General features: G+C 43.3%; 1 protein-coding gene across 7 annotated transcripts; it reads right to left on the bottom strand.

Moving 5' to 3' along the window:
• Positions 1-13863: 13863 nt before the first annotated feature.
• On the bottom strand, positions 13864-70024 carry YTHDF3 (YTH N6-methyladenosine RNA binding protein F3). Of its 7 annotated transcripts, XR_013217043.1 has the most exons (6): positions 69481-69959; positions 54628-54652; positions 49527-49612; positions 42759-44333; positions 21848-22197; positions 14263-14371 (listed from the first exon to the last, which is right to left on the bottom strand). XR_013217043.1 is itself a non-coding variant. In XM_077270573.1 (5 exons), the coding sequence occupies exons 3-5, from the start codon at positions 49590-49592 to the stop codon at positions 14237-14239; spliced, it is 1776 nt and encodes a 591-aa protein (XP_077126688.1). In that variant the 5' UTR covers positions 49593-49612; positions 54628-54686; positions 69481-69962; the 3' UTR covers positions 13864-14236. The 7 variants fall into 7 exon arrangements, 6 of the variants coding, with proteins under 6 accessions (XP_077126688.1, XP_077126687.1, XP_077126689.1 ...); XM_077270573.1 differs by lacking the exon at positions 21848-22197 and having other exon boundaries at positions 13864-14371; positions 54628-54686; positions 69481-69962; XM_077270572.1 differs by lacking the exon at positions 21848-22197 and having other exon boundaries at positions 13864-14371; positions 69481-69962.
• Between the last annotated feature and the right edge of the window lie 2065 nt (positions 70025-72089).

The raw sequence follows: 72089 nt of genomic DNA, 5'->3' as shown, positions 1-72089 counted from the left end.
TCAATGGGCCGGAGACTTGCAAATCAATTCTCCCATCACTTTATATTATAAAATCAATGTATGTAATTTGTAAAAAAAACTTTTTGAAATAAAATTGTGCATCTTATGCAAAGTTGTGATGCAAGGAATATAAGACTGTTCATTAAAAAAATGAAAGGCTTGTTTTAACTTGTAAATTTAAATCATAGAACGATTAACATAAATCACATAAATGGTTGACATTATACATATTCCAGACCTAATACAAAACATTCAAATGCTAAAAGCCATTTATAAGTTCACAATCATAGGTAAATTGATTTAAGTAGAAAGTAGTCATTCTCCATCCCACAAGAGGATGAGAGAATGAAAAAGGACACTGAGTTGGTACTTGGATTAACGTGTCAGCTCTGCTCCCAGAAGCATCACTATGACAGTGATGATATGTGACATTATAGTAATCAACCTTGAGAAGACTTTGCAGCACTCACTATAATCTACTGGAGTCAAAACTGACTGAGGTGATGTACAGCCCCTTCATACCTGATACCAAGCACAAAATAAGAGAGGACATCAAAACCCATATATAGATCATATGTCATCCTCCTCTAGACTTCTGGAACCCACTAAAGTTGAAAAATTTGTGGTTTTTACTCACTAATTGCCAAAAAAAGAATGATCCCATTCTACACATTGCATAATATTATATCAGCCATATTAAGCTCCCATGACCTCAGATGCAACTGCACAAGCTTCCCCATAATGCTTTGCAGCCAGGAGTGTTTATAGGGGGATCCAGGAGGGTCATTTGGCCCAGATACCATCAGTAAAGGGGCATCATCAGGCCCCCTGATGCGGCAGCACGAGGTGTCTCCTAGGTGACTGCATTTTGTTGCCCCCCCCAGAGTGGGATTTGGCTGTTCTATAAGCCAGCTGCCAAGCTGACAGCCAGCTCAGAGAAGGTGTAACACACCAACTGCCAGAAATCAAATGAACTTATTATGTTTCAGGTGTGAGAACAATTGAAGCCATGACCCCTGGCAATTCTGGGTAAGGGTGACCTCAGCAGCATTATCAGGTAATCTGATCACACTGCTGACATCACTCTCTGACTCCACATAGGCACAAAGAACATTAGTATGGTGGAGCTGAAGTAACCAAAGATTTATTGTAATTTGGGGTGAAAAATTTTAGGAGACAGTATGGGGAGAATGTGTGTGGAAACAGTATGTGGAGCAGTGGGGGGAGGTAGCAGAAACAGTATGCAGTAAGGGGGAGGGGGGATGTATGAGGAGACAGTTTGGAAAGCAAGGGGAGAATGTGAGATGAAACAGTATGAGGAGTTAGGGGGTGGGAATTGGTGCAGTCACAGAATGGGGAACTGGGATGGCGATCTATGAAGAGACAGTATGCGGCATGTGGAATGTGTGATTAAACAGTATGGGGAACGGGGAGAATGGGTGTAGAAACAGTATGGGAAAGGGGATTTATGACAGGCCAGCATGGAGAGTGAGAGGGGAATGTGTGAGAAGACAGTATCGTGAGCTGTGGAGTAATATGTGAAAAAATAGTATGGGGCACCAGTAAAAATTATGCGTGTAGTAGTCTATTAATAATACAAAGATTCAATTGATAAGGGCAGAGATAGTAAATATGAGAGGTGTTAGCAGTTTCAGTGCCAGACTCAGTACCAGATCCATGCACGCCACGCCACACCACACCACACCAATACAGTACCCTACTAGATATGCAGGGTTTTGGGCCAAGTACCTACCTAGCATTTCTAATTATGATATTTTTAGAAAGGGGATTGCATTTTGTTAAATAAAAAAGAAAATGAAAACAATATTACATTTAACATTTTACATGTTAATAGACATTTTACATGTCTATTGTTGCAAACCTTCTTTTACTAGTCCAAATTGACAGAGGTACATGCCCCACCTTTACTGTGGCTTTTTGTCACATTTTGTCTTTTCTACATGTTCCTACCTACCCAGCCCCTGATGTACCTAAACAGTGGAAACTCCCCACAAGTGAAACCTTTTTGGAAACTAGACTCCCCAAGGAACATATCTAGGAGTGTGGTGAGAACTTTAAACCCCCAAGTGCTTCACAAAACTTTATAACATAGAGCCGTGAAACTAAAAAATCATATTTTTTGCACAAAAATGATCTTTTCGCCCACAATTTTTAATTTTACCAAGGGTAACAGGAGAAATTGGACATCAAAAGTTGTTGTGAAATTTGTCCCGAGTACACTTATACCCCATATGTGGGGTTAAACCACTGTTTGGGCGCATGGCAGAACTTGGAAGGGAAGGAGCGCTGTTTGACTCTTTCAACACAAAATTGGCTGGAATTGAGATCGGACTGTATGTCACGTTTGGAGAGCCCCTGATGTGCCTAAACAGTGGAAACTTCCCACAAGTGACCCCATTTTGGAAACTAGACCCCCCAAGGAACTTATCTAGATGTGTGGTGAGCACTTCAAACCCCCAAGTGCTTCACAGAAGTTTATAACGTAGAGACGAGAAAATAAAAAATCGTATTTTTTCCACAAAAATTATATTTCACCCACAATTTTTTATTTTCTCAAGGGTAACAGGAGAAATTGGACCTCACAAGTTGCTGTGCAATTTGTCCTGAGTACACCGATACCCTATGTGTTGAGGTAAACAACTGTTTGGGCACATGGCAGAGCTCAAAAAGGAAGGAGTGCCATTTGACTTTTTCAATGCAAAATTGGCTGGAATTGAGATCGGACGCCATGTAGCGTTTGGAGAGCCCTTGATGTCCCTAAACAGTGGTAATCCCCCACAAGTGACCCCATTTTGGAAACTAGACCCCCCATGGAACTTATCTAGATGTGTGGTGAGCACTTTTAACCCCCAGATGCTTCACAAACGTTTATAACATTGAGCCGTGAAAATAATAAAATCACATTTTCCTCATAAAAATGTTATTTTAACTCCAAATTTTGCATTTTCATAAGGATAACAAGAGAAATTGCCCCATATAATTTGTTGTGCAATTTCTCTTGAGTACGCCGATACCCCATATGTAGGTAGGGGAATACTACTTTTAAGGCACAATGCAAAGCTCAGAAGGGAAGAGGTGCCATATTGGAGTTCAGATTTTGCTGGAATGGTTTGAGGGTGCCATGTCACATTGGCAGAGCCCCTGAGGTACCAGAACAACATTAACCCCCATACGTGAACTAATTTTACAAACTACACTCCTAATAAATTCATCTAGGAGTGCAGTGTTCATATTGACACCACATGTGCCTCACAGAATTTTATACCACTGAGCAGTGAAGAATAAATTACATTTTTACCACAAAAATGTTGTTTTAGCCCCAAGTTTTTAATTTTTCTAAAAGCTAATAGGAAATTTGTTACAACAAACTGATATCCATTTTTTCCTGGGTGTGCCAATACCCTACAAGTAATTTGGAAATATTTTTCAAGCACAGTGCAAAGCTCAGAAGACAAGGAGCGCCAGATTTTACTGTTATAGTTGGCAGGTGCCATGACCCACTGGGAGAGCCCATGAAGTGCCAGAAGAGCAGAACCCCCAATATGCGACCTCATTTTATGAACTACACCTCTCAATGAATTCATCTAGGGGCGTAGTGATCATATTGACACCATGGGTGTGTCACAAAATTTAATACCATTGGCAGTGAAGACAAAATAACTAAATTTTTCCCACCAACATTTTGTTTTAGTCAAAGATTTTACATTTTCACACAAGTGGGTAAAAAGTACAATAAAATTTGTCCCACAATTTCTACTGAACGTAGCAATACCCCATATGTGGCTGTACAGTGCTACTTAGCCATATGGAGAGATTTGGGAGGAACAAAGCGCTATTTGCCACCTGGAGTGCAGATTTTCCTAGAACAATTTGTGGACTTCACATACAGAGGCCCTAATTTCTAGAAGAGCAGAATCCCCCCTCAAGTGATCCTATTTTTAAAACTATACCCCTTGGGGAATTTATCTACAGGTATAGTGACGATTTTGACTTCATGGGTATTTTCCAGAAACAAGCAGCAATGAATATTGCCAAGTGAAAATTGCAAACTGCCGTTGTAGTGAGCAGTATGCTCTAGCGACCAGAACGTTGCAGTTACCAGTACATTATGCACAACAAATGCTTCTGGAGGCATGCACCCGTAAATTAGGCCAAACATGGACGCAATATGTGGTTTAGATATATTGTGGGGTTCAGAAGGGAGGGGGGCAACTGGATTTGGGAGCAGAGAATTTGCTGAATTTCTATTGGCGGGTGAGGAGCCATTTTGTTTTTGCATCACCTTTGTGCTACCAGTAACATGGAAGCCCCCTATATTTCCGTTAACAGATGGCGGACCTGAGCGAGGGGTTGCTTTTTTTGTGGATTCAGTTGAAGCTTTTATTGGGAACATTTTACATAATGTTTAGGATCACATTTATCCAGCGCTCTACACTGAGCACATACTTCGGGGTTTCAATCTAAATCTCCAAGTGACGTGATTCAGATGAAACCACAGAGGAATCCATTCACTATAATGAGGCAGCGGTGTCCTTCTTTCAGAAGTGCACAAAACTGTGGTCGAAGGCCACATATGTATCATAGGTCCTATGGCATCCACATTGCCTCCATCTGCCTCATTATAGGGAATCTTCCACCAAAGGTTCCGTCTGAATCACTTATTTCAGAGATTTACATGGAAACACCAAAGCAAGCGCTCAGCGTAGGATAAATGAAGAGATAAACAGCACCGCAGTTCAGCCCGGCTGGGAATGCAGCCTCAGTGACCGGAGGTAACCTCTATGACTCATTCACCAGTGGTTCTCAGTCTGGATGATCGCATCTTGGCACCGCTCAGGTTGAAAACTAATTAACCCCCAGACATGGATTACGGCATGGGACAGAACCACCAACAGGTGAGGGATATGGTTGTTTTTTTTTACTTTTGTTTTATTACAGGAGAATTAGTGTTTCGGTTGAATGGGCGCTAGGTGAGTATGATTGTGTTTGTTATTTTTAAATAAAAGTGGGAAAGTGTGCTTTGTTTCATTTCTAAAAAAAAGACTTTATTCTGGTTGTGTCTTTATTTATCATACAACTATAGGATTGGTAATGGATAGGTGTCTTATAGACTTTTCTCCATTACTAAGTCATGGGCTTGATGTCACCTGACAATACAAAGGTAACATCAACCCCACAAATATGAACAAGCACTTGCCACCGCTACAGGGCAAGTGGGAAGAGCCGGAAAAAGCGCCAGAATTGGTGCATCTAATAGATGTGCCTTTTCTGGGCAGCTGCGGGCTGCTATTTTTAGACTGGGGGGTCAATATCCACGGCCCCTTTCCAGCCTGAGAATACCAGCCCCCAGGTCTCTGCTTTAGCAAGGCTAGTTGTCAAAAATAGGGGGGGACCCCACACCTTTTTTTTATTTATTTAAAAGTAATTGAAAAAAAAACAGCATTGGGACCCCTCTATTCTTGATAACCTACCTTGCTGAAGCTGACACACTTCCTCCCTGGCACCCCTCCGTGTGGTACTGATGCGGCACACGTATGCCACACATGTGCAGAGAGTGTTACACACACAGACACTGACATCTCCGATACTGGAAATAGCAGGATGTGAAAGAGATCTTATTGCAGGTTTTTATGTTTGGCTGCTGCCACACACTAAAAAACGCTTTTTATTGAAAAATATAATTTTTGCATCACCACATTTTGAGAGCTATTTTTTTCATATTTTGGCCCACAGAATCATATGAAATCATGTTGACGTTTTTATTGGTACCATTTTCGGGCACATGACATTTTTTGATTGCTTTATTTTCTGATTTTTGGGAGGCAGAAGGAACAAAAACCAGCAATTCATTAATTTCTTTTGGAAGGGGGGGATATACCATTCTGTGTGTGGTGAAATTGATAAGGCAGTTTTACAGCGATACCTCATTTATATCTTTTTTTATGCTTTGGCGCTTTTATACAAAAAACATTTTATAGAAAAAATAATTATTTTTTAGCCTTGTTTTTTATTTTTTATGGTGTTCACTAAAGGGGTTAACTAGTGGGACAGTTTTATAGGTTGGGTCATTGTGGACGTAGCAATACCAAATATGTGTACTTTTATTGTTTATATTTTTTTCATTCAAATATTTAATTAGAGATAGAATATACAGCTCTGGCAAAAATTAAGAGACCACTGCAAAATTTTCAGTTTGCCTGATTTTTCTCTTTATACCTACAAAGGTAAAATGCAAATTGCTAATTTAATCTATAAATTACTGACAACATGTCTCCAAATTTCCAAGCACTAAATTTTATATTTATTTTCAAAAAATGAGAAATGGTCAAAATAACAAAAAAATGCAGTGCTTGCGGACCTCAAATAATGTTAAGAAGTTCATAATCATTTAGAAACAGCAATACTAATGTTTTAACTCAAGAAGAGTTCAGAAATCAATATTTTGTGGAATAACCATGATTTTTTAATCACAGCTTTCATTCCTCTTGATTACATTCCAGAGGTTTTCAATGGTGTTCAGGTCTGGAGATTGGGCTGGCCATGACAGGGATTTGATGTGGCGGTCCTTCATCCACGCATTGATTAACCTAGCTGTGTGGCATGGCGCATTGTCCTGCTGGAAAAACCAGTCCTCAGAGTTGGGGAACATTGCCTGAGCAGAAGGAATCATCTGCTTTTCCAGGATAACCTTGAATGCGGCTTGATTCATACGTCCTTCACAAAGATTAACCTGCCCAATTCCAGCCTTGCTGAAGCATCCCCAGATCATCACCAATCCTCCACCAAATTTCACAGTTGGTGCAAGACACTGTGCCTTGTACGCCTCTCCAAGTCTCCGTTTAACCATTAGATGACCAGGTGTTGGGCAAAGCTGAAAATTAGACTCATCAGAGATTACCTTACTCCAGTCCTCATGGTCCAATCCTTATGGTCTTTGACTAACTTCAGCCTGGCTCTCCTTTGGTTCCCATTGATGAAAGGCTTTTTTCTAGCTTTACATGACTTGAGCCCTGCCTCTGGGAGCCTGTTATGAACTGTTCTTGCCGTGCACTTCACCCCAGCTGCCATTTGCCATTCCTTTTGTAGGTCACTTGATGTCATCCTGTCATCCAATGACTGCCTGATGACTGGAAGCCATGGACGTCACCAAACACTGGGTTTCCTCCTTTGTGATGCTCTGCCAGGTCTTTACTGCAGCTGACTTCAGTAGTTTTGTTTGTGGGTCTTTCTGCCTTAAATGGGTATTCCAATACGTAGTAAATGTAATAATAATAATAATAATTGTGACTCTAGTCCCTTTTCACGGCCAGGCCGTGAGTCAAAATAGTCAAGAAGTCCAAGGTCAGAAGCAGGAGAGTACATCATAAACTGAAGGAAGAGACAAAAGCGTGGTCAGGTAACATTCGGAGGTCAGGATACTAGGAGGATAAAGGATCCGAGCAGAAGGGGTTAAACAGACGGATGGTCAGAATGAAGTGAAAAGGTCAGGCAACAAAAGATCAAGCATACAGAACCCAAGGCACAGGGAGCACAAGCCTATTAGATGAATGTATGTCTAGCAGATGTCTGGGAGAAACAACTCAGTTAAGTAACATGGCAATCACCTCACCTGGAATAGTGAACACTTGGAGTTAGCCGATGCCTCCCAGTCTCAGATTAGATAGTCAAGCTGTCTATCAACACACTGACAGCTCAGCACACCCCTGTACCAGATAGGAAGGTTGAGCTGTCAGTAACTGCGTTCCACAAACACTGAGGGGGTGGAATTGTGACAATAATATTAGCAAATTCCTCCACTTAGAAATGTAGTATAGTTCTTCTGATTTGCTATGTCGCTTACCCCATGTGCATAGAATTTTAGTAGCTTAGGTATCAATGGTTAAAACTACTAACAGCTAACTGTCACTATATGATGGGTCGTAACCATGGATACTTTGTAGGTCGACTCACTCAGTTGCTCAAAGAGGTAGTCACAAGAACATTTCTTCTGCTGGTTTATTTAAATCACTGCATAAACCAGAGCAGGGTTCAACAAACTAAACATTGTCTTTCCAGCAAAAACTGGAAACAAAAAGACAATGTATAGCACAGTCCTTAGGACTGCGGGAAGTTGCCTGCTGAGGGTACAATCAACAGAGTCCAGCACAGTTGCACATAAACACTTCTCTGGGGCTCTCCTGCCTCCAGACCCACAGACAGAAAAAAATAGAGGCAGGACATTTACCTTTCCAAACCACACCCTTGGGGCAGAGATATGGTGAATAGCCATCCTGCCCATCTCCTACAACTACTCACAAAAAAACCCAACCCTGGCCGGTTAACCCCTCTCATGACATAACATGCTGGAGAGAAACTTCTGGGTTTTCACATCACAGAAGATAGCAATCTACTTGATACATATCTCCTCTCATATACATTGTCAGACAGTATCTAACCTACTGTAATGCCCTACACACTGGGTAAGTGACATGGTGCATCATGGTGTGACCAAACATTTAAGTGCACCTTCGCACCCGCTTGTTTTTCTCTCTATCTTTATCCCATCTCTCCACCCCCTATTCTTTGGTTGACAGCACTGGCTTTATAGAGCCAGAGAAAGATGAAAAACAAGTAGATGGGAAGCTTCACTTAAATGTTTGGCCACACCGATTGCGTGTAGTTGGTTTGAAAAGTCATGCTGTACTGAGAGACTCCCTTTAAGTTAGAAAAAAAGATACAAGTTTAGTATTGCTGCAATCATATAGACCTAAAGAATCAAAAAGTCATTATTACAACATAATGAATACACTAAAGAATAAAACTAAAAAAAATGCAGAATTTCATTTTTTTCTTTCTTAACTGCATTTGGAATTTTTTTTCCAATTTTTCAGTATACTGAATGGTAAAATGAATGGTGTCATTCAAAACTGCAACTTGTATTACAAAATAAAAGTCCTCACACAGCTATATGAACAAAACAAAATAAAAGGTTATGGCTCTTGGAAGATGGGAGGAAAAAAATGAAAATGGAAAATCACGTTTTCATGAAAAGGTTAATTCATTCTCCTGCCATCAGTAGACAGTGTAAAAAGAGGCTATCTATCAAATGTTTAATGAAATCCAATGTTAACAATTTTTCTACCCAAAATACAAGTGTTTTAATTTTAAAAAATGCCATCAAAGGTGTCAATATCCTTTAAAACATGATTGAAATTCAAGATTTACAGTGGCATGTAAACATTTAGGAACCCCTGGTCAAAATTACTTTTATTATTGTTTTTTTTTTTTTTTCATTTTATTAATTACAAAAAGGAAAATGGGCTATGCAAAGGTTTGGGCACCCTGCATGGTTTCTAACTAGAAGCACCCCTTTTTTTAAAGTATCACAGCTTGTAAACACTTTTTGCAGCCAGCCAAGAGTCTATCAATTCTTGTTTGGGAGATTTGCATCCATTCTTCTTTGGAAAATTCTTCCAGTTCCGTAAGATTCCTGGGTCTACTTGTATGTACTGCTATTTTGAGGTCTAGCCACAGATTTTCAATGATGTTCAAATAAGGGGACTGTGAGGCCCGTGGCAAAACTTTCAGCTTGTGCCTTTTGAGGTCGTCTACTGTGGATTTTGATGTGTATTTAGGATCATTATCCATTTGTAGAAGCCATTATCTTTTTAACTTCAGCTTTTTTACAGATGGGGTAATGTTTGCATCAAGAATTTGTTGAAATTTCATTGAATCCATTCTTCTCTCTACCCGTGAAATGTTCCCCCAATGTTGGCCAAAGAGTTCTATCTTAACCTCGTCGGTCCACAGGACTTGTTTCCAAAATGCATTAGGCTTGTTTAGATGTTCTATTGCATACTTCTGATGCTGAATTTGATGGTAAGGAAGCACGAGAGACTTTCTTTTGGTGACTATTCCTTGAAGGCCTTATTTGTGCAGGAGTCTCTGAACAATAGCACAATGTACCACAACTCCAGAGTCTACTAAATCTTTCTGAAGGCCTTTTGCAGTCAAGCAGGGGTTCTGATTTGCCTCTCTAGCAATCTTACAAGCAGCTCTCACTGAAGTTTTGCTTGGTCTTCCAGACCTTATCTTGACCACCACTGTTCCGGTTAGTTGCCATTTCTTAATTACATTTAGTACTGAGGAAAAGGCAACTTGAAAACGCTTTGCTATCTTCCTATAGCCTTCTCCTATTTTGTGGGCCTCCACATTTTTATTTTCAGAGAGCTAGGTAGCTGCTTAGAAGAACCCATGGCTGCTGTTTTTTGGCAAAAGGTTAGAGCAGGCTGGGATTTTATAATTCTGGGTAATATGCATCACTTGACCTTTCCTAACGATGATAGTGAACAAGCAATAACCCTACCAGACTAATTAAGGTCTGAAACCTTGGTCAAAGTTTCCCAAGCACAAAAATCTCCAAGGGTGCGAAAACTTTTGCATTGACCCATTTTCCTTTTTGTAATGTTTAAAATGCAAAAAAATGACAATATATATTTGAATTTTTGGGGGCTAAAATACAAAGGAAATGTGTCATCTTAACTTTAGCCTTTTTAGAGATCATTTCTCTTTCAACTTGATTAACTGTTCGTAATAATAATTTTGACCAGTGGTGCCCAAACGTTTACATATCACTATGTCATAAGCAATGGAACTAAGATCTTGTGTGAAATCCCCTAAAATCTAAATTTAAGACATAAGAGTTAAGGACAAAGAGAGGGAAAGAGATGGATAGCAGGGGGAAAAAATGCAAAATGAGGGCCATTGTTCAATCGCGATTTTATTGGGCTCTTTTATTATGTCATTGCGCAGCACCAACAACCAGCAATTTACATAAAGCATTGGTGATTACACTTATTTATAGTGTTATCGGGCTTACATTCATGGATACAAAATGAAACTGTAGAAGAAATTATACAGAAAGCACACTTCCTCAATTAGCTTGTCTCTGACTGAGGATCTCTCCATAAATTAACGTGTAAAAAGGAGATTTTAAAATTTCAAAGCCGTACCAGTGTAATTGCGGCTCAGAGGAGAAATCAAAAGCACACAAAGAACGATTCTTTATAAGGGAGTCGAAAAACTCTTGGCAAGCCATTATTAATTGCTTGCACATAGCCGCAGCCGTATACATTTGTACAATATGAAACTGGTATTCAGCTACTGATCCACATCCGTATAATGGAAAGAACTGTGCTTCACATCCTTAATATAAGAAATCCAATCTCGAGCAACACAAAATTCAACACTTCATTCTGACTTGATAAATTTCCCGCACGGTTGATGGTCTTCTGACAAGTTCATCAAAATATGGCTCTGTTGATGCTACTTAGCGAACTGCGCCGGAACAAACTATGGGGGCGAGGCTAGGTTCATTTCAATACACTGCTTTCAGGCAGAATCCCGAAATACGTTATTCCCACAAAGGTACTATGGATAGTGTTTGGCCTCTATCCTCACAGAATTCCTCTTTTTCAGACCAAGTTTTTGTGCACGTCTAAGGTTGGGGTCACACAAGCGATGAATGATTTTCTCTTCTGAGATAATTGGGCAGATTATGCTAATGACATTTTGTCTTAAACTCTGCCAGAGTCTGAGCAGGATGATTTGAGCACAGAATCACATCGTTCCCACTAAAACCTAGAATGTGAGCCTACCACCTAATAGGCTTGAAATGGCAAAACTATTCATCTTTTATTATTTATTAAAGAAGCCCTCCTCCTCCAACAAAACTTCTATCCGATTTATATATTGTAGTCATATTATATGGCACTGTGTACTTACAATTGCTCATTTTGCATTTCTACCCATCGGATTCTTCTCTTTCCCATTAGGTCTATGACATCACATGATTATAAACTGACTAGCTGAACACTTCTAAGCTCTATGTAAAACAGTAGGTTAATTTTTCCTGCATGACTCACTGCAAAAGTCCCTGGTAGTGGGGGGGAGGGGGATGAGGTGGGGTCTGGAGTTGCAGAAGGGACGACAAATACAGGACAAGAGACTTCTGTATCTACCAAGAGCAGAGAAAAGAACAATTAAGGCTTTCACACTTGCGTCGTGCACTGCACGTCGCTGTGCGACGTTCCGACGCATACTGTGGAAGCGCCGCACAACGGGGGCAGCGGATGCTGTTTTTCAACGCATCCCCTGCCCCATTGTGAGGTGTCGGGAGGAGGGGGCGGAGTTCCAGCTGCGCATGCGCGGTCGGAAATGCTGGACACGATGCACCAAAAAACGTTACATGCAACGTTTTTTGGTGGCAACGGTCCGACGCAACCGTCGCACGACGGTTGCGACGTGTGGCAATGCGTCGCTAATACAAGTCAATGGAGAAAAAAATGCATCCTGCAAGCACTTTTGCAGGATGCATTTTTTCTACAAAACGACGCATAGCGACGTGCAGTGCACAACGCTAGTGTGAAAGTAGGCTTACTGGGTAGAAAGGTAAAATAAGCAATTGTGTAAATACACAGTACCATATGATGACTGCAATATATTAAGAGGATAAAAACTTTGATGGGAGGAGGCGTGCTTCTTTATCACATCCAGCCTAGAAGATACTATTAAAAATTAACTTAATTAAATCATAGCTTAAAAACTCAGCAGAGCAGCAAGAGCCCAAATCCAAACCTAAGACCTACTATCAAGATACTACAAACCACAAAAAAAAATTCCCATTCGTTAGCAAGAACGCTAGCTAAGAGGGAACCTCTTTTTGGTATAATAGCTCCACTTGGGTACTGCCCTTGTTACGGTAGGAGGAACTGAAGAGGACACGACAGGGCAGAGTGACAGCTGTTTTTACCCGTATGGACGCGATCCAGAGAACAGTCTGCACTTCAACTGGGCGAGATCCATGAGGTTTCTTCCTTTTTCATTCACTTTATTGCGCTGTGACATAACTCATTTAGGCCTACAATCACTAGTCAGATACATTGGCTAGTACTCTTACTAAAGGATGGGAATGCTTTTTTTTTGTAGTATCTTGATAGTAGGTGTAAGGGTACTGTCACACAGTGCCATTTTGATCGCTACGACGGCACGATCCGTGACGTCGCAGCGATCGTATGATTATCGCTCCAGCGTCGTAGACTGCGGTCACACGTTGCAATCACGGCGCTGGAGCGATGCCGAAGTCCCCGGGTAACCAGGGTAAACATCGGGTTACTAAGCGCAGGGCCGCGCTTAGTAACCCGATGTTTACCCTGGTTACCAGCGTAAACGTAAAAAAAAAAAAACAGTACATACTTACATTCCGGTGTTTGTCCCCCGGCGTCTCAGCTTCTCTGCACTGTGTAAGCACAGCGGCCGGAAAGCAGAGCGGTGACGTCAGACGTCACCGCTGTGCTTGCTTTCTGGCTGGCCGGCGCTCACAGTGCAGAGAAGCTGAGACGCCGGAGGACAGACACCGGAATGTGAGTATGTACTGTTTGGTTTTTTTACATTTACGCTGGTAACCAGGGTAAACATCAGGTTACTAAGCGCGGCCCTGCGCTTAGTTACCCGATGTTTACCCTGGTTACAAGCGAACACATCGCTGGATCGCTGTCACACACAACGATCCAGCGATGTCAGCGGGTGATCAAGCGACGAAAGAAAGTTCCAAACGATCTGCTATGACGTACGATTCTCAGCAGGGTCCCTGATCGCTGCTGCGTGTCAGACACTGCGATATCGTAACGATATCGCTAGAACGTCACGAATCGTACCGTCGTAGCGATGAAAATGGCACTGTGTGACAGTACCCTTAGGTTTGGATTTGGGCTCTTGCTGCTCGGCTCAATATTTAAGCTATGATTTAATTAAAAGTTAATTATTAATAGTATCCTCTAGGCTGGATGTCTTAGTAATACTGAGGAGGTGCCCTGTTAAAGACAGAAACAAGGGTCTTTATTGCTTAATAATGCTTCTTTAACAGCCTTACTAAAAAAAAAAATTGAACGAGATACCCTTTGAAACAAAATGGACACCAAGCTTTGTAACAATTTATTACATTTAGAACTAGAGCATCTACACCTTAAACCATTACTTTCCCTGACAGATATAATATATATTTTTTACTATATGTGACCATTCCCATTTAGAAGTGTAATCATACTGAGAACACAGCCACATGCTCATTTTGCACTGTTAAAGCCAAGAACAATCATCCAATAAATAGCCGGCAATGACTGGGTTTTTCACATCGTTTATTTTCCAGCTCAGTAATGACTGCTTTGCTCTGCCGTATTCATGTACAGTATATGGGATATCTAACTTTTGAGTCGCATACATAAAATTCCGTTGTACAAGACCGGGTCACCACAGTTCTCACAAGAGGCAGAGTGATGCAGAGGCACAACTGTGTAATACAGCTGGAATCTTCCTGTAATTAGATTTTCAAAAAACATACAGTTACAAAGAAAGAAATGTTTAACTCAATTTTTTTTTATATCTATTTCGTGCAGTGCAACCAGAATTTTACATCTGTATGCTAGGTGCAAGAGTGTAACCCATGTGAAATGTAACTTAACAGATCTAATATTCTTTTAAAAAAGAGAAAAAAAAAAAAAGAAAAACCCACCAGAAACCAAACAAGTTTGTTTGTTGCATAAAATCATATCATCCTACTACACATTTCTATACATAGAAGACATATCTAGATTGCTTTCAACCCAAAAATGCCAGTTAATATATGTATATAATATAGGTATACAATAAAGGTTTATTTTTTATAATTTTATTTTTTTTTTTAAATACAACCTGACTGAAAGTGTGATTAGAAAGATTAATTCAAATTGTCAATGTGTACCATGATTATAGCTCAAGCTTTTGATGGATAAGTATCCAGCAGTAAGGAAATATTATTGTAAAACTAAAAAAGCCAAGAAAAGAATCTTTAGACTAGACTGAATGGCTGGAAAAATAAAACCGCTTGTAATACTGGTATAGCACTTGAGGATTGGAAAAAGGAGGAATTTATGAACACTAAAGAAAAAGCTTTTTATAAAAAAAAATAAAAATGTAAACCTTCTCAGCCTACATATGTATGTTAGTATATGAACATATTAAAAGGGCTCTAACAGCTAAAACCTATAGAAATGTAAATGTATGGTTAAGGTCTCTTTCACACAAAGGCGCACCATAATAAACTACTAGACAAAAATGTTTGGTGCAGTTTTTATTAAAATTGAGGACAATAGGTGGGAAACAAAAAAAAAATCCACAAAGAGCACGAGGGGGGGAAAGAAATAGGGAGGGGAAAAAACAAAACAAAACTCCAACAGTACAAGTTCAAAACAGTTTTGCAGAGAGAACATCATCCTCTCCTGTAGAGGATCCAGAACATTCTATCCTAAAGTCTGTGGCAAGAGGTGTAGAAAAGAGTAGCTGTAATTTTAGGAGACTACAACCATCCCTGACCTCTGGCTTCATCTCAAAGAGTTGACAGGTTGAGGAGACACCGCACGTTAGGGCCACCCTGCTGAAATCCCCCACAATGCGGTAACTTCAGGTGCCAAACACCGAGGATAACACCAGACTCCCCCACACAAATGAACAATCTACACAGAGTGTGTGTGTTTAATAGGAAGCAAGTACACCGCCACCAGAACATTCCGTATTATACGCCACCCCCTTCCCATCAACATCATGTTGGAAGAGTCAAGAAGCCCAAATACAGATACAGGTGGTTGTCTAGTGGTGCCAAAGCTCAGGTGGTTGGATTAACTCTTCCATACAGCTAGCATTGTACCCAGATCAGAGTACTCTGTGGTACTGGTCCATCTACAAGAGCTTGGCCAATCCTTATCTCAACCAGGTTAACTCAGCCTCTCCCAAATAATTGTTTTATGCACTTTAAGATTGTAAAAGGAAAAAAAAGGATTGAAAGCTAAAATAAGCTGTGTGCCAAAACCATAGGCCTCGATCGAGTGCAAAGCATTCTTTTTTTTTTTTTTTTTTGGGGGGGGGGGGGGGGGGTAGGCATTTAATGAAGCATTTTGGGCCAAATATTTAGTAACCAAAATGTGATAGGTGGGAGCCGACTGTAAGGGTATGTGTACACGCTGCGGATTTTGCTGCGGAACCACAGCGTTTCCCATGAGTTTACAGTACAATGTAAACCTATGGGAAACGAAATCCGCAGTGCACGTGCTGCAGAAAAAAACGCGCGGAAACGCAGCGATTTATATTCGGCAGCATGTCAATTCTTTGTGCGGTTTCCGCTGCGGGGTTACACCTGCCCCAATAGAAATCTGCAGGTGAGAACCCGCAGAGGAAACCGCAATAGAAACCGCGATAAATCCGCAGTAAAAACCGCAGCGGTTTTGCACTGTGGATTTATCAAATCCGCTGCGGAAAATTCCGCAATGGAATCCGCAGCATGTGCACAATCCCTGACCGTACTGTCACTCAACTCTTGGTGCTAAATTGGGGCCATTTTATTTTATTTATATGCATATATTTGGGTTTAAAAATACTTTAACTGTAGAGTTAGCTGAGAAATTCTGACGGGAGAATTCTGTAACTCAGTCTTTTTTTCTGAGCTCCTCTAGCCGATTTATGACCACAAAGTGGAATGTGCAGGGAAACAAAGAGCCTGGAAAGGCCAAAAATGTGCCATTTTTTATGAAACCCAACAACACTATTTAAGAAAAAAGTTCCCAAAAGGTAGACCCATAGAGGTGCCCCTTTATGGTATCTGCATGCAGGGACTTGGGAAGTGCCAAACAGTCGAAGAGATCGGTGTTAAACATGGGTTCAGGGTGAAGTGCACACACTTAACGTGGCATTAAACAGAGTTAGGTCATAACTACAACCACAAAGGGCAATGGTGCAATTAAAAAAAAAAAAAAAAGTATAAGAAAAAAGCTTTATATTTTTGTGCCTGGTGTACTACTGTGACATTTTTTGAAATTTGGTGTACACAGGCCGGTCACAGATCGCTTTACCCAATGTAATATTTCCTCCTAGCTCTCAAGTGCATTTCAATTACTGAGAAATCACATTCTAGTGCACCAAAAATGAATGAATGAATTTATGGATTAAACGACTCGACCTCTCCAAAATTCAGAGAGTGTTTAAAGATTAAGTATTTCCCACAGCATAGGGTGAACATGATACCGTCAGATTTATTTTTGCCCCTATAATACAACACGGCATTGGTATTACTATAAAATAATTCTGCCACTTGATCAAAAAAACTGCATAGCTGACAATGTACCGCACACTTGTGTAAGCCTTCATCTAAACTAACCATGTGCCAATACTCCATAGAAACAACATTCGCTTACTAACCTGAATCACATACTCTTATGCCAAAATATAACAGCATCAACCAGAGATGACCAATGCCAAATAAAACTAATGGGAAACATGTCAATATACAAATTATTTATGAAAAGATTGTAAGACTGCCTAAAAATTTTTGAGGATAAACAGTCTATCGAAAGAATTGGAAACAGTGACCAACCTCCAGATGATCAAGAAGGCTTGTGCTGTGTACTAGTCGTAGGGAGCAAATGGTGAAGGAGCACCTAACGTCTGATAACTAGAAAAATTGACAACCATTTCATGCCAGGATGAGTATGTCTGTAGTGCATCAATCTGGTTGCAGATACATAGTCATGTTAATAAACTTAACTCAAGGTTTGATATCACATGCAAATTACCATGGAAGTGCATTAAAAGCATTTATCTAAACCAAGTGGAGTGAAACCGTTCGATGCACTTCCTCCCTAATCGGTGTTTGGTCTCCGCACTGGCACAATAGATTACGATAGGACAGGTTTTATTGTTATATCACTTATGCAGTCATAGGCCTAGCTTCGTAGAAAGATTGTCCTGGTAAGTTCCCTTAACATTAGCTCCTTTAACATATGGAGAATTTAATTTGAGGCCCAGGGACGGCTTCACAGTAAAGCTCAGTAATGGCACTAATGTAAAGGGGTGCTTCACAGATGCTCTTCGCAAATCTTTTCCCACTAAAAAACTATGTTAAAATGCATAGCGACAAAATTAGAAAAACAAAATCTCTACAGGATCAAAAGAAAGTTCTCGTCTAGTCATAAAAAAGGACTAGAGAACAGCATGGCTTTTACATAGGAAGTGTTTGGTTTTTGGTGGCATGTCCAGTCACAATAAGGCGTCTTTCACATACATTCAGCAGTCCTGCTTTTCTTAAACTAATGCTTAGGAGAAATTCACCAGGGGACCTTAGCCTCATCTAAGATCTCCTTTCTCAGGTTTCGCAGATTCAGTAGGAAGACCCTACATTTATCTTCTGTGGATAGGTTATAAATTCTGTTAATGGGACTATCCATTAATAGATTGTCCGCTTCAGAAAGTCTTTTATAAAAGTGTCCCAAGACCATAAGAGAAGCAGTTTTATTTCACTGCACTGGAAATAAAGCATCACATAGCGCCCACTGAAACCAATGCACTCAGTGTAATGCATGGACACGCTGGGTCCTCCAGAGAAAGTCTTCGTAGTAGTTCTCCACTCGGCTAATAAAGGCCAACTGAGAACAAGTCTGCTTTTCCCTTTGTTAAATCAGAATACTCTAATCTGGTACATTAAAATGTGTTTTCTAAAACAAAACTATTCAGCAAAAAGCTGCATTTCTGGCTCAGACTGGTCTCACTTCCAAGAAACCAAGACAGCTCAGATTGGTATCCGGCCCAACCGCTGGGTCTACTGACCTAAGCCAACTGCCTGATACATGCGGAGGAGGCAGGTCAGGAGTTGAGTGAATTTGATCAGGTCCCTGCTTATTCGGCAAGCTACAGCACTTGCCGAATAAGCTGCAAAAGAAACCCAGATACCTGGAGCACACCGGCTGATCAGCTGTCCGGCCCCCAGCTGTGTCACAGTCACAGCACATGCATTGGTGGACAGCCTGTGTGTTGGGCTCTCCATGCATGTGCTGTGACATGGCTGTGACACATGCAGCTGCGGCACCGGATCAGCCAGAGTGATCCAGGTATCCCGGTTCCCTCTGCAGCTTATTTGGCATGCGCTATAGCTTGCTGAATAAGCAGGGACCCGATCAAATTCACTCAACTCTAGTCAGGAGAGGACCAGGAAGTTGGGTCGGGTCTTCTGATCGGCCATGAATACAGATCATGTGAAACCGCTTAAAATTGACTAATATAAAAGTATCAGTTACATGTATAATAGAACATAAAGTGGCAGATTGGCTTGTGGCTGCATGATATTGTTGCATGTAGACCCCATTAATGGAGGTGGTCCATTTCCCTCCCCTCCAAAAAAATAAAATAAAAAATACACTTGCTTATAGGAATGCCTACTCCACACATGTATCCCAGTGCACACCACCTCTTTACATGTCTGGACTCAGCCTGGCTTGTACTCCTTTGGTTTCTGCCATGTCACTCATCACCCACTTGTGAAAGACACCTGACACGCTAAAGTAACGATGTTTGAAAACTGACAATCCCCATGGTGCAGGGCGACCGATGTTGCAAAAAATGCAATTTGATAGTGCAGTGTGAAGTTAAAGAGCAACGTTCCCGTACACAGATAGCAAAAACCATGACTGATGTGCTGCAAAGGTGAACAATACCAATGGCCTCCCCCAAATTCTCCACTGTAATGACACGAAAAAAGCCACTTTTCAGCTCATTCTTCTGCAACTAGGATCGTGGTAGTATTAAAATTAACATCTAAATAGTCATATCTTCATGGTTCACCTTCTAGAAACTGGCATGGTATTCAGAGATGGCAGACCACCATTAGTAGACATGACACTCACTCGGTGACCCGTCATTACACACATTAGTATTCGCCCCGTTTCACAATTCGCTGCGTTTTCTGTAGGTCATCGTAAATTTATTTCAGTATGGAAATACATAGACTTTCTCTCAATTCAATATAGAAGCATTGACTACAAGTAAATGAAATTAAATATACTAGGTTGTTAGACTTTGTTTCAGAAGTGTAGATATGTCAACCATTCTTTACTATGAAAACAAAAAGTAACGGCAAGTAACACAATCGTCAGGATTCATCATGGACAAACATGATTAGCAGAGAAATACATTTCTACCAGGAAAATGACCTCAAGGTTACATTAGTAGAAGCTAGAAAGCAGCTTTGGAAAGAATGCACGACTACTGCCATATCATCAGGCTCATAGACTTTACATTAATACGTTTGCCTGTAATACATTATCAGATTATTTCTCTATACTAGGACAAAATGAAAAATTAAAATAAAAAGGAGGCACTTAAAATCACAATATGGGCTAAGGGATCTATGGGAGGACATAAAGGTGATAAACGGCGCCTATAGGTTGTAGAGCCGTAACGAAATAGAAAAGTGCCGAACGCCACATGTATGCTCGCAGAATATTATTATTTTATTAGCTACTTCATTAAAAAGAAGGTGGTTTCTATTTCATCAGAGCACTTGGTCAGATCTGCAGACGCCCAGGAATAGGAGCAAACGTTAAAAGAGATTGAGAGTTTGGAAAAAGTATCCCGTGAACTGAGGTTCATGGGGATAAGTGACAGAAAGCTCTTATTTAGGCTCCTATGCATACTTCTGGCAATAAGGCTGGGTACACACACTGCGTTTACATAGGGTAATAGGTTTTTGAGACATTTCAGCCTTTACCTGTCTTTGGATCCCATTCCTGATGCATTTAAAGTGTAAATATAAATTCAGGCAAAACTGATAGATCTAGTACAGATTTCTATAAATGGATGTATACGGAGAACTGCCGGCTGCATATTGACGATTTATACCCCCACATATATTATCTACATGGAGAACACAAAAAATGGAGAGTAGAACTACTGATTTTATATGACATTGAGACACAGTTCCAGGTATATTTGTGTATTTATTTGTATGGCTTTTTCCACCTTACTGACATTAATGGCACAGGACATAAAGGAAGCTGCATTGGTGCACAGACCGATTTGGGTCCACTATACTATTTCGGAGGCCATGGGGTTGGATCCCTCTCCGGGCCCTGCAGCCGCTCATGTGACTCAATAGTCAGAACCTCTGCTTATCAGCCACTGATGCAAATCTGTCAGTGTCTAAACTAGGATTTGGTGCTAGTAAATGCCAACACTTCATGATAAGTGTGAGAAAGTTGCTACACAGAATAGAAAAAAAAAGGAAGTGTAAAAAGGGGATGTCGCACTCCTTCACTGTAGGCTGAATGGGGAAGCCATTAGTTAGACCCTCAATCAAAGTGATGACACATTATTTAAACCCCTTTAAGCTTTGCCCATCCTGGCACAAAACCACCAAAATCTTCATTGCAATGACTGAATCGAACAGATGGCTCCCAGAATAATCCTCGTACCGAACGTGAAGTCTTAAAAGACAGAATGTCAGTTCTGAGCACTTCATGTAACAAGAGGAATCGGCAAGAACAGAGGCTGTGGCCTATTTACCGCTACATAAGGTCTCAATTTTAGCTATTAAAACAGAAGGGCCCTATAAAACGCGGTGTGTGAACCCGGCCAAATCATCATTCATATAGAAGTATTAATGCACATTAACAAGAGGTTGCCACAAATCTTCTAAAAAAAAAAAAAAAAGGGCACATATGGTAACCTGCGATAAGACTCTTTACCATAGTGATGTCACTACAGAAATTCTGGCCAGAGCTATCCTTTGAACTCATGAATTAAAGACGGCATGATTTTTTTTTTAATTTTCCAACAGCGGAGAGAAAAATAAAACAATTTAAAAAAAAAAATTAAAATAAATGAAGCCATGATTCTCAAACTCATTAACTAATCACATTTCTAATAGTTAGTACTGAACAAAAAAAAAAAAAAGAAAAAAAAAAAAAAAGACCACAGGCGGAGGAGACCTTACATTCGTTGGGACTCCAGCGCTGTAGATTGATTACAAAGAGCGCGTGGATATTGGTTAAAAGCTTCAGGACAGAAAGTGCTGGACAAAAGTTAAAGTTCTCAAGTGTTTGGTGACGAGTACAAGGGCAGATGCACTGATGGAAACCATTATGTAAAAAGAGAAAGGATGGGGAGAAAGAAAAAAAAAAAGTCAATTTCATGTTAAAGTGTTCAAGGATGTTGCCATAAGCAGAAATAAAAATTCATTAATTAGGTTTTCTTCCACAAAGTAGGAGATTTCCAGAGTCTGCATCATTAGTGTTTTACTGAAGGATTAACTCCGTCTAATTATTGTTTGTTTCGATTTCTCTCCTGCAAAATAAAAACAAAAAAGAAAGTTAAAGTCAAGAAAAATTATTTTGTTTTGCAAAATTCAAAGTTTCCAGGATAAAACGGTGGAGCCAATCAGATCGTTATTGCAGCCACCAACGTTCAGGATTTGTCAAGCAGTAATATGGCTGTAATGCATACAACCCACATGGTCCTACAGCACTAGACTGCCTCTGCATGATACATCTCCAATAAGGGCCCATGTGCGATATCAGCAGATCTGCTCCAGGATTACTTGAAATAATAAAGTGATTCAAGTTTCAGAATGTGCAGCAGCAAAGAAAACCCACGAAGTAGGGAGCCACCTGCTGGTAAAAGTGTGCATCTCAGGCCATGGACAAACGTAAGCTTTATTCCAGAATACAAGCAAAAGCATCGGCGAGATGGAGCAAAATATTGTACATTTGTAATGTAAGGGAGGAGAGTGTTAGGGCTATGTGCACACGGAAATTTCTACAGCAGTAATAATTGTTTTGGTGTACAAACATTATGGATATACATTTCACTTTTTACATTGCAAAGGTGGAAATCTTAACCCCTTAACGACCACCGATACGCCTTTTAACGGCGGTAGTTAAGGGTACTTAAACCACAGTGCCATTGGGATTAGGTTTAGAGGTAGTGTTGGGATTAGGGTTAAGGTTGGGATTAGGGTTAGGCGTGTGTTGGGGTTAGGGTTTGAGTTATAATTGGGGGTTTCCACTGTTTAGGTACATCAGGGGCTCTCCAAACGCGACATGGTGCCACCACTGATTCCAGCCAATTTTCTGTTGAAAAAGTCAAATGGTGCTCCCTCCCTTCTGAGCTCTGCCGTGCACCCAAACAGTGGTTCCCCCCCCCACATATGGGGCTTCAAGGTACTCAGGACAAATTGGACAACAACTTTTTGGGTCCAGTTTCTCCTGTTACCCTTGGGAAAATAAAAAAAATTGGGGACTAAAAATCATTTTTGTTGAAAAATGATTTTTCATTTTCACGGCTCTGCGCTATAAGCTTCTGTGAAGCACTTGTGTGTTCATAGTGCACACCACACATCTAGATAAGCTCCTTAAGGGGTCTAGTTTCCAAAATGGGGTCAATTGTAGGGGGTTTCCACTGTTTAGGCACATCAGAGGCTCTCCAAATGTGTCCGATCTCAATTCCAGACAATTCTGCATTGAAAAAGTCAACGGCGCTCCTTTCCTTCAGAGCTCTGCCGTGCGCCAAAACAGCGGTTTACCCCCACATATGGGGTATCGGCATACTCAGGACAAATTGCACAACCAATTTTGTGGTCCATTTTCTCTTTTTACACTTGTGAAAATAAAAAAAATAGTTCTGAACTAAAATGTTGGTAAAAATAAAAAGTTAAATGTTATTTTTTTTCTTCCACATTGCTTCAGTTCCTGTGAAGCTTATAAAGGGTTAATGAGCTTCTTGAATGTGGTTTTGAGCACCTTCAGGGGTGCAGTTTTTAGAATTGTGTCACTTTTGGGTATTTTCTGTCATATAGGCCCCTCAAAGTGACTTTAAATGTGAGATAATCCCTAAAAAAAATGGTTTTGTAAGTTTTGTTGTAAAAATGAGAACTCGCTGGTCAACTTTTAACCCTTATAACTTCCTAACAAAAAATAAAATTTTGTTTCCAAAATTGTGCTGATGTAAAGTAGACATGTGGGAAATGTTATTTATTAACTATTTTGTGTGATACATGTATCTGATTTAAGGGCATAAAGAGCGAAAGTTTGAAAATTTCTAAATATTAAAAATTTGCGCCATATTTCCGTTTTTTTTTTAAATAAATAAATGCAAGTAATATCGAAGAAATTTTACCACTAACATGAAGTACAATATGTCACGAAAAAACAATCTCAGAATCAGGGGGATCCGTTAAAGGGAACCGGTCACCCCCAAAATCGAAGGTGAGCTAAGCCCACCAGCATCAGGGGCTTTTCTACAGCATTCTGTAATGCTGTAGATAAGCCCCCGATGTATCCTGAAAGATAAGAAAAAGAGGTTAGATTATACTCACCCAGTGGAGGTCCCGCTGTGGTCCAGTCCGATCGGCGTCCCAGTCCGGGCCTCCCATCTTCTTACGATGATGTCCTCTTCTTGTCTTCACTCTGCGGCTCCGGCGCAGGCGTACTTTGTCTTCCCTGTTGAGGGCAGAGCAAAGTACTGCAGTGCGCAGGCGCCGGGAAAGGTCCGAGAGGCCCAGCACCTGCGCACTGCAGTACTTTGCTCTGCCCTTAAAAGGGGAGACAAAGTACGTCTGCGCCGGAGCCGCAGAGTGAAGACAAGAAGAGGACATCATCGTAAGAAGATGGGAGGCCCCGGACTATGATGCCCATCGTACCGGGACCGCCCCTGGGTGAGTATAATCTAACCTCTTTTTCTCATCTTTCAGGATACATCGGGGGCTTATCTACAGAATTCCAGAATGCTGTAGATAAGCCCCTGATGCTGGTGGGCTTAGCTCACCTTCGATTTTGGGGGCGATAGGTTCCCTTTAAAGCGTTCCAAAATCGTAACCTCAAAGTAACAGTGGTCAGAATTGTGAAAATTGGCCTGGTCATCAAGTACCAAATTGGCTCTGTCACTAAGGGGTTGGAAGCTACATACTTGTGCAGCGTCCAGAAGTTACAGCATAGTGGACGGGGATTTCAAGGAATCCTATGCCCACTCTGCGTGCACAGACGCCTGCTGCTCACTCGCGGAGACGGACGTTCGGTGCGCCTCTCCAGACTGCAGTATGTCTAATTCTCTAGTAGAGAAATTACATTAGTACAATGTATTGGGCGCGGTGAATCCGCACGGTTCAGTGATCACATGCTAATTCACCTGCGTTCAATAGACGGTAGCACTTTGGTCGCAGCGAACATGGGTGCACCAAGAGCACTGCCAGTTCTGGATCGTCGGCACAAACCTTTAGTGAAAATCTGCAGCATAAGTTAAAGGGGGTCAATGGTCGACGCAGGATGTAAATGTTTTTCAAAAGTGCTGGTCTGCAGTACCTGGCAGCACCACTACGCAGAATGGAGCGGCGCAGCTATGTTCAATGTGTCCGATATCTATCTAATCTGCAGGATCAGCTTTCGGCTGAACGACTCCCAACTCCAGCAGGACTCTTCTAGCAGCCACTTATCTGCAAGGGAACAAAAGGATCGGCCGCTGAAATTCAACAGGCTGGATCCTTATGTCCCTCCAACATTTGTCGTGGGAGAATTGGGAGACCCTCATACCATTAGTTCTTCCCTTATCTAATGGGTATGTGGGCATTAAGAGGAGAGAGTGGGCCAGTCATGAGATTGCATTGTGTTTGCACCGATGTAGCAGAGATAAACGGGATGTTTTTGAGCCTACAATGTTCTAATAAATCACCTGCAGTCCTATGTAAAATTGAGGAAACAATATGCTCATTGCGTTTTGCATAGTCAGCTCTGCTACATCTACACACTAGGTCCAACTTTACATAGGACTGCAGAAAATGGCCACTACCTTATCCTAACTAAACACACAGGAAACCGGTGACAAATAACAATGCTAATATATATCTATCCATCTATTTACACACACACAGCATATTTGTGGCTTCATCTAGGTCTGCATATCATCATTTGTACTTTGACCTTATGCAAATCCACAAACAATATTGTAACATCCGAGTGCGTAGATGCAGCAGAGCTGAGCGTCTAACAATTCTAGGCAAAATCACAACTACTGTAAAATCCAAGTGTGGCCAGAAGTAGCTGAAGCCAAGCACAATCTGCACAGTTACACTGGGCACCACGCTATGGAGGCCTCTTTCACACTTCCGCCTTTGAGCTCTCGCCGAAATCCATCGGTTTTTCAAAAAACAGGATCAAGAGAGAGAGAGAGAGAGAGAATCCTTCCGGGCATGCTCAGAGGGGGAAAACGTGATGCGTCGCTGGATTCCTGTGTGTGACTGGCAGCGACGGATCCTGCGCCCATAGGCTTCCATTATAGCCGACGATGGGCAGCGCAAGATGCGTCGCTGACCAATTTTCCAACGTGCAAAAAAAAAACGTTCCTCTGAACGTTTTCTCCGCACAACGGACTGCTATTTTCCGACGGATCCAGTGCACGACAGATGAAACAGATGGCCATCCGTCACAATCCGTCGCTAATGCAAGTCTATGGGAAACTGCAGGATCCTGCATTCTCAAAAATCAATGGATTGTGACGGAAGCTGAAAGACGGAAGTGTGAAAGAAGCCTAAAGCAGGAATCCAGCGACGGATGCCGTCTTTTGAAACTGAGCATGCGCGGAAGAATTTCCAGTCAGGGAAATTCTCTCTCTCTCTAGTTACTATTGATGCTGCCTATGTAAAAACAAAAAAAAAAAAAAAAAAAATCACAATATTCTCACCTTCGGGCATCCCGCGCAGTGTTACCGATGCTCGCGATGTTCCCGGTAGCTGGTGTTCCCAGTAATGCATTGCGAAATGACCCGATGACGTCGCGATCTCGCAACACCGCTACGTCATCAAGGTTCATTGCATGCAAGGCATTACTGGTAACGCCAGCTGCCAGGAGCATCGGTAACGCTGCGCGGGACTCCTGAAGGTAAGAATATTGTGATTTTTTTTTATTATTTTTAACCTGGGTTGTTTTCTGTATGCGTTTTTGCGTATGCGGTTTTCCGCTGCGAAGACGCATATACAACAGGTGCACATAGCCTCGACAAGTCCGTCAGAAAAAACGGGCCCAGTGCACCTGTTTTTACAATCTGCACAGGATCCGTCATTTCAACATTTTGACGGATCCTGTGCAGATTGTAAAAATGGAAGTGTGAAAGAGGCCTAATGTGGAGAGATGTAGATGGACCTTTAGAGTAGCCAGGTTCAGCTAATTTGAACGGGACTGAGCAGCAGAGCTGCATCTGGTACACAATGAGGGACGCGTTCTACTAACACTGACTAATGGCTTTTCCTTACTACAGGCGATCAATATCAAAGCCTAGAATCCCAATGATATTAGTGCTCAGTGTGCAATAACCTACTAGGCCATGATCACATGCAGCATTTTTTTCTGCAGCCAAAACCTGCTCCCTTGGCAGGAAAAATGCTGGGGGGCCTGTTAGGCTATGTGCACAAGGTGCGGATTCGTGTGCGTATTTTTCCGCACCGTTTTTGCTAAATCCGCAGGTAAAATGCACTGCGGATTACCTGCGGATTTACTGCCTTTTTTGTGGGGATTCCTATTGAGGAGGAGGTGTAAAACGCTGTGGAATCTGCACAAAGAATGGACATGCTGCGGAAAATACAACGATGCGTTTCCGCGCGGTATTTTCTGCAGCATGTGCACTGCGGATTTAGTTTTCCATACATTTAAATGGCACTGTAAACCGCATGGAAAACAGCTGCGAATCCGAAGCCAAATCGGCACCATGTGCACATAGCCTTAGGCTACTTTCACACACAGCATATTTGCTGCGTATTTTTACGTGCGCGTATTTTGCTGCTGCTTTACCTGCGTTTTTTTACGCAGGCAAAAAACGCAGCTGCTTTCACACACAGCGTTTTTTGCTGCGTTTTTTGCAGCTGCGTTTTTTTCAGCATTGTGTACTGAAAATAAAGTTTGTTTGAAAAAAAAAAAAAGGGGAAAAAAAAAAAGAGTCATTGAGGTCATTTCCTGTCTTTATGACTCAGAATACAATACACACTGGAGTTAACATCATGTCGATTCTGCCAGCTGCAATGGCCTTGAGCCAAAGACGCCTCAGCAAGCGGAACAGACATCAGCTGGGGTTTACTAACCCCACTGTCACTAACCCCAGGTTACTAGGGCAGGTGTCAGTCAGACGCCCCCCCTCGTAACCCTGTACGGTAAGGGTATGTTCACACGATCCTGATTTCAATCCTTTTTTTTCAGGACAAAAACCGCAGCTCTTGGCAGAAAACGCAGGTGCGTTTTTGATGCGGTTTTTAGTGCGGTTTTTTATGCAGTTTTCTCTGCAGATTGTCTGTGTTTGACACAAATAAAGCTTTAACTGCAGTGGGGGAAAAAAAAAAAAGAAATGATGTCATTTCCTTGTCCAACCCTTTTCTTCTTCCATCCTCCATTTTGGGACTAAACACCAAAATGAGTGGACGTGTTTTGAATGACAGCGCTCCGCAGAGTGCTGAGCGTAGGCCAGATCACAGCCCGCGGATCCAGCTCTATCCAGCTATTTAAGTCTACGTTCACATTTGCGGTCTGCGCCGCAGCGTCGGGCGCCGCATGCGTCATGCGCCCCTATATTTAACATGGGGGCGCATGGACATGCATCGCACTTGCGTTTTGCGCCGCATGCGTCACTGCAGCGCACGCATCCGGCCGCAGAGGACGCAGCAAGTTGCATTTTTGCTGCGTCCAAAATCAATCAAAAAAAGGACGCATGCGGTGAACAACGCAAATGTGAACATAGCCTAAGTGCCACGTATTTAAGTGCCACGTATTTAAGTGCCACGTATTTAAGTGCCACGTATTTCAGTGCCACGTATTTCAGTGCCACGTATTTCAGTGCCACGTATTTCAGTGCCACGTATTTCAGTGCCACGTGCCACGCATTTCAGTGCCACGTATTTCAGTGCCACGTATTTCAGTGCCACGTATTTCAGTGCCACGCATTTCAGTGCCACGCATTTCAGTGCCACGTGCCACGTATTTCAGTGCCACGTGCCACGTATTTCAGTGCCACGTATTTCAGTGCCACGTATTTCAGTGCCACGTATTTCAGTGCCACGTATTTCAGTGCCACGTATTTCAGTGCCACGTGCCACGTATTTCAGTGCCACGTATTTCAGTGCCACGTGCCACGTATTTCAGTGCCACGTGCCACGTATTTCAGTGCCACGTATTTCAGTGCCACGTGCCACGTATTTCAGTGCCACGTATTTCAGTGCCACGTACTTCAGTGCCACGTACTTCAGTGCCACGTATTTCAGTGCCACGTATTTCAGTGCCACGTATTTCAGTGCCACGTATTTAAGTGCCACGTATCACGTATTTCAGTGCCACGTATTTCAGTGCCACGTATCAAAGTGCCACGTGCCACGTATCAAAGTGCCACGTGCCACGTATCAAAGTGCCACGTGCCACGTATCAAAGTGCCACGTGCCACGTATCAAAGTGCCACGTGCCATGTATCAAAGTGCCACGTGCCACATATTTCAGTGCCACGTATCAAAGTGCCACGTGCCACGTATCAAAGTGACTGAGCGCCGGCCCTAAAGTGAAAGTGAAAGCAGAGCGGTGACGTCACCGCTGTGCTGTTAAGGCCGGAGCTCAGTCAGTGTCAGGAAGCAGACGCTGGGGGACGCGCAGGTGAGCATGTACTGTTTGTTTTTTTTACTTTTACTCTGGTAACCAGGGTAAACATCGGGTTACTAAGCGCGGCCCTGCGCTTAGCAACCCGATGTTTACTCTGGTTACCCGGGGGCCTCGGCATCGTTGGTCGCTGGAGAGCGGTCTGTGTGACAGCTCTCCAGCGACCAAACAGCGACGCTGCAGCGATCGGCATCGTTGTCGCTATCGCTGCAGCGTCGCTTCATGTGAAGGTACCTTTAGCACAATGGTGGCACTAGCGTCGCATGGGGACACACACACACACACACACACACTCTCCATGCTGCTTCACTGGGGGGCGGGGGCTTCCCTCTTCCTGTCCGACGTCACGTCCGGTCCTGGGTGTCAACCCCTCCGTACAAAGACGCCGACACCCAGGACAAAGGCGCTGTGTGTGGAAGGTAATATGGGGCCCTAGGGGGATACGCAGACACGCCGCTGCGTAAAGAATTGACATGTCAATTCTTTTTACGCCGGCGTGTTTGCAGACAAAAGCGCCGCTTTTTTTGCGGTGTGTCTGAACGGCAAAGTGAATTTCTCATTCACTTTGCCGGCAGACGAAAATGACATTGCGCATTTTTGAAAAGCGCCCGCAAAATAGCGCTCAAAAATGCGCTATGTCTGAAAGTAGCCTTATTGATGCAGTTTTTGCATGTGCATTACTTATGTGCTTTGTCTACAGCCATTTAGTAAAGTTAATTTCATTCACCAAAAATACTTTAAATAAGCCATTGTGGTTTTTATTTAGTTTTTATCACTCAATTTAAATGCATAAAAAAGCTGCAAAAACACAAAGAATTGACATGCTAAAGATTTTTAAAAAATGCTGCAGTTGTCAAATTCAATCAGGAAGACAAAAAACAAGTGTGTGCATGAGAATTCTGACATCTCACAGCTTTTGCTACCAGATGTCTCATGCACACGTAAAAGTCTCATGCACGTTGCTTATTTTTTTCCTTGCAGATTTGAAACAGTTTCATATCTGGACTTTGGCAATTCTTTAAGGCTTTGTGCCCACATTGCGGATTTGCCTCTGGAATTTTTTGTGCGGATTCTGCATCTCTTGGCAGAAAACGCAGGGGCGGATTTGATGCGGATTTTGTGCGGATTTCATGCGTTTTTACCCCTGCAGATTTCTATAATGGAATGGGTACAAAAACACTGCAGTTCCGCACAAATAAATGACATGCTGCTACTTTTAATCCGCAGCGTTTTCTGTGCGGAATTTTCCGCACCATTAGCACAGCATTTTTTTTCTTCCATTGATTTACATTGTACTGTAAATCACTTGCGGCTTCTGCAGCGTTTCTGCATGGAAAAAAACACTGCGGATCCGCAGGAAATCCGCAACGTATGCACATAGCCTTAGTACTTTCACCTATTCCAATAAAGAAGGAGAAAAAAAATCATCGAAAACACATGCAAAATAAAATGTTTAAAAAATGAGCGTATTTTATACAGTGTTTCTCGGGCATGTGCCGTGCGCCGCAAACATGAAATGTGTGATTATAGCCTTAGCTGCATGTGTGATATTCACACTTATTTTTGATATGCACATATGCCATTATGTCTTGGAGGTACAGTTGTGGCCAAAAGTATTGACACCCCTGCAATTCTGTCAGATAATACTCCGTTTCTTCCTGAAAATGATTGCAATCACAAATTCTTTGGTATTATTATCTTCATTTAATTTGTCTTAAATGAAAAAACACAAAAGAGAATGAAGCAAAAAGCAAAACGATCATTTCACACAAAACTCCAAAAATGGGCCAGACAAAAGTATTGGCACCCTCAGCCTAATACTTGGTTGCACAACCTTTAGCCAAAATAACTGCGACCAACCGCTTCTGGTAACCATCAATGAGTTTCTTACAATGCTCTGCTGGAATTTTAGACCATTCTTCTTTGGCAAACTGCTCCAGGTCCCTGATATTTGAAGGGTGCCTTCTCCAAACTGCCATTTTTAGATCTCTCCACAGGTGTTCTATGGGATTCAGGTCTGGACTCATTGCTGGTCACCTTAGAAGTCTCCAGTGCTTTCTCTCAAACCATTTTCTAGTGCTTTTTGAAGTGTGTTTTGGGTCATTGTCCTGCTGGAAGACCCATGACCTCTGAGGGAGACCCAGCTTTCTCACACTGGGCCCTACATTATGCTGCAAAATTTGTTGGTAGTCTTCAGACTTCATAATGCCATGCACACGGTCAAGCAGTCCAGTGCCAGAGGCAGCAAAGCAACCCCAAAACATCAGGGAACCTCCACCATGTTTGACTGTAGGGACCGTGTTCTTTCTTTGAATGCCTCTCTTTTTCTCCAGTAAACTCTATGATGATGCCTTTGCCCAAATAGCTCTACTTTTGTCTCATCTGACCAGAGAACATTCTTCCAAAACGTTTTAGGCTTTTTCAGGTAAGTTTTGGCAAACTCCAGCCTGGCTTTTTTATGTCTCGGGGTAAGAAGTGGGGTCTTCCTGGGTCTCCTACCATACAGTCCGTTTTCATTCAGACGCCGACGGATAGTATGGGTTGACACTGTTGTACGCTTGGACTGCAGGGCAGCTTGAATTTGTTTGGATGTTAGTCGAGGTTCTTTATCCAACATCCGCACAATCTTGTGTTGAAATCTCTTGTCAATTTTTCTTTTCCGTCCACATCTAGGGAGGTTAGCCACAGTGCCATGGGCTTTAAACTTCTTGATGACACTGCACACGGTAGACACAGGAACATTCAGGTCTTTGGAGATGGACTTGTAGCCTTGAGATTGCTCATGCTTCCTCACAATTTGGTTTCTCAAGTCCTCAGACAGTTCTTTGGTCTTCTTTCTTTTCTCCATGCTCAATGTGGTACACACAAGGACACAGGACAGAGGTTGAGTCAACTTTAATCCATGTCAACTAGCTGCAAGTGTGATTTAGTTATTGCCAACACCTGTTAGGTGCCACAGGTAAGTTACAGGTGCTGTTAAATACACAAATTAGAGAAGCATCACATGATTTTTTGAACAGTGCCAATAATTTTGTCCACCCCCTTTTTTATGTTTGGTGTGGAATTATATCCAATTTGGCTTTAGGACAATTCTTTTTGTGTTTTTCCATTTAAGACAAATTAAATTAAGATAATACCAAAGAATTTGTGTTTGCAATCATTTTCAGGAAGAAACTGAGTATTATCTGACAGAATTGCAGGGGTGTCAATACTTTTGGCCACAACTGTAATAATGATAAAACAAAGGGCTGAAAAGTGAGAATCAACAGACTTGTCTATGTGCCAAAATATCATGGACTAGTAATGAACTCACTTAAACTTTACAGGCTGATAGTCATGGACGGCACCTGTGGGAGTCATTGCCCATGTTATGCTGATTGACAGCTGGCTCCTCTGTGTCAATCAGCAATAACGCCCCATCAACAGAGCAGCCTGGAAGAGAAAGAGCTGCTCTGCTAACATGCTGTAAAGTGAAGCAGCAGAATGGCCGACAGGAGCAATCAGTGACCGCTCTGAGCCAGCACTGGGCAGAACAGTTAAGTAATCAGCAACTACCTGCCTGTCAGTTCAGTTTATAGCTCAATGGAAAAAAAAATAACCCAAAAAGAGTCCTGGACAACCCCTTTATATATGCTCTAAACACCAATAACTGAACGATATGAATAAAACCTAAAACCAGGGACCTATGGACATGACAAGAATGAGCGGACAGTCTATCCTGGACAGGTGTGAACAGCTCTACCTGATCAGAGTGAGAACTCAGCGGGTCACACATATGGCAAAAAGCATTGAGAGACCCCCAAACAAACCGCACACAGCAATCTGCTCTACACTAATTAATCTAAGGGGCCCAAAGTGAGAGCCTATATTTAGAGGCGTGGAATTTCCAGAACAGAAGCCACACTTAGTGAATAACTCATGACTTTCCTACAGACCGGGAGAGGAGCCGCTCTCCACCTTTACGGCCAAGCATCTCTACCCAACACACATCTAACCTGTGGAAGGAACGCTTGAGTCAAAACCTCGTTTAGGATATTGTCACACGGTGTGGTTTGTGTAGTGTATATACTGTATATACGTAGTAACAGCCGCTTTCCACACTACCAGCAACAGCTCAGATGTCCAATCTCATGCATGCACTTTTTTCCTGACTAAATTTTAAGACTTCTGCAACTTTTCTTTTAAAATCTGCAGCACGTTATTTCATTCAGCATTTTAGCAGTGTTTAGAAAGAAATGAGTGTAAAACGATGCAAAAAAGGAAACGGCATTTTTTTGTTGCGTTTTTGGTGAATAAAACTTACTTTATTAATATGTACTGTAGAAAAAGTAGACAAGCAATCCGGACCTAAAAACATGCAGCAAAAACATGTATTTTCAACAGTGTTTTTCTTGTCAAAAGAGCAGGTTTTAGCTGCAAGAAAAAATACAGCAAAAAACTCTGCATGTGAACATAGACTTAAGTGACTAACTTGTAATAAGACAGATTCATGACACTACACATACCACTAAGGCATTGCAAGAAGTGACAAATTCCTCTTGTCGCCTGTAGTGGGATGTTCAGCTGAGGATGTCACAGATTACTGACACTTCAACCTGTTAAGGATCAGGTGCCAAAAAAGCTCCAGCAATTGGGCGGCAGCAGCACATCTAGTGTACAGACGCTACGACAGTAACACCTTCTCTTTAGCAGATACACAGAGCTCAAAATTGTTGTAAAAAAGACTCCTCTCTGAAGACCAAACCATACACATCATTAACCCCTTCACGCCGCAGCCTTTTAAGGTTTGTGCGTTTCAGTTTTTCGCTTCTTCCCAGAGGCATAACTTTATTTTTCCGTCAATATAGCCATGCGAGGGCCTGGTTTTTGCAGGACAAGTTGCACTTTTGAACGACACCATTGGTTTAACCATGTCGTGTTCTTGAATAAGGAAAAAAAAAAATTCCAAGTGCAGAGAAATTGCAAAAAATAAAGTGCAATTCCACAACTGTTTTTTTTTTTTTACCATGTTCACCAAATGCTAAAACTGACCTGCCATTATGAGTTCATAGACACTAAATACGTATAGGTTGTTGTTTATTTACATGGTAAAAAAAAAATCCAAAGTTTAAAAAAAAAAAAAAAAAAGTGTCATTTTCAGAGGCCCATAGCGTCTCCATTTTTCGTCATCTTGGGCTGGGTGATGGCTTATTTTTTGCGTGCCGAGCTGACGTTTTTATTGATACCATTTTGGTGTGGATACGATCTTTTGATCGCCCGTTATTGCATTTTACTGCAATGTTGCAGCGACCACGAAAAGGCAATTCAGACATTTTGACTTTCGCTACACAGTTTACCGACCAGATTACCGTCGTCGTTTTTATGGCCTGATAGATCGGGCGATTCTAAACACAGTGAAATGTTGGATGAGAATGAGAAAAGAGCCAATCTGCTAAATGACTTTTTTTCAACAGTATTTACACAAGAAAATCCCTTGACAGACAACATGATCAGTGATAACAAAAATTTCCCATTAAATGTCACCTGCTTAACCCAGCAGGAAATATGGCGGCGTCTAAAAATCACTGAAGTTGACAAATCCCTGGACCCAGATGGGATACACCCCCGAGTACTAAAATATTGAGGCAAACATGCTTAGATGAAAAATAGTCAGTATTAGCTCTCCCACATAGAGGAAGGTATAATATGCATGAAGGACTAATAAGGATCAGCTGCCAAAATGCAACACAAAGAAACCAACAAAGGAAACAGCCATGAAGATCCTATATAAATGATTTTATTGTATAAACATTAAAAACACCAACCAGAACAGGTAATAAAGGCATAAGGGAGGGGGACACCACAAAAACCATGAGCAGGCTGTAAACGGGACCAGGGGCCCACCTACCACCGAATCACTAACAGGGGTGTAGCATAATATACTGTAATTACAATCAAGTATCCATGATAGTTAGGGACAATGCTCTTAGATCAATATATATAACATGGACTTGTTCCAGAATGCGGATCATTGCCAAGAATTGGCATAGCTACATACCTAGTACCTGCAGGACCGATGCACAGGTGGAGCCACTGGACCCGGCCCCCGAGTACTACAGGAATTAAGTACAGTCATTGATAGACCATTATTTTTAATCTTTAACCCCTTAGTGACAGAGCCAATTTGGTACTTAATGACAAGGCCAATTTTTACAATTCTGACCACTGTCCCTTTATGAGGTTATAACTCTGGAACGCTTTAAACAGATCCCGGTGATTCTGAGATCGTTTTTTCGTGACATATTGTACTTCATGTTAGTGGTAACATTTCTTTGATATGACTTGCGTTTATTTATGAAAAACACGGAAATATGGCAATACATTTTAAAATTTTGCAATTTTAAAACTTTGAATTTTTATGCTCTTAAATCACAGATATGTCAAAATAGTTAATAAATAACATTTCCCACATGTCTACTTTACATCAGCACAATTTTGGAACCAAATTTTTTTTTTGTTAGGAAGTTATAAGAGTTAAAAGTTGACCAGCGATTTCTCATTTTTTACAACAAAATTTACAAAACCATTTTTCTTTAAGGGACCATCTCACATTTAGGGTATGTGCATACATTGCAGATTTGCCTGCGGATCCGCAGCGGATTGGCCGCTGTGGATTCGCAGCAGTTTTCCATCAGGATTAGAGTACCATGTATGGAAAACCAAATCCGCTGTGCCCATGGAGCGGAAAAAAACATGCGGAAATGCTGCGTTATATTTTCCACAGCATGTCAATTCTTTGTGCGGATTCCACAGCGTTTTACACCTGCTCCATAATAGGAATCTGCAGGTTTAAAACCGCAGGCGAAATCCACACAAAAAACATACGATATCTGCTGTAAATCTGCGGGTAATCTGCAGGTAAAAAGCAGTGAGTTTTACCAGTGGATTTTTCAAAAACGGTGCAGAAAAATCCGCACACGAATCCGCAACGTGTGCACATAGCCTTAAAGTCACTTTGAGGGGTGTTCATGACAGAAAATACCCAAAAGTGACACCATTCTAAAAACTACACCCCTCAAGGTGCTCAAAACCACATTTAATAAGTTTATTAACCCTTTATGTGATTCACAGGAACTTAAGCAATTTGGAAAGAAAAAATTAACATTGTGACCTGTTTTTGCGGCCCCATAGAAATCTATTAGGACCGCAAAAACGGGACGCAAAACCACGGTAAGCGTAAAAGAAGTCTTACCCTAATCCTAACCCTAGTTTTAGCCCTAACCCTAATTTTAGCCCCAACCCTAGCCCTAATGGGAAAATGGAAATAAATACATTTTCTTTATTTCATTATTTTACCCTAACTAAGGGGGTGATAAAGGGGGGTTTACTATTCTTTTTATTTTGATAGGGTTTATCACAGTGACCAAAATTAACCAATAGGAAAAATCTTCCTATTGTTGCCAGGTACCGGCCGGCAGATCTCGGCAGGCGCACTATGCATGCGGCCGCCATTTTTTCTCTTGGAAAAGATAGCAACGCCCATGGGGGGGGAGGCAGGAGGGCCGAGGAGCACCGGGGACCCCATTTCTCTCTCTTCTGATGTGCGATCAGAAGTTAAATGGCAGACTTTTTTTTTGTTCGGTTGCCGGTAAACGGTTAATTACTGGCGTTCGCAAAACCGAATCATGTTCTCTGGGGTCTCTGCTACCCCCGGCAGCAGAGACCCCAGAGAAAACCCGACTCTGGGGGGCGGTATACACTTTTTCCACAGGGCCGTTAATTAACAGCGCTGTGGCTTAAGTACCGCTGTTAAAAGGCGTATCGGTGGTCGTTAAGGGGTTAAAGATTCCATAATAACAGGGTCTGTACCACAGGACTGGTGTATAGCAAATGTGGTACAAACGGGACAAAAACTGAACTCGGTAATTATAGGCCAGTAAGCTTAACCTCTACTGTGGGTAAAATCCTGGAGGGCATTCTAAGGGATGCTATACTGGAGTATCTGAAGAGGAATAACCTCATGACCCAGTATCAGCACGGGTTTACTAGGGACCGTTCCTGTCAGACTAATTTGATCAGCTTCTATGAAGCGGTAAGTTGCGGACTGGACAGAGGGAACCCAGTGGACGTAGTGTATATGGACTTTTCAAAAGCTTTTGATACGGTGCCACACAAAAGGTTGATACATAAAATGAGAATAATGGGGATAGGGGAAAATATGTGTTAGGCTGGTTTCACATTTGTGGATGGAGGTGCTGCGGAGGGCTGCGTACGTCCTTTGTGAAGCTCCGCCCACCACCTCCGGTCAGCTCAGCCTACGTCGGCATGCGTACCCTATCCTTACCATTAGGTACGCAGGCCATGCCAATGTATGCGGATGCCTTCGCATGCGTTGTTTAGATGGTGCGGCGACCTGTGCCGAACGCAACGAGTTGCAATTTGGCGTGGTCGCCGCACCGTCAAAACGACGCATGTGGAAGCATCCGCATACATTGGCATGGCTTGCGTACCTAATGGTAACGATAGGGTACGCACGCCACATGCCGACGTAGGCGGAGCTTCACGGAGATCGTACGCAGCCCTCCGCAGCACCTCCATCCGCAAATGTGAGACCTTAGTAGGTCAAGAGCTGGCTCAGGGATAGGAAACAAAGTGTGGTTATTAATGGAACACAATCGGACTGGGTCACAGTTAGCAGTGGGGTACCACAGGGGTCAGTATTGGGCCCTCTTTTTAACATTAATGACCTTGTAGGGGGCATGTAGAGTAGAATTTCAATATTTGCAGATGACACTAAACTCTGCAGAGTAATCAATACAGAGGAGGACAATTTTATGTTACAGGAGGATTTATGTAAACTAGAAGCTTGGGCTGATAAATGGCAAATGAGCTTTAATGGGGATAAATGTAAGGTCATGCACTTGGGCAGAAGAAATAAGATATATAATTATGTGCTTAATTATAAAACACTGGGCAAAACAGTCAATGAAAAAAGACCTGGGTGTATGGGTGGATGACAAACTCACATTTAGTGGCCAGTGTCAGGCAGCTGCTACAAAGGCAAATAAAATAATGGGATGCATTAAAAGAGGCATAGATGCTAATGAGGAGAACATAATTTTACCTCTATACAAGTCACTAGTTCGACCACACTTAGAATACTGTGCACAGTTCTGGTCTCCGGTGTATAAGAAAGACATAGCTGAACTAGAGCGGGTGCAGAGAAGAGTGACCAAGGTTATTAGAGGACTGGGGGGTCTGCAATACCAAGATAGGTTATTACACTTGGGGCTGTTTAGTTTGGAAAATCGAAGGCTAAGGGGTGATCTTATGTTAATGTATAAATATATGAGGGGACAGTACAAAGACCTTTCTAATGATCTTTTTACTTGTAGACCTGAGACGGGGACAAGGGGGCATCCTCTACGTCTGGAGGAAAGAAGGTTTAAGCATAATAACAGACGCGGGTTCTTTACTGTAAGAGCAGTGAGACTATGGAACTCTCTGCCGTATGATGTTGTAATGAGTGATTCCCTACTAAAATTTAAGAGGGGACTGGATGCCTTTCTTGAAAAGTGTAATGTTACAGGTTATATATACTAGATTCCTTCATAGGGCATTGATCCAGGGAACTAGTCTGATTGTGGAGTCGGGAAGGAATTTTTTTCCCCAATGTGGAGCTTACAGTTTGCCACATGGGTTTTTTTTGCCTTCCTCTGAATCAACATGTTAGGTTAGGATATGGGTTGAACTAGATGGACTTAAAGTCTTCCTTCAACCTTAAAAACTATGCTACAGTGATACCAAACAGGTGTATCATTGCCAGATTGCTATGAGCGCCGCTCATTCGCCTCATAAAAAATAAAACAATTAAAATGTAAATATTTAATCAGGCGAATGGGAGGTGATTTGAACCTCTTTATTTTTTCTTTTACAATTTTTAAAACCTTTTTTTTCTTATTCTTTTTCCATGCTTCAATATTGTCCATGAGAGACTAGTAGCTGCAGCTGTCCGATAGCCTGTATGTAGCAGAAATGCTCACTTGCTATGAGCACCGACCACGGGGTGGCGCTCATAACAATCTGGCAATGGCAACCACAGGGGTCTGCTGGAGACCTCTGGATGTCATGCCGACCCATCAGTGACCTGTGTTCATGTGATGGGGTCACCAATAGGCGCGATTAGTGATGCACTTCTAGCGCGATCACATTAAATGCCGCTGCCAGCAATTGACAGCGGCATTTAACGGGTTAACAACCATGAGTGGATTGTGGCCATCCGCAGCTGTTAAGGGCACATGTCAGCTGTTCAAAACAAAGGGTGGGACAAGACATGTGCCGTACTAGTACGGAACATGTCGTGAAGGGAATAAAGAAGCCCTCGCTTCCATGAAAGGTTCCTTTTAAGAAGTCTGTCAGCAGGATTGGCTCCGTTATGAGTAAAATGGATACCTTGGTTGATGAAAACAGTCTTGTGGTTGTTTAATCTTTGTTTTCAGCTTGTGCTGAGGGGCGGGCTTTGGGGGGGTCTTCATGTGGTGCTCTGATTAGGTATTCGTCAGTATGGCTTCTGACAAGTCTCTGATCCCTCAGTGATCTGCCCCCTATTTTACATACTGTATATAATGTGGTTTGGAAAAATAAAATCACATTTAGCAGGCCCCGGCACTGTAGCATTATCACATCTGTAATATCTATTTAATTATTTTATTTAGCTTTATTAATTTCTTCAGAAAAAATACATTTCTTTCTCAAAATAGATGCTACTACGCAGGCGAGGCCGGGGGCATTTTGAGAAATTATTTCTCAAAATGCCGCCAGCCGCGCGCCTGTGTAGTAGCATCTATTTTAAGAGAGAAATTTATTTTTTCTGAAGTTTACATCACAAAATAAAATATTTAAATGGATATTATAGATGCGATCATCCTACAGTGCAGGCGCCTGCTAAATGTGATTGTTTTTTTCAAACCACATTATATACAGTATGTAAACTAGGGGGAAGAACACTGAGGTCACTGCACTCTGAGCCAGCCCCTGTACCTGCATATAAGCCAAAAACTACACACCGAGGAACAAAATGATGCTGCTTGGTGGGAGGGAGGCGCATGAGAGCGGCCATGCAAGATCTGATTAGTTTATAGAAAGGAACAGGAGAGAAAACTCTGGACTAGTGGAACAACTTTCCAAAATGAAGGAGGGATAACAGAATATTGCTACTAAGTTATCATGGTAGGTTTAAAAAAAATAAATAATAATTATAAGTTAAAGTGATTTAAAAAAAAAAAAAAAAAAAATCTTTTTTTTTTTTTTTTTTTTTTTTTAGCAAGGAGGCTGAGGAGAGGCATGAGCCCTCATTGAACATACTCATCTAAGTATGGAGACCTATTTTCCTGTGGAACATGGCCATGAAAAATAATGTGAAAATTAACTCATACCAGCAACACCCGAGGGCCGTCTTTGCATGCTTTGAGTAATGACATATCCACAAGCATTAGAATGTATTTGAGCACAGTATTAGAAATGTAATTACCGGTACTAATAATGTGCTGAACATCAGTGATCTTGTGTTTACAGTTCCACATCAGGCCTGATGAAGAGCCCGCATCACTGACAGGAACATATGGGACACATCTGCTCCCAGACTTTCCTATTTAAAGACTTGATGCATCTATTATTGATCCCCTCCTTCCATCTCCTTTTATAGCTGACTTTTTGGAACCAATTAATTTTTCATAGATCTATTACCTTGAACTACAATATATTGTACTTGCTATGGTCATGTTAGAATGAAAAGGTTTATCCAGTTAAAAGAACAAAACTTGTTCTAAAGTGTTTAAAGTAAAAATAGACAAAACATTGCTGATATTTTAAGCTGCCTCAATGTTAAGCTGGTAGCACAGCTATCTCCATTTCAAAACACAAAAGAAGACCTCCTCTCCCTCCCAGCATCTGAGAAGTGTGTAAGGGGGGCTGTCTTACTAGCTCATTTTAATAGCCAAGCCAGCCCCTTTCCCTGTCTGTGCATTAGCAGTGATGGCTTACCGGGTGGCTGAGGCACTGAAATGTATCAGCCCCCTAAACACATTTCCCCTATAAAGGAGGGATGTGTAAAAACAAAGCCAGAAGTGGAGCTTTTTTTGCCGCGTTTTTTTTTCTACAGCCAAAAGCTGCTCTCTTGGCAGTAAAAATGGCCCGTTCAGAACACTCATTTTGCATAGTTTTTTGCAGCATTTTTTGGGGTGCAGATTACATGCTTGCTTTGACTATATAATAATACATTTTATAATAAAGATATTTTTGTTCACCAAAAATGCTGCAAAAACGTTAGTTGCATTTTTGAAGCCTTTTTTTCCCACTTTCTCATTGCTTCCTATGGGCAAAAAACACTGCAAAACGCTAAAAGATTGTACATCTTGCATATTTAGAAAAAAAAAAAATCCACGATCCGGAGTTGTTGCAGGTTTGACGCTGCGTACATGTGCAGCGTCAAATCCGCAGCGGCCAGATCTGACAGCATAGTGGATGGAATTTCAGGAAATCCCATGTTCACTATGAATCCACAGACGCCTGCGGATCACCCGCGGAGACTCACATGAAGAGTGTCTTTCCAGACCGCAGCATGTCAATAATCCAAAAAAGAGCAGTTAAACCGCACCCTGCAATCACAACACCTCTGTGGACATAAGGGCGCAAGTCAACACCAGGGGTCCATCCCAGATATAAAGTCCATACCAAAAAAGAAAAAGGACAGCGCCACAATGGACAGTGAAAAAGTAGCTTACATTTTATTCTGCCTCCTGCGGCGACGTTTCGGTCAGAGGATATGCTTGATAAAGGTCCTCTGACCGAAACGTCGCCGCAGGAGGCAGAATAAAATGTAAGCTACTTTTTCACTGTCCATTGTGGCGCTGTCCTTTTTCTTTTTTCGCAGCATGTCAATGTCTCTTGCAGAGACGCTATTCACCTGCGTTCAATAGACGGCAGCGCTTTGGACGTAGCAAACATATGCTGCGTCCAAAGCGCTGCTAGCTCTGGATCGTGGTCACCTGACCTAAAAATGAGCTATTAATTTACATGAAAACCGCAGCATGAACATAGCCTATAAGTACATTTGATTATTTTCACATTAAAATCCAATACAACTTTTTCGAGCTGAACTCTATATTGTCACCTTGACAAAAAACACCAGTCTTAAAATGAGGAAACATTTGGACACGAAATTCAAAACACCCAAAAGAGCTGCCACATCCTTACCCTACGCATGGCTTCCTCCTCTTCTTGACGCTTCTCGTAATGTGCAAAGTCATCAAAGATAGAGGTTGTATGCTTGAAAGTCGCAATTATTTTAAGGACTTGCTTGGCTTTTTCTAGGGGTACCTCTTGAGTGTCCCTTGAGTTGGTAACAGGCTTATTATCGTTGTTTTCCAAACGAATGTGTCGCAGTTGATTATTAGGAACGTCTTTAACAAAGACCCATTTGACTTCGAACTTTCCCTTCCATTTGTCTTGCGACCAGACTCCAGCATAGGCATTATAGTCTACAACAGACTTCATCTCTGCCACACCACAAAAGTGTCCACTCCCATTCACGCTGAAGAGTAAATAAAGTGGGCCTTTACCATTCAGGGATCGGTAAGCAGCATCCAAACGCTTATTGCCATGTTCAGTACTGCACCAGATTGAGTACTTGATAGAACGGTGAATATCGTCCTCAGAGTAGCTTTTGATTATAAACACGCGCCCATTTTTCAGACTCCAATCAAAGTCTTTGGGATTATAGTTGTTTATGGCCTTCAGTTTCTCCAGAACAGGGTGAACCTCAACACCAGGTGAGGAGCTAACAGGCACAACCCCTAAGCTAAAGTTCTCATTGCCAGACACATTGTTCTGATTGAATCCTATGCCCCTATTCCTAGGTGCCACCCAGCGATTCTGAAGCTGCTGCTGCACCTGGTGGCTCGGGGCCCCCTGCTGAGGTCCTGGTTGCTGCTGTGGCTGTTGCTGAAGCTGCTGTTGAGGCAGTTGGTTTTGCACCATGGGTAGAGGCTGAGTTAATGGCTGAGGCTGCTGAAGTACAGGCTGAGGAGGCATAACTGGCTGAGCAAGAGGAGCCTTTACCACGGCCCCCTTGTCGTCCCAAGTTCCAATATTGATGTTGTGTTTTATAGGCGGAGGAGGAACTGCAGAGTTACCAATACCCATATTGCCCTTGGGCTTAAGTTTCGGCTGAGGTTTTGCTGGCTTTCGAGCAATGGCAGCCCAAGAGGTTGGTTTGGGTGCAGAACTAACGGGTGGCACGCTATTTGCGGCTATACTAGTCATTCCTACACTTGTCAAGGCTGACCCAACAGTTTTTGTTACAGCAGCAGTCATGTCCCCACCAATTTTCAGTCCAGTCATTCCTTGCTCGATGCTGTTAATCCCTGGTACCTTGCTTAAATTATCACTGCCAAAACCAGCTTGCCCATCCGCAATGGCTCTACCGAGAGAACTAGGTGGGTATCCGTAGCTGCTGCTATATGCAGAACTTTGAGTTGATTGTCCCTGAGATCCACTTGTCCCCCATGTGGAGAAGTCTGCATTCCCAGGAAAAAAGTTAAACCCATGCTGACTGAGGAAAGGAGGAGTGTTCCCCAAAGCACCCGGCTGACCAAACACTCCATCTGGTATGTAGTGGTGTTCCCCATTGCTCATCTGTCCATACAAGTACGGCATTGGTGGGTCTCCTGCTGTAGACCATGCTGCCTCACCAAGAGAGTAAGGAAAGCCAATGGATGGAGCATAATAACTAGGCATGTAAGGGTCTGACATTGGTGGATAGCTATTACTCTGTAAGAAAACACAAAGAGGATTAGCCCCTGAAGATATAGATATTGTGGAAATAGGTTACATGGAAAATGGATGCAAATCACAGAGTAAAGCATTTTCATCTAACAATAAAAATCTTGGCATCATTCTATGCAGTTATACTGGGTGACAGAGGGAGTAGACTACTACCATGGTCGACAGAGTGTACCGCAGTAAGATGCGTCACATTCATTAGGTGTGCGCCTCTTCGTGAATTTGACGCATCGTCCAGCTGCTCGTGCACCAGCACCATTAGATAGTAAACTAGTCATGGACGGTAAGTAGTACAATCCTTACAGAATTTACACCACTTTTGTGACGTAAAGGATAGTGAATCTGTTGGTCCACAGCCCTTTTGCTAGGCTGCATCCACTAACCAAAAAGTCAACAAAGCTGGTGTAAAAGCCCAAAGCCTCTACACTATTATGTTGCTACAACCCCTGGCAAAAATTACGAAATCACGGGCTTGGAGGATGTTCATTCAGTTGTTTAATTTTGTAGAAAAAAAGCAGATCACAGACATGGCACAAAACTAAAGTCATTTCAAATGGCAACTTTCTGGCTTTAAGAAACACTAAAAGAAATCAAGAACAAAAAATGTAGTAGTTAGTAATGGTTACTTTTTTAACCAAGCATAGGGAAAAATTATGGAAGCACCCTGTAAATTTTCATACCCAAAACTAACACCTGCATCAAAATAGATCTGCTCGTTAGTCTGCACCTAAAAAGGAGTTATCAGACCTTGGAGAGCTGTTGCACCAAGTGGACTGACATGAATCATGGCTCCAACAGGAGATGTGAATTGTAACAAAGGAGAGGATTATCAAACTCTTAAAAGAGGGTAAATCATCACGCAATGTTGCAAAAGATGTTGGTTGTTCACAGTCAGCTGTGTCTAAAATCTGGACCAAATACAAACAAAATGGGAAGGTTGTTAAAGGCAAACATACTGGTAGACCAAGGAAGACATCAAAGCGTCAAGACCAGAAACTTAAAGCAATATGTCTCCAAAACAGGAAATGCACAACAAAACAAATGGGGAACGAATGGGTGGATACTGGAGTCAACGTCTGTGACAAAACTAAGAAAACGCCTAAAGGAAATGGGATTTACATACAGAAAAGCTAAACGAAAGCCATCATTAACACCTAAACAGAAAAAAACAAGGTTACAATGGGCTAAGGAAAAGCAATCGTGGACTGTGGATGAAAGTCCTACTCAGTGATGAATCACAAATCTGCATTGGGCAAGGTGATGATGCTGGAACATTTGTTTGGTGCCGTTCCAATGAGATTTATTATGATGACTGCCTGAAGAGAACATGCACATTTCCACAGTCATTGATGATATGGGGCTACATGTCAGGTAAAGGCACTGGGGAGATGGCTGTCATTACATCTTCAATAAATGCACAAGTTTATGTTGATATTTTTGACACTTTTCTTATCCCATCAATTGAAAGGATGTTTGGGGATGATGAAATAATTTTTCAAGATAATGCATCCTGCCATAGAGCAAAAACTGTGGAAACATTCCTTGAAAAAAAAGACACATAAGGTCAATGTCATGGCCTGCAAATAGTCCGGATCTCTATCCAATTGAAAATCTTTGGTGGAAGCTGAAGAAAATGGTCCATGACAAGGCTCCAACCTGCAAAGCTGATCTGGCAACAGCAATCAGAGAAAGTTGGAGCCAGATTGATGAAGAGTACTGTATGACACTCATTAAGTCCATGCCTCAGAGACAGCAAGCTGTTATATAAGCCAGAGGTGGTGCAACAAAATACTAGTGATGTTTTGGAGTGTTTTTTTTGTTTGTTTATTTTTCATGATTCTATAATTTTTTCCTTAGAATTGAGTGATTCCAAAATTTTGCCCTATGCTTGGTTAAAAAAGTAATCATTACTGACTACCACAATTTTTGTTCTTGATTTATTTTAGTGCTTCTTAAAGCCAGAAAGTTGCCATTTGAAATGACTTTAGTTTCGTGCCATGTCTGTGATCTGCTTTTTTTCTACAAAATTAAACAACTGAATGAACATCCTCCAAGGCCGGTGATTCCATAATTTTTGTCAGGGGTTGTATACATGTTGTGCAAAAGTTAGCAGTGTTTTCTGGAATAAAATGCTTAAAAAAAAAACCAAAACGGTAAGAAACCAAATGTAGGGCTGATTCCTTCCACAGAATCAGGCATTTCAGTCTACTTACACGTTTATTTTCCGGCATGCAATTAGGAAGCGTCAGAATATCATAATTGAGGGCCAATCAATCAACCCGAGTATCGGTGTTGTATAATATGACATACCGACTCCGGTCTACTATGTAAGGGGGAATAAGCTAATTAACCACCCCTGATGCAATTTTCGGAGGCAATGATTCGATGTCCATTGATGGATACATCTGCTCTTGGTCTGCACATCGTCTTTAAGATTTCATGTAAAGTATTTGATGCTGAATATAAAATAAAATGGATGTAACATAACCTAGTGCCTCGTACTGCATGGGATAAATGTGCACTCACCGAGGTCTAATAGACTGATTTCGGGTAGGCCGCTCTGCCACCAGATGGTTCCTTTCAGCTCAGTCATTAATTATTCATCGCATTTCAGAAGTCAACAGAAAGTACAATGGTTTTTCACACAAGTAAACAGTGAATGAACTTCTTGTTTGTCAGTAACTTGACACGCACATTTTTTACCTCTGTATCTAGCTGACAAGAAGGTGCAGCCTTGAATTTTACTAGTGCGTTGCTTCCTTATAAACCTGAGAATGTCATTATTGGAAAGCAAACATTCAAAACAAGGAAAACAATGGAGAAGCAGTCAGGAAGACTTTACTAGTGAGATTAGTGCTGTGGCTGTATGGGTCAGAGTACAACAATATAAATTATGCCATTCTGTAGTAATCGGAGGTGCCAGGGCTGACAAATCAAGCTTAGAAGCATCACTGGTACCGTCACAACCAAACCAGTAGCTTCACTAGTAAAGACGTCCTGACAGATGCTCATCAGAAGGGGTTGTCTGGTAAAATTAGCTGATCAATTACAGATCGGTGAGGGTCTAACCTCTGGGACCCACACAGATTGGGAGAACTAGACCCTGCTCCCTGTTCGAATATATCTGCAGCACACGTTCTATTCATCATCTATGGGGCTGCGTGAAAAATCTGAGCACAGCGCTATGCAGCCCTATAGGGAATGAATGGAGCGACGGTCAAGAATGCTCTTTCGGGCAGTGCGGGTCCCAGTAGTTTGGCCCTCACGATCTATAGTTTGTCATCTGACAGCCCCTTTAATCGGTAAATAGACTGTAAAGCAAAACAAAGCTGTGTCGTAGCCATAATGCCTATGGTGTGGGGTGGGGGAAAGAGTCTTCCACTGAACCAGGATGATTGGGCTTCTTAATATCCCAAGTTTCCAAACATGACCATATGCTAGAAGCATCTGTCAGCATTATTCTCCTTTAACAAATTAGCACGCATCTCTCATGTATAGCTGACTATAGCTTTTTGGGGTCCAAATTTGGCCATACATAGACCAAATCTGGTGAAAATAGACAATTTAAATTACAAGCAATGTACCATCAGGTGAAGTTTAACAATAATAGTTCATTTTAGATAGTGACAAACTGTTATTATCTAAAAAGAAGTCAGCCTTGGTATTAACAAAAAAAAAAAAAAAAATAGTCATCCCTCAGTCGCTTGTTTACAACAGATCTTTCTTTGACTAAATATTGCCCAGAAAGATCATTCATCCTTCTCCCGGTGTCACTGACCACATGCGGAAAGTTTGAGCGACAAACAATCAAGTAAAGACTAAAAGGTGGGTGTCTCCTTTTGGTGAATGATCATTACTCTGACAATCAAATGATCCTTCAAGGATTGCTCAACCATCAACGTATGTTTACCTGTAGCGTAAGAGGACCACTGTCAGCCTGCACTATGCAATAAGGTCTCGATAAGATGTTGACTTCGTGATCATTTCATGGTGGTCCATTACCTGGACAACCTCTTTAAATGTAGTCTCCCTTGTGAAATAAAAACAACTACTCACATTCCGCACGTCTTCATGCCACTGGAGCCCTGCAGACAATGAGCAGATGCTTTTGAGCGATTGAGCTTTCACTTCTACCACTTGTCCGAGGCTCGTCCAAAGGAAGCGAGAGCGCAACTGCTCAACAGTGGTGCTGACTGGCTGCAGGGTTCACAGAATAACATCACGTGACCTCAAAAGACCACTGCAGGAGGTAAATAAATAATTTATTTTACAAGGGGAATTACTTAATTTAAAAATGCATTGTCGAGGAGGTAGGACAACCACCTATAAAGGCGTTATTTACAACTTTGATTATTTTTGTTTTCATTCGTGGCCAAGAACTAACTGGCAGGTTAGGTTTCTACCTACCAAGTCTGCCTGGAAATGATCTGTTCTGGTTCAGAGGAATCACAGACCGTCCCTGCCAAAGAGTCTCCTGGTTCTGATTACCTCTCGTCAATAAAGCAGCTCGCTCTCTTCCGGTCTGCTCTGTCTACAGGGTGTCACTGCCAAGGTCATGCCGACTGACAGCCAGCTCCGCTGCCTGTGGGGAGTCGTGTGTCAATCGGCATGATGTCGGCAGTGACATCCCACTGATACGAAGTCAAAGGAAGCAGGAGAATATCCACCGAGTTAGGCCGGGCTCACATTTGCGTTCAGGAGGGCTGCGGATGGCAGCATACTTCCTCCCTTCTTCCTCCGTGAAGCTCCACCTACTTATCTATGCGTCCTGCGTACCTATCTTTAAACATTGGGTATGCAGGGACATGCGTTGTATGCAGATGCGGTGATGTGACGTGTGCGGCGACCGCACGGAACCGCATCCGCATACAACGCATATGCCTGCGTATCCAATGTTAAAGCTAGGTACGCAGGACGCATAGATAAGTAGGTAGAGCTTCACGGAGGAAGAAGGGAGGAAGTATGCTGCCATCCGCAGCCCTCCTGAACGCAAATGTGAACCTAGCCTTAGAACAGAGTCACTGGGCATAAAAAGTTCTTAGCCTCAAAAAAAGGAAAAAAAAACCAAAAAACACAAAAAACACAAAACCCACAAAGCCCTGGTTAACCCCTTCAACCTATTCCAAGCCGACTAGTGAGCAGCTCTATCATTGTTCTTCATTATGCACTTCGGTCACTTACCTGATTCGTCTGGCTGGTTAGATATGGCTCAAAGTCATCATCGTTTACTGCATCTTTCTGATGCATTGAACCGTTCTGTACTGCAACTGAAGAGAAAACGTATTGTTAGGTCATGACGTAAGAACAGTCCCCACACACATCTATAATTCACTCTAAAGAACGGCACAACACTAAAATGTATTACCCAACAAAAAGCACCCTGGGCCAGACAGAAGAAATGGAGTGTTCTGCTTTCTTGTGTGTCATCTGATTACACAAGTGGATGGAGACATTTTAATACATAGAAAATAGGAAGTGTTGGACCGATCAGTGTCGCCTGCAGAGTATCAGTGACTGCAGACCGTACACAGCACTAAATAGAGGCACAAAGCACAAAAGATAAATTCAGCTTAGAGGAAGGGGTCCACTCATGTGGTCCCCATCACACACTTTCAGCTCAGTCTTGGTGACCTAGCTAATTAGGGAGTTATATGTACCATTATGATCTTATTTTAGATTTGTAATTCTATTTTCTGGATACAATTCCAGAGGCAGCCATCTTGACTGAGCTTTCCATTACTAGATGACCGCGATATAAGACTTCTACAAAGAGTTTTCTAAGCATGCTCTGTGACCTGTGCAAAGGGCATTGTGCAGGAAGAGGGAGGAGGTGAGCTATGAACTACACAATGGTTTACCTGATGACTACTAAAAACAAAAATAAACATCAAATACTTGATTTAAACAATAAAAATAATTTTCTGATGACATTTCTTTTCAGATTAAACAGAGGACCAAAATGTTTCATTTTCAATATAACTGGACCGCTCGTCAGTGACAACTTGCCAAATAAAGTGTATGAGGCCATTCCAAAACCACAGACATTTGTTTAAAGGGCTAAAACCTAATTAATGTGCTGCCCTTTAGATCTTCAAAGAGTTTACCTACAAAGAGCATATCTAGAGCTATATACTCACTATACGAAGGCCCACACGTGGCCAAGCACCCCATGTCTAATACAACCTAGCCGGTATGTCCTATAACCGCTCATGGGCGCTGGGTGGGAAGGGAGGCTTGCTCAGGACCCACCATTAGCAGTCAGGATGGAGAGTAACAATGAGAGTACCTTCATCCTGGAGATCTACATTACATATGATCCTCTGGATGGACTGAGACCAGCGGTGTGGATTAGGCCATGGCAGTAATACTGTGGACATTACCGGCTGCAAAGAGTGAAGTGTGCAGAAACGCCACAGCATTCTGCAACAAAACCCACAATGAGTCCATAGGGTATGTTGCATATTTTTCAGTGCAAACACCAAACTGCCTAGAAATACATCCAATAGGAAATCCACGTGAATAGTGCTGGAAAGGAGATTCAAGGGGAAGCCTTATTTTTGCCACAGATTCCACTGTAAATATACATACTATGTTTCTTACATTTAAAACATCCATGTAAACATAGCCTAATGCTAACGTACACTGACCGCAAGCACCGATCTTGAAAAACTGAAGGAATAGAAACAAGGTATCAGGAAGGCCTTATTTGACTGGATTCTCCAATATTGTAAATTTACATTTGGGATCAAGAGGGAGAAATTTGCTATTTAGAGAAGACAACATGCACTATGGATGTACCTATACCCTTCCAGCCCTCGGTTCACCTTGATGGACATGTGTTTTTCCTCTGCACTATGTAACTTCACATCATAAATGACAGGAGACAGATAGGCAGCAGCACTCTGCTCTATGTAAAGTTAATCAGGAGAGAGGATTCCAGTTAGTGTGAAGAGGATAAAAATCCAACGTTATTGATTCATTTTAAAATCGTGTAAATGTTCACCACGTCCAGCCGCTCATATCATAAACCTACGCGTCCCAGCTGTTGCCAGCCTTACTCATGGACTCCTATGACTCCGCTCACACTCAGATCGGAGAGTGCTGCTGGCTCCTGAGCTGCGACCTTCTAAGATGCTTTTTAAGCAATCAAAATCTCAGTATTCACACCTCTAATTTCTGCACACACAAAAAAAAAAAAAAAAAAATACAGCACCTACAACATGTTAAAAATGATCAAAAAGTTACTCTAAGGGCAAGTTCAAAGTTTTCGGTGACATGTGCAGCACTGATCCTGAACTCCAGCAGAAAATACGGTCCAGGCGTGCATTCACAAGGCTGCTGGCTGCGGAGATCACATCCTGCTTTATCAGGGTCTGTACAGAGTTTGCTCTGCCATTTTAACCACTTTAGGATCAGGCACATTTTATTTCGTTTTGGCACTACTTCCGCATCCACATGACTGAGCTCTTCTCTATTGTAAGATGCAGTAAGTTAGTTTCGGTGATTGTGCGCCATTAGCATTTCTTGTGTACATACCAAATAGGTTGCTCTTTGATTTTACTTAAAAAAAAAAAAAAAAAAAAAATGCAATCTATTTTCTAAAAAAAATAAATAAATGTATTTTCTGATAGTGCTTGTGGTCTCTGTTCATCCTGTTCTTTCTCTATAGATATATGAGCGCCGCAGCCAATCATTAGCTGCAACGGCCATATGCCCGCAGAGTCAGAAGAAAATAAGCAGAGGTCGGAGCGGTGGGGATCAGTAGGAGAGTAGACATTGTGTTTAAGGTTTACTAACTAAAATGCCATGCACCAAATTCATTAAGGGTTTACTATTTGTGCCTCACTAAACTCTTCTAGAAAAGAGCCAAGAGATTATTGGTTAACTCCTAGGCAGACAAGTAGATTGCGATCTACTGGCTGATCCGACAGATCCTGAGTGGATCACAACCCCTGGGCAGCATACAGTTCAGATTTCAGAGCTAGTTTTTCCATTGATAGGCTTTGCTGTTGCTATAAGTAAGGACTTTAAGTTAAAGTGGTGGTCTCATCAAAAGTAATATACTAAACTCAGAGGGTGTGAAAAGTATAATTGGAATTTACATCAATTACAAGTAGAGCACCATTTTGTAAATGTAATACATGATGGACACGTGCTCAGTAGCTTCCATGCAGCTCAGTGATCAGACAGCGAGGAGGCCGACACTATGCAGTAATGGCAGAACTACTGCACATGCAGCAACGGAAACATTAAAGGGAACCTGTCACCCCCAAAATCGAAGGTGAGCTAAGCCCACCAGCATCAGGGGCTTATCTACAGCATTTGTCAACAGGGCAGACAAAGTACGCCTGCGCCGGAGACGCAGTGTGAAGACAAGAAGAGGATGTCATCATAAGAAGATGGGAGGCCCCGGACCACGACACCTATCGGATCGGACCACCCGCGTGAGTATAATCTAACCTCTTTTTCTCATCTTTCAGGTTACATCGGGGGCTTATCTACAGCATTCCAGAATGCTGTAGATAAGCCCCTGATGCCGGTGGGCTTAGCTCACCTTCGATTTTGGGGGTGACCGGTTCCCTTTAACAAGCGGGGAGGCAAGAGATGGTATAGATAGAAGTAGATATAGATGAGGTTGGAGATAGGATACTATTTTGTGGGATAGCTGGGGATGTATGTCAGGACTATGTTCTATGACTGTCTGGGGACATATATTGTAGCACAGGATTTAACAGAAAACGACTGCAGGTCCCTCATGGTCACATAGGACAAGACACTGCCCCCACACAAAGAGGGAAGAAATCAGAATTGCAGAAGAGTGAACGTTTTGGCAGTCACTGAAGGACAGTGTGCTTTCTTATTGCTATGGTTATAGTAATAATGTGGATCACTGTGGGTGGATTTACTTTTCTGCTTAGATCCGTGCTTTAGATGACTTCAGATAAGAATCACGCATCACCAGTGAGAGGATCTGAAAGTCGGTAAATCTGATTTTTCGCTCATCTGTCTTGTGTGCACCATGGCCTTTTTGCTTTAAATCTGGGGGCACATCGCTTGTCTAGATTTACTTACAATTTTGTTCCACCTTGTAGCATCATTATTTTTTTATATTTGCACCAGTGAATTGGGGATTGCACAATTGCAATTCGTGCAAGAGCTCCTGGGGCCAGCGTTGCCGTTTAGCAGTGTGGTTTCTGTTCATTGTTACTTTTATTTGCTTGTAACATCACCACTATGGGCCTATGCAATTAGCAGGTTGCTATGTGCCTAGGGGAGACCTTTGTTCACACCATGGTGAAAGAGTTGGAGAAAAGCTCAAGTAGAGATGAAACACAATATCCCGGGACGGCGGCATGCTTTATAATGGCAATACAAGATATGATTACTGGTCTTTCCCTTTAATGGTTTGTGGCCACAGCTATAGGCTAAGCCCCAAGTCGGCTGCACAAAGGCACTAGGAACAGCTACAAGAATGCCTCATAGGTAAGCACATGTCCAGGATATCATAAAGCTCTCCAGGACCATCTCTATAGTAAAACCAGCACTCGATGGGACAATTGCTAACTACAAGGGGTCTCGTCACTTATAGTGCAGAGATCAGGATTTAAAACAGCACTGAAGGCGTAAAAGGGGTATTCCCATCTCAAACATCCTATCCCAATATGTAGTAGGTGTAATAATAATAGCAAATACCTCCAATTAGAATTGTAGTGTAGTTCTTCCGATTTGCTATATAGCTTACCCCATGTGCAGGGCATTGCAGTAACTTAGGTATCCATGGTTATAACCACCAAGAACTGTTTAACTGTCACTGAGTGGCCATAAACATGGATACCTAAATTACTGCAATGCCCTGCACATGGGGTAAGCAACATAGCAAATCAGAAGAACTACACTACATTTCTAATTGGAGGTATTTGCTAATATTAATATTACACCCACTACATATTGGGACAGGATCTTGGAGATGGGAATACCCATTTAATAGCCCCTTAACCAGTACCAGAGCTTTATCTCATCCCAGAAAGAGCAGAGACATATATTACATATGATCCTCTGGATGGACTGAGACCAAAAAAACACTCATCATTGTGCAGGAGCTGACAGCTGTCCACAGAGTACATTTCTGCAAGCTCCTACTTATTTTAGGTTATTTCTCGCATAGAAACATAAAACATCCTTACAAGAATTATCATAAAAGGTAATAATTGTGGGGAGAAAGGCAAAAACGCAGAATGTAATACACACAGGAATGTTTTTAGAATAGAGAAAAAGCCCTTACCTTTGTTTCCCTGTCCTTTAGGTCTCTGCAACAACGTGGAAAAAGAAAGAAAAAGGTCACTGGAATTAAATACATAGAAAATTCTTTAGAAGTTAGAATAACAGACACACCTATTCTTCAAAGCATCTCTAAAAGACATCATGTCTAATAATCCTTACCCCGGCCCATAGTAGAGAAACGGGTAGGGAATCGGTCAGCACGACAGATAGCAAATATAGAAATCACTACACAACATAAGATGCGAGATCCTGATCGTCATGCATAAAGCACAGCACCACCATTTATAAAGGGTATGTTCAAACCAGCGTCATAGCTCCAGAGCAAGTGTTAGAGAGGTTAATGGACTCATAATACAACTCATTAGGCTTCCTCCGGTTTATCAGGTCGCGTGGCTCCGTACAGAGCATTATACTGCCTGCAAAGAGGAAAACCTGATGGGGCCGGTTACAAATGTAAACAGAGCCTTAAAGGGAATCTGTCACCAGGTTATTGCAACATAATCCGAGCAGCATGATGTAGGGGCAGAGACCCTGATTCCAGCGATGCATCACTTATTAGGCTGCTTAGCGTAGTTTTGATAAAAACTCTTATCAGCAGATCATCATAAGACTAGTAACCCTGCAGCAACTCAGCCTCCATATTCATGAGCTTTGTATAACCCCAACCCCACCAATGATTGGCAGCTCTCTGTATACTGTGCATAGGCAGAATGCTGCCGATCAGTGGTGTTGGGGCCTATACAAAAGGTGAAAATTCAGGGTATGTTCCCACGGTCAGTGAACGCTGCGGGTCCGACGCTGCATACATCCGCAGCGTCCAGATGCTACAGTATAGTGGATGGGATTTCAAGAAATCCCATCTCCACTGTGTGTGCACCGACACCTGCGGCTTCCCTGTGGAGACGGACATGTGGCGCATATTTCCAGACCGCAGCATGTCTATTTATCTTGTGGAGACGCTCAGTCTCTGTAAGATAAATATCACAGTACAATGTTGGACGCGGCGACACTGCACGGTTCAATGAACACATGCGGAATCACCTGCGTTCAAAAGCCGGCAGCACTTTGGACGGAGCGGATATGTGCTGTGTCCAAAACGCTGCCGATTACTGACCGTGGGGACGTAGCCTCAGACAACCGCTAGATCTGCAGCTGATATTTTGATGAAATCACAGTTGTATAAAGCAGCCCAGTAAGTGACACTGCTGAAATCAGGGTCTTTGCCCCTACATCACACAGCTCTCAGCTGGGGTTGAAAAAACCTAATGGCAGATTCCCATTGAGGAGGACTTGTTCGTTCTCCTGATATTTCCAGTCGGATTTACTTTTGGCTTCTACTCAATTTCTCATAACTGGCACATCCGATTTCTACATTAAAAAGTAGCATTCATTGGCGCCCTTACAGCCATACCACTAATTCCATATGCAACTTCAGAGCACCAGTGTTACATGCCGGGGCACTTTACTCTGTTCTCTGATGGGTCCATTTGTGATACACATTTTATGGATGTACAAAGATTGCTAAAAATTGACATTTACACCTAATAACCGGCCTGGACAAACCTTAACCAGCTCTAAAAATTGTCCTTTGCTACCAGGTTCGAACATTTCAAGAGCAACTGATGCAACTGGGAATGTGTTATTGCGACCTTACACAAACATCAGGAGATAGAAGTCATGGGTCTTAAGTCATCACTTACAACCATAAACATGAGGCTTCATATCTATGATTAATCGTCCTGGCTGGCATAGTAGTCACAGAGAACATCCACGCAGGATGCAGTAAGTATTTCATTTTGCATCAATATTCCCCAAAACCTTAAAGAAACACTCCAGTGTAATTTTTTCACCGCTTTAAACAAACACTCTGCCCCCGGTCATATACTCACCCTCCAGCATCTTCACCGGTTTTCGTCACCGCTTTGGTCCCAGGGCGCCATCTTGCGAGCTCAGCTTCTGAATGGCCTGAACTCAGAAGGTACATCACAAATCTATGTGAGGCAGAAAGAGGCCCTCAGACTAACTGAGCAATGACCTCCAGCTCCTCCATGAAACACTGCAGCGGCCGGCAGGTCACAAACTGCAGGAGACAGAGTGGAGCGGCGGCGAAAACAGATCAAAACGCTGGAAGGTGATTATCGGACAGGGGACTTGGATTTTAAGCACCACTCCAGCGGTGGGAAAAAAAAAAAAACCTGGAGTGGTGCTTTACGTGGAACCTACAAAGAACCTAAAAGCTTTCATTTGGACCCATGCTTTGCAAAACCTGAGGCAAAATACTGACCTGAATACTCAAAGTGGCTTTAAAAATTAATTTCACGTCTAAGGTAAATCAGTACAAAAAAAGTGATTCCTCGTATGAGGCTTATAGTGGAAGCACCAAGTTTCCTGATTGTCATTGCACACGTTAAGTATTTGCAGCAGAAATTTCCAAAATGCTGCATTTTTACTCTACCAGCAAAGTACGGTAAATGAATTCTCATGCCCACGTTGCTTATTTTTCCCTTGAAAACTTGTAGCTTCATACATGCAGCAAGTCAATTTTTTCACCCATTCAAATGAATAGGGAAAAATAAAAACACCACAAAAAAATGTGCGTATTTTTTGCAGCGTTTTTCCTCCCAAGAGATGCCTTTTTGGTACAGAAATGTCTGTAGCAAATACTCAGCGTGTGCACATAACGAGGCTACGATTCCACAATGAGCATTTGGTGAGTTTTTGATGTTGCAGATTTCTTTATTTTTGTCACTTCCTGGTACTTGGCTTTGACAAACCTTTATTGATGCAGCCATGTTGGAATTACATGTGTAGAGGCGCCAGATCATGGACCCTCACTGCCATTCTCTTTTGAGGTCTCTATAGCTCGTTAGAATACAAGTAAAGCTGGAAATCCCCAGATGCCAGTAGCACTCGTTATTAACCTGACACTTGCCACTAATTGTGTAATCCTATTGCTCTGCCCATGTCATTTATTTCCTGCAGCGAAGTGGCCACAGACATGGAATAATTACCGACAGATAAATACAACCTGTTAACATCACTCATCTCAAATAGGTGCTAGGTATAAAATCATTGTGGGGATCCACACCAATCACCAGAATAGGGAACTTAGGTCCCTCATTCTCCGCTTCACCAAATGCTCAATTCTGATAATGAGGAGCCCACAAAATGGACCAGTGATCATTTCTTTGTAGACTGGAATACACTTTATTTTAACTACGGTACATGGACCTTCCCTAGAATGGGGTCAAACAACATTTTGACTGCATGGTGAGATTATGTGTTCTTTGCATTTACTGCCCAGAACTGTACGGATTTCACGTGATTATAGAGAGCAGGGGGTCTCAAACTCGGCTGAGTAAATGGGCCGCACATAGAAAAAAAAAAAAAGTTCAATTTGGGGGGCCGCCTTCTTTGCAGGACAATTACATTTTTAGTGATACCAATTTTTTTCTATACATCTTTTCATCATTTCTGGCAGGCCTATTTTTTTTAAATTGCATTCATCATATGGGTTATAGTAGTTTTACAGCTTGGGTTGTTATGAAGGTGGCAATAATAAACGTGCACATTTTTGTTTAGTTTAAATATAAACAGTATTTTTAGTGGTAAATTTTTTCATACTTTATTTTGAATATCTTTATTTTATTTTTTTTACAATTTGTCTCCCCAATATTGAATACAATTATCGCCATATAGTAATTCTGGTACCCATCCCGGTCCCCTTCTTGCAGCACTGTGCCCCATCCCGGTCCCCTTCTTGCAGCACTGTGCCCCATCCCGGTCCCCTTCTTGCAGCACTGTGCCCCATCCCGGTCCCCTTCTTGCAGCACTGTGCCCCATCCCGGTCCCCTTCTTGCAGCACTGTGCCCCATCCCGGTCCCCTTCTTGCAGCACTGTGCCCCATCCCGGTCCCCTTCTTGCAGCACTGTGCCCCATCCCGGTCCCCTTCTTGCAGCACTGTGCCCCATCCCGGTCCCCTTCTTGCAGCACTGTGCCCCATCCCGGTCCCCTTCTTGCAGCACTGTGCCCCATCCCGGTCCCCTTCTTGCAGCACTGTGCCCCATCCCGGTCCCCTTCTTGCAGCACTGTGCCCCATCCCGGTCCCCTTCTTGCAGCACTGTGCCCCATCCCGGTCCTCTTCTTGCAGCACTGTGCCCCATCCCGGTCCTCTTCTTGCAGCACTGTGCCCCATCCCGGTCCTCTTCTTGCAGCACTGTGCCCCATCCCGGTCCTCTTCTTGCAGCACTGTGCCCCATCCCGGTCCTCTTCTTGCAGCACTGTGCCCCACCCCGGTCCTCTTCTTGCAGCACTGTGCCCCATCCCGGTCCTCTTCTTGCAGCACTGTGCCCCATCCCGGTCCTCTTCTTGCAGCACTGTGCCCCATCCCGGTCCTCTTCTTGCAGCAATGTGCCCCATCCCGGTCCTCTTCTTGCAGCAATGTGCCCCATCCCGGTCCTCTTCTTGTAGCACTGTGCCCCATCCCGGTCCTCTTCTTGTAGCACTGTGCCCCATCCCGGTCCTCTTCTTGTAGCAATGTGCCCCATCCCGATCCCCATATTGTAGCAATGTGCCCCATCCCAGACCCTTTATTTTAGCAATGTGCCCCATCCCAGACCCCATCTTGTAGCAATGTACCCCATTCTGGTGCCCATCTTGTAATAATGTCGCCATCGAGGTCTCCATGTTGTAACCCGTAATACCAATGCCAGCCACTGGGTAATCAGAGGCCAAAAGTTGATATCGGTATGCTGGCGCATGGCAGTAACGTCATACGCCGGAACGCCAATATCAGCTGCTGGCCTCTGATTGGCCAAAGGCTGACATTGGTATTGCTGTGTAGAGAGCTTGTCTCTGCACATCAATACATTTCAATTGAATGTACGTCTGAGGTTGCATATTCGCCGAAATCGGAGGACCCCTGTACCAGGCCGCGATAGTCAAGGGGTCTATGGTGCCTGCAGGCCACATGCAGTCTGCTTGTTTGAGACCCCTGCTGTAGAGTCTGAGATCAAAATGATGCATAAAAATAAAGAGGAATCTCCTGTGAAATGAGAATTCAACTGAGTATGATCCCAAAAATATTGAATCACAATCTAATACTCTATTCTCTTTATTATTCTTAATGCTTTATTCTGATGAGGTCAACAAGACTAGAAGAGATCTCTGCAGAAAAATGGAAAGTTCATCAATCTCTAAGCTTTAAAAAAGAGTTGTACCAAGATTGGAAGTTATCGGCTTTCCACAGGATAGGGGATAACAGATGCACCCCACTGTTCCTGAGGTTCAGAAAAGCCGTGTGTGAATTGAGAAGGGGGTGGATTAATCATTTATTCATTCTGGGAGTGCCAATGACCATCTGAATGCTGTGTTCAGCTAGCTCTGGAGGTCACAGAGAATGAATGGAGCAGAGGTGTGCACGATTGACCATTGCTCCATTCAAACAGAGCCCGTTAAAGCCTTGATTCTCCGGATCGGTGGTGATCCCAGCAATTAGGATATTTCTTAGATAGAGAATAAACTACCAAACTACCCACTTTAAGTGGGGGTCCGTGCCACATCACTCCTAGCAGTCTCTATTAAAAAAGGGCCTCCAACAAGCAATTAAAGTGCTACTCCACTTTTACAGAGTGCTATTGCTTGTATTACAAACAGTTCTAAATTTTTCCAATAGGATTTTTGGCTTTTCTATTCATGTTGAATGAGTTAAAAAAAAAAAGCTTGTAACACCAAGCAACATTTGGATTTTACTGCATATTAAAAATAATCTTTGTTCAAAAGGAGAAGGATTTTTATTCCTGTAAATTAATATTTGCTGCTGCGACTACCAGACACCTCAGTAATCTCAGCCGTGCTCTTAGCCAAGGAGCGCAGCACTTACAAGCTATTTGTTACAGAGATTGCATTAGCTGCAGTGAAGCTTGGCAGATCACTGGATTCTGGGATGCTGCAGAGGCAAAGCTGTCTCCGTTTTCAGCAGTTTGGACAAGTGGCTGAACCGGTCAATGTTATAAGTGTATCACTCTCTGGCAAGGAGGAAGCCAGGAGCCTGGGGAGTTGTGCCATCCTGAAGTCTGATCTTGAGAAAAAACGTTTAATTTCATTGCAGTTTTTAAGATCACAAGGTCTGTGCCAGTCAGGGCCGGGGATGCAGTTACAGCCGCTACTCAGAGCCGTGACTGAACCAGCGCCACCCCAATGCCCAAAACCAGACTGCTGCTGGGGAAATAAATTATTTGGCCAAGTTCAGGCAGGCTGGGAACGCTATTAACCTGCAGATTAATCCCATATCTGCAGGTTAATAGCGTTGTTTAAGGTGACAGGTTCCCTTTAAAAGGAATGTGTTCACAATGGTTTTTGCCACCCCATCTAAGATCAGCACAATGTAGAGGCAAAGACCCTGATTCCAGTATTTATTTTACTTGCGTAGGCTACTTTCACACATCAGGTTTTTTGCATCAGGCACAATCCGGCGAATGTTGGAAAAAACGGATCCGGCGCAGATTGTGAAAAACTGATGCGACGGATCTGGCTAGCATATCCAGATAATTGGATAAAAAACATTTGGAGCATGCTCAGTTTAAAAAAACGGCATCCGGCGCCAAAATCCATCATTTTCCAGATCCAGCACCTTCCGGCTCCTATAAGCTTCCATTCTAGCAAATAGCTTAAAGCACTGGATGCGGCGCTTCTGGCTTTTTCGCCAGAGACAAAAAACGTTGCTATGGACGTTTGTTCCGGAAACGGCAGATTAGCCGGATCCGGTGAAAAACGGACGAAACGCAATGTCATCCTGCACTAACACAAGTCTATGGGGAAAAAAACTGATCCGGCGGCAACATTCAGCGGATCCGGATTTTTTAAATTTAGCCGGATTGAGCCTGACAGCGAAAACCTGATGTGTGAAAGTAGCCTTATATATCACCATTCACGGCGCTTTACATAAATAATCGCGGTCCCCATTGGGGCTCACAATCTAAATTCTTTTATCATTATGTCTTTGGCGTGTGGGAGGAATCCAGAGAACCCAGAAGAAATCCAAGCAAACATGGAAATGTATCACTTACTGGGCTGTGTGTTTTTTTTTTTTTTTAAATAAAATCAGTTTTACCTACCGCAGATCCGCCAGTTCCCTGAAAGATGATCTATGTATAACCCTGCCCGCACCACTGATTGTACACTGTGCATAGACAGAAAGCTGCCAGTGTTCTACAGAGCTGATGACTATAAAGAAATATCTGGCAGAATCTTCACTAATTTTCTGGTGACAAAAAAAATAGAATTAGTTCTTACCGGTAATTCGGTTTCTAGGAACCTTCCACGACAGCAGTATTGGATGATGTCTCCCCGCCCTAATAGGGGACAGGAACAAAGAGGTTAAATACCCCTCCCCTTCCTGCAACCACCAGTGTTTTTTCTGGACACAGTAGCATGTATAGTTACCATTTAAGTGCAGGAATCATAAATTTATAAAACAGATAGGGAGGGAAATTATTGCTGTCGTGGAAGGTTCCTAGAAACCGAATTACCGGTAAGAACTAATTCTATTTTCTCCAGTCACCTTCCACGACAGCAGTATCGGAGTGATACCAACCGCTAATTTCTTTAGGAAGGGACAACCGCCTGCAGAACACGTCTGCCGAACGTTAGATCCCTGTTGAAGTTGAGCCTGTAGTGCCTGGTGAACGTGTGTATTGACGACCAGGTGGCGGCTCTGCAAATCTGCTCTGCTGATGCGCTTCCCCTTCCTGCCCAGGAGGTTGAGACTGAGCGGGTAGAATGGGCCTTCAGTGAAGCTGGAGGTGAGAGCTTCTGAGAGGAGTATGCTAAGCTAATGGCCTGCTTAATCCAATTAGCGATTGTTCTTTTGGCTGCCTTTTTGCCCTTATTACGCCCTGACCACAGGATGAACATGTTTTGGTCCAACCTCCAATCTTCCGTTTGTTGGAGGTAGAACAGGACTACCCTGCGGACGTCCAGGGTGTGAAAGGCTTCCTCTTTAGGATTAGAGGGATTGGGGCAGAAAGAAGGTAATATGATGTCCTGATCTCTGTGAAAGCTTGAAGCTACCTTAGGTGTAAAGGACGGGTCTAATTTGAGAATTATACTATCCGTAGTTATAGTCAGGAATGGTTCCTGAATTGATAAGGCCTGTAATGCCCCTATACGCCTGGCAGTAGTGATAGCTACCAGAAAGACCGTTTTGAGGGTTAAGATTTTTAAGCTAGATGTTGAAAGGGGTTCAAAGGGTTCCCCGGTCAGACCTTTTAGCACCAGGTTTAAGTCCCAAGGAGGGGTATGGATCTGGAGTCTTGGACGGATTCTGGTTGCCGATGATATGAAACTTTTCACCCATCGATGACCTGCTAGATCCTGGTCAAAGAAAGCACCAAGAGCCGACACCTGAACCTTTAGGGTACTAGGTGACAGACCCAGCTCCAAGCCCTTTTGTAGGAATTGAAGAATCTGTGCAATATTTGGGTTAAAGGGATCCGGTCTGTTCGGGGCACACCAGGACGAAAATTTCTTCCATATCTTGCCATAAATGGCGTTTGTTATTGGTTTCCTACTTTTTTGTAGGGTTTCGATTACCTCCTGCGAGAGTCCTCTGGCTCTCAGGATCTCGGCTTCAGTAACCAGGCTGTCAACTTTAGTTTGTGTAAGTCTGGATGTATCAGGGGACCCTGTTGAAGAAGGTTGAGTCTCTGTGGAAGCGGAAACGGGCCTTCTAGACACATGCTTGTTAGAGCGCTGAACCAGCTCCTTCCTGGCCATAATGGGGCCACCAAAATCGTTGTGACCTGATCCGTCCGGATCTTCTGCAACGTCCTGGGTAGCAATGGTATTGGTGGAAAAGCGTATGCCAGGGTAAACTCCCAGGGGTGGGAGAACGCGTCCAGTCCTAGTGTCCCGCTTGAGGGGGTCAGGGAGAAGAAGGTGTCTGATTTCTTGTTCTGAATGCTGGCAAAAAGGTCCACATCAGGAGTTCCCCACCTCTGGACCAGGGCTAGGAATACCTCCTGGTTTAGAGACCATTCCCCTGGATGGAAGTCTCTCCGGCTGAGATAGTCCGCCTGGGAATTGTCCAATCCCCTTATATGAACTGCCGAGATTGACATCAGGTGGTTTTCTGCCCAGGAAAAAATTCTTCCAGCAGTCAGCTTCAGGTTCGAGTGTCCTGTGCCCCCTTGGTGTCGGAGATATGCCACGGTGGTCATATTGTCGGACATCACCCGGACATGGTAGCCCTGGATGATGGCAGATGCGGCTTTTAGCGCCTCTTCCACCGCTTTCAATTCCCTCAGATTTGAGGAACTGCGTCTCATATCTGGGGCCCACAACCCCTGGAAGTGGAAGCCTTCTATCACGGCACCCCAACCTCTCTGACTTGCGTCTGTTGTGAGAACTCTGAGGGGAAGCTGATCCCAGCTGACTCCCCGGTGTAGATTCTGGGGGTTCAGCCACCATAACAGAGAGGATCTCACATGCGAGGGAAGGGGAATCTTCCTGGTTAAGGCCATCTGATGTCCTCTTGAGTATGCCAGGATGTGTGATTGAAGTATTCTCGTATGGGCTTGCGCCCAGGAGACTGCTTGAATGCAGGATGTCAAAGAACCCAGGACTGACATAGAGTCTCTTAGAGTCGGGGCTCTTTGATCTCTGAACCTGGAGATCCTGCGAACAAGATCGGTCTGACGGTCCTCGGGTAGAAAAGACATTCTCTTCTCTGAATCCAGAAGGATTCCTAGGAATTTCTTCTGTGGCGAAGGTTGGAGGTCTGACGTCTCCAGGTTCGGAATCCACCCGAGAGATTCCAGAATGTCGAGGACTCTTGTTACATCCTGATTGAGACGTGAAGCGGATGGAGCGATGATAAGAAAATCGTCCAGGTATGGTATGACACAGATCCCTTGTTGACGAATAAAGATTACCGCTTCTGTCATGATTTTGGAGAAGACTCGTGGAGCCGACGAGACTCCGAACGGGAGGACGTTGAATTGGTAATGGCTGACCCGTTTGTTTTGGGAGATCGCGAACCTGAGGAATCTTCTGTGGTCTGGGTGTATTGGCACATGATAGTATGCGTCCCTCAGGTCCAGCGTTGCCATCACCCAGTTCTGACCGATCAGCGGGATTGCTGATCTGATTGATTCCATTTTGAATCTCCGGTATTTTATTACTTGATTCAGAGGTTTCAGGTTGATAATGATGCGATGTTTCCCTGAGGGTTTTTTCACCACGAAGAGGTGGGAATAGTGACCTTCTCCTATTTCCCGATGTGGTACATGGGAGATCACCTTCGCTCGAAGCAGGTCTAGGATATCCGGCATCAAAATTTCCCGAAGTCCTGGGGATTGTAGGGAAGTGATAGACAGACGATGGGGAGGAGGACTCTCGAACTCCAATCTTAGTCCCTCCTGTATGGTACGTAGGACCCACTGGTTTGTGGTAATCACCTGCCACTGGGAGAGGAATCCCGAGAGTCGACCCCCGACCGGAGGGCAGTCATTGTTTTTCAGAGGCCTGGGTCGGTTGGGGGACCAGGATGTTTCTGGCCTTTCCTCCCTTGGGGTAACTCCATCGTCCTGATTTGCCCTTACCCCTGTAATTCTGCTGGGGGGTTTGGTCACGGGGGGGACGAAAAAACCGCTTCTTAGGGTTCTTTTGTTCCGGAAGGACCTTCTTTTTATCCGAAGCCTTGTCCAAGATCTCGTCCAGGACCGGCCCAAATACATAATGACCCTGGAAAGGTATACCACAAAGCTTAGACTTTGAGGTAATATCACCTCCCCAGGATTTAAGCCACAAAGCTCTTCTAGCGGAATTAGTGAGAACCGCTGATTTAGCGGCAACCCGTACTGATTCTGCAGAGGCGTCCGCGAGGAATCCAGTTGCTCTTTGGAGCAGAGGAAGAGAATTAAGAATCTCCTCTCTGGGTGTACCCTGTACCAGGTGATTTTCCAATGTACGCAGCCAGAGGAACAGGGATCTGGCTACACAGGTTGATGCCACGTTGGACCTCAGTAGGTTAGTTGAAGTCTCCCAGGATTTTCTTAATAAACTTTCAGTTTTGCGATCCATGGGATCTTTTAGCTGGGAGGAATCTTCAAAGGGCAGAGACGTTTTTTTGGTTACCCTTGAAACCTGGACATCAACCTTGGGCATTTCGAAAAGAGAACAGTCTCCCTCTAATGGAAAACGGTTTTTGAGTTCAGATGGGACGTTTAACCCTTTCTCTGGAAGGCCCCACTCATGGAGGATGAGGCTTTCTATATTCTCGTGTATGGGGAATCCCTTTACAGATTTGGGCTTTAACCCCCCGAACATGTCATCCTGTACAGAATGGCCCTCCACATCCTCCTCCACCCCCATGGTGCCCCTCACCATAGACACTAATTCCTCCAAATCCTCGGAGGAAAAGAGGTATTTTTTGTTGTCTGATTTGGGAGCAGAGGTAGAGGCAGAACTCTCATTCTCCCAATGGTCCCCTGAGTCAGAAGTATGCACTTCTCCTGAGTCAGAGACTACAGGGGCTATTTTCCTTTTCTTAGCAGGAGGAGGCTGTGGTGTCAGGGGGTTGGGAGAAGGTCGCCATGGAAGATTGAACTTCCTGCCTGATGAGAGTCCTGATGCTGTCCATAAGAGAGGGCTGTTCAGCACGCAGAACCTCGTCTGTGCATGGCTGGCAGAGCTTCTTTTTATGTGTGGGGGGAAGCTTGGATGCACATGCAACACACTTGCGACTGGGCACCTTCTTAGAGGCAGAAGCTTTGTCTCCCTAAAAGAGAGAGAAAGACGGACTAAGTCGAATGAATTCTAGAAAAAATGGACAGCAAGGGACATCATCCCACTACTTACGGCAGGGGGGTGAGCGCTGGGCTCTGCAGAAGCAGAGTGAAGGGTTTTGTCGCCATCCATATCAGAGATCTGACTATAGAGAGTATAGACAGGAGGTCTTACCTGGAGGCTTCCTTAGCCAGGAATAAATAGGTTGTTACCGAGGCTCCCAGCGAGATTGGTGGTGCTCCTCCCCCTCGTGGTGTCCGTTTGATGGGGGGGGGTCAGGAATGCCCCGTCCATGCCGCCGCTGCAAGTCCTGGGTCAGGACGCTGTACGGCGCGCGCGGGAGCTGCGGCGCAAGGAGCCGGCGAAAAAAAACGGAAGTTCGGCTGAACGTCACTTCCGGTGCGTGCGCGCCAGCTCCAGCAGCAGCGTGGAGGGAGGAGGAAGCCGGGGAGCTTGGGAAGGACCCCGGAGCACCGCACCGCCCTGCTTTGCCTCTCGAAAGAGGCGCGGGTAGGGCGGGCAGGGGTCCCAAGTCACGTGAAGAGACACGGAGATGGGAGCAGTCTGGATGGAGGAGGAGAGCGGAGCCCCCGACCTCGACTGCCCGGCTAAAGGTAACAGTGCTCCCGATCGCCGGCCACGGCAGCACTAACAGAGGACCTCTTCATGCCCCATAGGGGACAGGAAAAACACTGGTGGTTGCAGGAAGGGGAGGGGTATTTAACCTCTTTGTTCCTGTCCCCTATTAGGGCGGGGAGACATCATCCAATACTGCTGTCGTGGAAGGTGACTGGAGAAATAGGTGTTTTAGCAACAAATATCAACATTACAGAGAAGCCCAGTAAGTGAATTCACAGGAATCAGGGTAACTTTCTCTACATTATGCCACCCTCAGATAAAACCTGGTGATAGGAGAGCTTACTGGATGAGCAGCTACAGGGAGAAAATGAAGCTCTATTCCCTGTAGCCGCTCTCCTCCAGTCATCGGGGCGCTGCAGGGAGCGACTGCGGTCACCACTCGCTATACAGAGCCGCTATACAGCTACTGTGAAAACACGCTGCAGAGAAGACTGCCAGTGTGCCGGAGAGGTTACACCGCTCCAGTCCTGCCAAGATGATTTGATATGAGCGGCTGCAGGGAGAATAAAGCTTCATTTTCTCACAGTAATCGCTGCTCCAATAAGACGGTCTAACATGATTTGAGGTAAAGGGAGTTTGTGGATGTGACAGATCTTTAGAAGTCGCCATCTGCTCTTCTGACAGGTCTAGTAAATAATTGTATTCTCCAATATTAAAATTCAGGCGAATCTCTTTCCTTAGAACAACGTAGTGTGTGTGGGGATCATTGGAAGGAAACAAACATATTTGTGACACCACGGAGGCGACGTCTTCCTCAGATTACACACATGTAGCAGTTTATGATTACACATATTCAGCGCATTAACGTAAAAAACCAACCACCCAGTGAATAGTTAATATGGCACGCACTGACCATTGTGACGTGTAGTGTGACTGGCACCAGATTGGGGACTGGCATAGATGCAGATGAGGAGAATAGTAGCTGATCAACATATGTACATACAAGTGATGGCAAGAACGACGGCCAGCTCCACACTGCAGACAGAGGCAGTGCAACTCACACATGCACACGTGGACAGACAGCGGTGCCTTTCACATACACCCGTCATACACAGCCAGCAGAGGGGTGCACATAGACAACGGCGCGGTTCAGGGGCACACCCACCATACATATATACAGACATCACACACGCACACCCACAAACATATAAAATATAATATACATACACACCGCGCACGATGCACAGACAGCGGTGCGGCTCACAATCACACACCAATCATTTGCGTACAGATATTGCGCACTACACACACACCCATCATGTGCAAATAGACATTACACACACAGCTGTGAGCACACACACCCCAGACAGCAGTGCGCACACAGCATGTACACGCACACAGCATATACACACCATGCATACATCCATCCACAAGTGCGCGCACACACCACACAAAGTGCGCACACACGATACATACATCCAGCAGTGCGTGCACACACATACCAAACACAAGTGCGCACACATCATATACACACAACCCCACAGCAGTGAGGCACGCACACATGCACCATACATACATGCAGCAGTGCGTACACACACACACACACACACACAGCAGTGTGCACACACATTTACACACATCCCCACAGCATTGCGGTGCATGCAGAGACAGCAGCGAGCACACACATCATACACAGCAGTGCGCACATCATACATACAGACAGCAGTACACACACACACCATATGCACACATATACACAGCACACACATCATACATACACAGACAGCAGTACGCACACATCATACACAGCAGTGCGCACACACACATCATACAGACAGAAGTGCACACACACAGCACACACACACACACCATACACAGCACACACACCATACACAGCACACAAGCACACGCACAGACAAGCACACGCAGCACACACCATACACAGCACACACACCATACACAGCACACACACACCATACACAGTACACACACACCATACACAGCACACACACACACACCATACACAGTACACACACACATCATACACAGTACACACACACACCATACACAGTACACACACACACACCATACACAGTACACACACACACACACATCATACACAGTACACACACACATCATACACAGTACACACACACATCATACACAGTACACACATCATACACAGTACACACATCATACACAGTACACACACACACACACACATCATACACAGCACACACACATCATACACAGCAGTATACACAGTACACACACATCATACACAGCACACACACATCATACACAGCACACACACATCATACACAGCAGTATACACAGTACACACACACCATACACAGTAGTACACACACATCATACACAGTAGTACACACACATCATACACAGTAGTACACACACACCATACACAATACACACACCCACAGTACACACCCACATGAGCGCAGCGCTCGCGGGCCTCCTCTTCTGTTACCTGATCCACGCTGGTCGCAGACATTCTCCTGTGGAGCCAGAGATGATGGAGCCGCCGTGTGATCCCTCCCTGTAATGTCTGCCGTGTACAGTGCGGGCCGGGTGTGGACTACAGGCCTCGGGGGCGAGCTACAGCATGTACGGACACACACAGACGTGTACACATCAGCGGCGCCCTGGACATACACACATTCGTGTCCCCGGGATTGTACAGCGCTGCCAGGCGCAGCTACAGAGTAACGTATATGTGTGTGTACACCTACAGCACACTAATGTGGGGACACAGGGGAGCGGTGGGGACCGCGGCGGCCTCCTCTCTTTGGCGCTCCTCGCCCCCCGGCTCTGACTCTCGCTCTGGACGAGCTCTCTCTTCTCCACAATGGCGGACGAGGCCTCGCACTCTCACTTCCTCTCCGGAGCTCCCTGACCTTCCGCCGTGACGTCAATCCAGAACCACTTCCCTGTCATGTGACCGGTGACGTGGGCGTGGCTCTGTTGCAGGACTCAGGAGCACGTGACCGGTCGGCGCTCCGAGCTCCGCGTGTGGCAGGCAGCCACGGGGGTCATGTGATAGCTGGTGGCGACAGGCAGGAGGCGGGGACGGGTCTGACTACAGTCGCGACAGCAGTCGTGACCCCACTGCTGTATCTCTGTACTCTGTCAGTTTTCTGCACTCTGTCTAGCTGCAGTGAATTAGGAGGCGGAGCTGAGGGTCGCAGCTAGAGCCATCATTCACTATAAACCAAACTATCTCTTGGTCTCAAATTCATAAATGGGAAAAATTGCAAGGTGTTTGTAAAAACCTGCAACTCTAATTTACTTCCTAAAAATGTTTCTAGAACAGAGGGATTTTAACCCCTTCACCCCCAAGGGTGGTTTGCACGTTAATGACCGGGCCAATTTTTACAATTCTGACCACTGTCCCTTTATGAGGTTATAACTCTGGAACGCTTCAAAGGATCCCTGTGATTCTGACATTGTTTTCTCGTGACATATTGTACTTCATGATAGTGGTAAAATTTCTTCGATATAACTTGCGTTTATTTGTTAAAAAAACATATTTGGCGAAAATTTTGAAAATTTCGCAATTTTCCAACTTTGAATTTTTATGCCCTCAAATCACAGACATATGTCACGCAAAATACTTAATAAGTAACATTTCCCACATGTCTACTTTACATCAGCACAATTTTGGAACCAAATTTTTTTTTTGTTATTGAGTTATAAGGGTTAAAAATTGACCAGCAATTTCTCATTTTTACAACACCATTTTTTTCAGGGACCACATCTCATTTGAAGTCACTTTGAGGGGTCTATATGATAGAAAATACCCAAGTGTGACACCATTCTAAAAACTGCACCTCTCAAGGTGCTCAAAACCACATTCAAGAAATGTATTAACCCTTCTGGTGTTTCACAGGAATTTTTGGAATGTTTGAAAAAAAGTTAAATGTTCATTTTTATTTACACAAAATTTATTTCAGCTCCAATTTGTTTTATTTTACCAAGGGTAACAAGAGAAAATGGACCCCCAAAGTTGTTGTACAATTTGTCCTGAGTACGCTAATACCCCATATGTGGGGGTAAACCACTGTTTGGGCGCATGGCAGAGCTCGGAAGTGAAGGAGCGCCATTTGACTTTTCAATGCAAAATTGACTGGAATTGACATGGGACGCCATGTTGCGTTTGGAGAGCCCCTGATGTGCCTAAACATTGAAACCCCCCACAACTGACACCATTTTGGAAAGTAGACCCCCTAAGGAACTTATCTAGATGTGTGGTGAGCACTTTGACCCAACAAGTGCTTCACAGAAGTTTATAGTGCAGAGCCGTAAAAATAAAAAATCATATTTTTTCACAAAAATGATCTTTTAGCCCCCATTTTTTTATTTTCCCAAGGGTAAGAGAAGAAATTAGACCACAAAAGTTGTTGTGCAATTTGTCCTGAGTACAACGATACCCCATATGTGGGTGTAAACCATTGTTTGGGCGCAGGGCAGAGCTCGGAAGGGAAGGAGCGCCATTTGACTTTTCAATGCAAAATTGACTGGAATTGAGATGGGACGCCATGTTGCGTTTGGAGAGCCCCTGATGTGCCGAAACATTGAAACCCCCCACAAGTGACACCATTTTGGAAAGTAGACCCCTTAAGGAACTTATCTAGATGTGTGTTGAGCACTTTGACCCAACAAGTGCTTCACAGAAGTTTATAATGCAGAGCCATAAAAATAAAAAATCATATTTGTTCACAAAAATGATCTTTTCGCCCCCATTTTTTTATTTTCCCAAGGGTAAGAAAAGAAATTAGACCACAAAAGTTGTTGTGCAATTTGTCCTGAGTACGACGATACCCCATATGTGGGGGTAAACCACTGTTTGGGCGCATAGCAGAGCTCGGAAGGGAAGGAGCGCTATTTTACTTTTCAATGCAAAATTGACTGGAATTAAGATGGGACGCCATGTTGCTTTTGGAGAGCCCCTGATGTGCCTAAACATTAAAAACCCCCACAAGTGACACCATTTTGGAAAGTAGACCCCCAAAGGAACTTATCTAGATGTGTTTTGAGAGCTGTGAACCCCCAAGTGTTTCACTACAGTTTATAACGCAG

Source organism: Ranitomeya variabilis, chromosome 6, assembly GCF_051348905.1.
Source record: "Ranitomeya variabilis isolate aRanVar5 chromosome 6, aRanVar5.hap1, whole genome shotgun sequence".
Taxonomy (NCBI): domain Eukaryota; kingdom Metazoa; phylum Chordata; class Amphibia; order Anura; family Dendrobatidae; genus Ranitomeya; species Ranitomeya variabilis.
This window is presented reverse-complemented; position numbering and strand designations above follow the sequence as displayed.

Excerpts from the sequence above, each read along its gene's own strand:
- YTHDF3 (XM_077270572.1), bottom strand. The coding sequence starts at position 69,504 with ATGTCTGCGACCAGCGTGGATCAG. Across the intron at positions 44,334-49,526 it reads TAACCAGCCAGACGAATCAG|AGTAATAGCTATCCACCAAT; the intron begins GTAAGTGACCGA and ends GTTTTCTTACAG. Across the intron at positions 14,372-42,758 it reads AGGAGGAAGCCATGCGTAGG|GAAGATTCCAGCTGTATTAC; the intron begins GTAAGGATGTGG and ends ATCTAATTACAG.